Source organism: Haliaeetus leucocephalus, unplaced genomic scaffold, assembly GCF_000737465.1.
Source record: "Haliaeetus leucocephalus isolate CR32 unplaced genomic scaffold, Haliaeetus_leucocephalus-4.0 Scaffold840, whole genome shotgun sequence".
Classification (NCBI taxonomy): domain Eukaryota; kingdom Metazoa; phylum Chordata; class Aves; order Accipitriformes; family Accipitridae; genus Haliaeetus; species Haliaeetus leucocephalus.
The window spans coordinates 1,525,600-1,584,914 of NW_010973276.1; the positions used below are offsets into that span (position 1 = coordinate 1,525,600).

Sequence of the window (59,315 nt, forward strand, 5' to 3'; positions counted from 1 at the left end):
CGGGAAGCGCCTCTGTTGCCATGGCGACCGCGCGGCTCCGCCGGGGTGGGCGGGGCCTCGCGCGCGCAGCCCGGCGGCCCTTCACGGGTGGCTCCGCCCCCTCCACCTGCTCCCCCGTGGCCCCGGGCGCGGCGCTGGAGGGGTGGAGGACGCGGGTTCGCGTCCTGGCCCTGGCCCTGGCCCGCGGCGCCAATCCTTCCCCCCCTGCCCCAGCCCCCGAGGGAGAGGGCCCGGATGAGGGCAGCCGCCCCTCGGCACGTCGCAGCGCCGTGCTGTTGCCCTTCCTCCTCCCCTAAGAACAGCGCAGCGCCCTGTCCCTTCGCCCAGCCTCCCGCAGCTCGCCCCCAGGGCCCTTCACCCTCCGCGGGCAGGCGCTCGGCGAGAGGCTCCCCGGGCAGGGGTGGCCCTTTCGGGTGAGCTTTCTGCCACCGTGGTTCAGGCGTGAACCGTGGTTCACGGCGACCCTGTGAGGGACCTCACAGACCCTGTGAGAGCCTCCCCGCTACCCCTGCCAGAGCAGCGGCCGCAGCCTTTGCAGCATGCTCAAATGGCGGCCTGGAAGGCATAGGAGCCCAGTCCAGGGGGAGCATTTCTCCTCAGACTGTGGAGCGGTTCTCCTCAGACTGTGGAGCGGTTCTCCTCAGGTAGGGAGCATTTCTCCTCAGCCTGACACACCCCCCCCCACCTGAGGAACGACGCCTGAGTCACTGAACGTGCGTATGGGCACCTCGGCAGCCCCTCCGCCATCTCCAAGGCCGTGCCACGGTTGTAGTAATTCACGTGCTCCAAATGCTGCTTTTCATCTTTACGAAAGGTGTGGTTTTGTGTGACGGAGGAGTCCAAAGTCAGCTTCTGAGGCAGGGCCGGTGCGGAGGCTCGTGACTCATGGCCGGCGGGCAGTGCCCACGTTGCGGCCAGCAGAGAAAGGAGGGCCCGGCTTGCAGCGGCGGGTCAGGAGCACTAATGCTGTGGCACAAGGGAGAAGGCAGCTCCACATCCTCAGCCCAGCTCTTAGCAGGACCTTGAGAGGTCAGGCAGCAAGCAGGTCCCACGTCCCCACCATCAGTGGGGAACTTGCTAATCCGCCATTAACCAGCCCTCGAGGGAGCCAGTTCAAATCTCGCCTCTTTTGCAGACATTGGGGGTCCTGAGCAAATCAAGCTGATTGATCTCTTTGTGACCCGTTCCCGAACTGCAGAAGGGAGGTGACTGACGCTTCTTGGCGTGCCTTAGCTATACAGGTGCACAGTCGCTGCCTCTTAGCAGGTGCGTGGATGGGGTTTCAGCAGCAAAAGCATCCAGCTCTGCAACAGCTGCAGGAATAAACGAGCGTGCCTCACCTCCTCTGTCTCCACCCTTGTTGTATACGCCCACATCCCATTTAAATTAAGATCCCTTTCCCACAGACCCCCCTTGCTCCCAAATCAGGATAATATATGTGTTTTCCCCACCTTAGCAATCCTTTTATCTTCACCACACACACAAACACAAAGGGATCCCAAATCCATGACTCATTTGCCTTTCTCTTTTCCAGAAACCAAGACATAACTCATCCACCTATCCCCCCCAGCACCCCTCCCTGGCAGGAGTCACCTCTGTGCCATCACCCACCCTGCAGCTCAGGCTGTTGTTGGTGAATGGTATGTGCCCATACGGAAGAGAGTGTGATCCGTGGCTTGGATCAGTGTCTCTGCAAAGAGGGTGTTACTGCTTCTTACACCTCTTTGAAGTGGTTCTTGTTCCATCCATGGCTAGGGAACCCCTGCTCTCTTGCACATGGGGCTTTCAGCAAGTAATGTGAAACAATGAAATTGTCTGATCAGTTATTCAGGAGCCACTCTAATGGCAGCACCCTCCACAAAAACACCTATATGCAGCGACACAGCCAGAGACAAGAGAACTGGCCAAGCCAGGCTCTGCAGGCTACATGGCCTCTGGGAGGCTGCATTCAAATGGACAACTTCAGGAAGAGCAGACGCGTTCCCAAGAAGCTGCTGCCTCGTTTCCCACTGTCTGAGGAGGAACCTCAGCGTGTGCCTTTGCAAATGCCTGGGGAGATGAGACCTGGGAGCTTCAAAGTAGCCACAAAAACTCTCTATGCTTCAAGCCCTGGCAGGCCAGAAGCAGCAGCTGCACCTGCGGGATTGCAGAGCTGCAGGGTAGATTCAGTGGCACAGAGCAGGCCTGGTCTCGACAAGCCTCCAGTGCAAAGCTGGAGGGGCTGTATCCTCACCCTCACTCAGCCCCTGTTGCCCTAGGGACATCCCAACCGTGTGGGAAAGAGCATGTCTGTAGCACGGGTCCAGCACAGAGCGGGGAACCGTGGGACCTGCAGTACTGCTGCGGTGAGCCGGGTACCCCACTGGCCGTCATGCTCAGCCCTTGCACCCCAGCTCCGGCACCAGGCAGGAGAACTGCCACCCCACCGTCACACACCACCACCCCACCGCTGTGGCTCCCTTGGGCAATCGCAGGACAACGCGCGGCACAGCCCTGGCTCCAAGAAGGATTTCTTCCCCTGTGCTCTCTCCCCACCTGAGACCATGTGAACCTTTCTCCCACTGCATTTATCAGCAACTGTTGGACTAGAGTTAACTGCAATCTAGGGGCAGAGTTAAATGCACAGTCCTGTTCTATCACCCCATGTATATAAATTAGAGCTGTAATTCCACCCTGCAGTGTGGATGGCAATAGCAAACAGACACTGCCAGACCCATCTCACACAGACATTTGAGCTTTGACCCTTTGGTTTATGATTTCGCCAGAACCGTCAGTGCGATCATATGCAAGCAATATACAGTGAAGGAGTGCTTATACTCAGAAAAAATTTACAGGCCCCTTATCTATGAGAAGTTTCCATTTTTTAAACACAAACATTCCATGCTATCAAACCAACAGAAGGCTCTGTCAGGCTGATGCACCAGTTTACCAGCAGCTCCGCTTTTCAGATGGGTAATGCCACTGTTTCTGCTCTCTACCATACAATTAACTTCCAGGGTGGGACCTCTTCAGAATTAAACTAAGAATTGCATAAAACAGTGAATAACAGCAAATGTTGTGTGCACCAGCGGGGCTGCTCCAGTGATCTGGTTCCTCTCGTATAGTCTGTCAGTGCCCTATAGTGGAGAAATGGGTTAATTGCATATGTCACATGGAGCTACTGCCAAACCTATGTGTTACACTCCTGCAAACCTGAGGTCAGGCCGCAGAAGCCAGTGGGGAGATCCCAGGCTAACACCATTGCTGCTTCATAACAGCAGCTGGCCTGCTGCCTCTGCGGGGACAAAAGTCTGCTCCTGCGTCACCTCTGCCGTAACGGCAGCCAGGCTCTGCCTGACTTCACCGGGTGCAATGGCAAGATTCCCTCCTTTGTTCCAGCCATTAACAATATCCATCTCTTCCCGCTGAGCAAGTTGCTCTTGTTATGAAGAGGTGGAGATGTATGCAAAAACACTTCATCTGAATCTGGGGAACAAGCATCTGCTCTTCTCAGGCCCACATGGGTTTGAAATGCCCTGGCCCTAAGCAGTGAAGCACTTCAGTGTCCTGTCTTGCAACTCTCCATGAAGTAAGTGCTCCCATGAAAGCCAAAAATATCGGTGAAGGATAAGGCACCAGGAGGAACCAGCCAGGAGCTCCTTGCCCATCTCAAGCATTAAGTAGTGCAGGAAGGTGCTCCACTGCTGACTACAGATAATCTGCAAAAAGGGAAGCAGAAAATCCTCCTACTCCCCATCACCACCACGGCAGGGGTCCTTAAAAGCTCCTTTCCCACCTCTTCATGTTCATTCACCATGAAAATCAGTGCAGAGCTACACAGAGAGCACCAAGTGCCCAGCTCAGAGCACAGCAGAGGGCACAGCCCTGGCACAGCCTTCCTGATAAAAATCCCACAGGCCACGGGACCCCCCATTGCTTCCTCTGCTGCCCCCAAGTTTGACCCCTGATTTAAACGGGAGCAGGGCTGGGAGAAGGAACGCAGGAGAGAGTCCCAATTTAAAGAAAAGAGTCTGTAAAACACACAGTCCAATGTCAGTCGGATCACTTTGACTGTCATCCGTGCCCTTGCGAAGGTTGAGCTCTGCAAGGGTGCTGAGCAGCCGTGGCTGCAGGCCTGGAAAGGACATCACCCCTCCGGCGGGTGCACAGTGCCTCAGCATTATACTTTCGGTATCCACAAAATACTTCTTCCTCCAGAAAGGAGAAATTCATCAAGGCAGAGGTCGTCAAACCTAGGCTGCTGAAAGCAGCTGTAGCCAGAAATCCTTGTCAAAAAAACAAGGATAATTGAGCATCAAATTTGTATGTATAATGCTCTTCAGTAGGAAGGAGTTGTTAGATTGCACTGTAGTGGAGGTTTGATTGCATCAGAGTGAAAAATCAGTGGGTGTGGAATTTTTGCTGATTATATAATCTCTGGTGGTTTTGCCTCCACCGATTTGGGCGAGGACACAGCACCCATCCCGGTCAGAGGCCCGCCCTGTGCTATCAGCAAACGGCACATGGTCAGACGTGGGGGGACTTGTGGGGAGAACAAAGGAAAGCAGATTTCCTGGGAGTCTGTTTTTGTTTTCCCAAGCAGAAGAGTGACTCAGATTTCAGCTCTCACTCCTGTAACTCAGCCAACAACAACACATTGTTAGTCAAAGTGATAAAGGCGAGTATCTTTGTTCCATTTGCTGAACTAATAAAAGCTCCAATAAGCTTGTCCACCCAAAGGCCAGCTCAGTCACTAAAGCAGAGACCATGTGCCGAACCCTGAGCCCCCTCACAGTGACGACAGCATCTTGCTCCCAAACAGCCTCCCTGAACTCCTGGAAGCTACTCAGAAAATACACTTACTTCTGTCTAAACCAGCACGGATGATCTCAATTTGTGCATTATCATAGTTGAGAGCTTTCTGATAAATATCGTGAACACTTACATGTCATTCTAATGCAGCTGCTAAAAGTGTTGTAGAAATGCTTTCACTTTCTGAGAAATGCTCCAGGAAAAAGCACTCTACCTCCCTGTGCTGAACAAACAGCTTAACACATCCCTGCTCTTTTGTTTCCTGTATCTGAGCTTGTTTTTCATGGCTGTGAGGTAGATCATAGAATGGTTCGGGTTGGCAGGGACCTTAAAGATCATCTAGTTCCGACCTCCCTGCCATGGGCAGGGACACCTTCCACTAGACCAGGTTGCTCAAAGCCCCATCCAACCTGGCCTTGAACACTTCCAGGGATGGAGCATCCACAACCTCTCTGGGTAACCTGTTCCAGTGAAGAACTTCCTTACAGCTACGCTAAATCTACCCTCTTTCAGTTTAAAGCCATTACCCCTTGTCGTCCACATCCACAGCTCATTGAAATACCATAGTACGAGTTGCTCCACCACAGCCACCACACACAAATCTAGCAAAAGGAGACTCCAAATCCCCGGCTGGCAAAGCCCATCCCCATTGCACTGGCTCTCGGCACTGCTGGGCAGGGTGGGGACCCAAGCACAGTTTGTGCTAGTGCACCTTACCCTGGCATCAGGGTAAGTTAGTGGTGCCTGGGCAAACCGTGCTGTACTGGTACAAAATGGGGCTCTCCAGAGGATTTGCCCAGGTATTGTTACACCCAGTTCTGGGTAAGCCTTTGTATACTGGCTTTATTTTCCTTAGAAAACAGGCATCTCTGAAATACGTGTTAGAACACCTTAACAAGTCAGACGTATCTAGAGGTGTTAATAGGACAGAGCAGACCTTAGCAGAAGTAGGTGTCTAGACTAGAAGTACTTTGTGCTGAGATTTAACATGTTCATTCATGCATGTTAACAACGTGCTATAAATACACCCGATCCCTCCCAGCCGCTGCAGCCACGGCTGAGGTGCTGCACAGCTGCCATGTGCCGCAACGTTGCAGGGAGGGTGTGTTAGGACAAGCGCTGGCAGCCGTGCTGCCAGACTTACCAACGCAGCCCCTCGGCTGCCCCTCACCCCCCATCAGACACAGCCACCACCTTGGGCTGCTCTGGGCATGTGCCACGTAAAACTGGTTTGTCAGCTGCAGTTGCTGCATTTGCACAGGCAGCCTAAGGGCTCAGACTCATGCAGCAGAGGATCAAAATGGACCACAGAAAATACCGGGGCTGCCACCATTCCTCCTGCCCTCAGAGCAGCTACCACCCTCTGACACCAGCTGATGATGAAGCATCTCCTGAAGTGCTCTTGTTTGCAGCCTGGTGCACAACATCGGGAACAGTTCCTCTTCCTGCACTGGACAGAAAGTGGCTACCCGTTCAGGAGCTGCTTTGCAGGCTGTTGTCTCCTCCGCTGCATGGAGGTGGCAATTCTGATGGAAATTTCAGTGGCTGTACCAACGTAAGTGCTCTTCAAAGCACAACCTCAGGATATCTGCTTTTGTGAGAAAGTATCCCGAGTTAAAAATTAATGAAATTCACTTCTAGGATCATTTACTTTTCTCCATCTAAAGAGCAGGATTTTTGCCATTCTTTCCACACCATGAATGCAGAGCATTTCTGCTTTTGCACGTTGGGGACCAGGCCTGTAGTGATTAGATTGCCAATTAATATCAGGTAATTAACACATTTGCAAGGGCTGGTTGAATCCCACCCTGACATTTTGCAAACTATGCGCATTTGGGGAGTGCCTTCATCCCCCTTTTGAAGTTTTTAACTGTGAGCTCCCTGGCAATCAATTAGCCTGCACGAAAAACTGGTGCTGTGCCATTAGAGCAAACATGCCCCAAGAAGAAAACATATTAAGGATTAATTAAATACCAGGTTTTATTTAATTAAGCCTCTTCTCATAAGTATGTAGAGGCAGGAATCTGGAGCTAGCATCCGATCTTGCTTTCACTCCTATCCCATTTTTAGAAATGCATTTAAACTTGGTTGCTGCTGTTTAAAACATGACATTCAGGCTGATGCAAATCTGTTCTGCCTTCCCAGCGTGAGCGCAGGAACTGACAAGCACAACATCATTAAAGGGTGGCTGATGGCACCAAGCACTCCCGAGGTCAGGGTTCACTTCTTCCCCGCTCCCATGTACAACACCCTCCCCAGGGAGCACTAGAAGCCTCTGCGAGCACCAAAAGACCTTCTGGAGTCTGCAGGGATGACAAATGCAGGCCCTGAGCACAGGCAGGGACCCATGAGGGGCTTGTCCTCCAGCTCTCCTCTCATCCTCCTTGCATTTTTTAAGGAAAAACTTGTCACTCCTGTTACCCGCTTATCTGCAGCGAGAAAGGCACCGCAGCCTGTCATGTTGCTACCAGTTTAAAGGTCTAGAGATAGATCCAAGAAATATCAAGGCAAACTAATGAGATCAAGTCCAAGGTCATTTTACGCACTATTACAGAGAGCACTCCCTTGCTTTCTGCACACCTGGTCTGTGTTAGCAGAGGATCACAAGCAGATATAAAAAATCACCACCACGTTCCAGCTCTGGGCTGCCCCATGGCCAGGAGCTGCCCTCGCGCCGGGGCCCTCTGCCATCTTTCCATCAGCTGTACGTTGGTGCCATTCGCTCCCTTCACCCAGCAGCCGAGGATCCAGCCCGGCCATTCCCTGGTGATTGACAGCCTTTTTCCTCGTCTTTCAGTGCTCTATTTCACCTTAACAGTCATCAGTTTAAGTTCTCCACACTACCGGGGCGGCGGTGACAGTATCAGCAGGCTGAGAGCAACGGGCAGCGGAGGCAAGGACGTTGCGGTCGGTGCCTGGCTGCACACAGCATCTGCCCGGGGAGGGACAGGGTCAGGCAGCAAAGCCACGCACTGGCTGGACCGAGGAGGCCGAGAGATGCAATCGGGGAGAGCGAGGGCCACAACGCAGATCAAAACAAGCGCTGCGACAGGGCAAGAGGGGAGAAGTGCAAAAGGGAGGAGAGGTGACAGCAGTGTCCCTGGGAGAGGAGGGACTTGGCAAGAGCAAAGGAGGGCTCTAGAAGCTGGGAGTGATGGGAAAATACAAATCTCCTCAAAAACGCAGTTCTAACATCATCGCTCTGGCTGCTGGGAATCCTGGGGTGCGTGCTGCTCACCTGGCTGCCTCCATCCCTCCGGGACCCCCGGACCCAGCCCTCGGCTCTGCAGAGCTAAGCTGTTCACCTCCTGCGGAGCGAAGGACCGGCTCTGGGAACGGGACTTGACACTTGCGGAGCTGCTGTGGGGTCTGAGTTTGAGAAAGGGCAATCGTGGGGAAGAGCCACCCCTGGCGAGCTCAGGGCAGTAGGATGCAGAGGGCTGCAGGTTCCCAGCGCTGGGTTGCATCTCCCCAGCCCGGTTACAACCCCCAGTTCCCCCTGCCCACTGCAACCCCTGCCCACCCTCCGGCCGGCCACACTGCCGCTCGCTCCACGCCCCGGGTCCCCAGCCGCGGAGCAGGGCTGGGCTGTGGCAGAACATGTGCTGGCCCATGGTGGGGGCCTGCCCCAGCACTTCTCCAACTCCTCCAATTCATTAGCACAGCACTTCTGCCTCCCCCTCGGGCCCAGCTCATTTCAGCTCCCTCATCCCACGCGCTGTGATTCTCAGCATCTTGGTAAAACTTCGCCCCGGCCCCAGACAAGTCACTCGGCTGGCGAGCAAGTGGAGCAGACCGCAGCCCTGTGTGCTGGGATGGGAGCATGGATGACCACGGTGCAGCTGGTCACACCAGCATGACTGGGGGGCTGAAGGCAGAACCAGGAGCCTCCGGCCATTCCCCTGGGGCTGAAGGAGCAGCAGCTCTGCCCCAGACCATCTGCCCTGCCAGAGGCTGGGACTAACGGGATACTGAGGAGCATCTGGCCCTGCTGACATGCAGCTCCCGGCAGCCATGGCATTCTTTTTGGAGTTATTTTGGAAAGGAGACGCTTGGGCAAGACACACACAACCCCCAGCACCATGGGGAGCCTGATATCACCCACACGGACAGAGAGACCCAGAGCTCTGCCAAACCGTAGCAGGCAGCCGGGCTTCTCAAACACTCTCCTCAGCCATTCCCCATCCCGCTCCCTACAACCATGCCTGGACTCCCCAGCCTGCAGCCCAGGACCCTTGTCGCCTCTCTCCCCCCCGGACTCCGGGTGCTGAGGGACCTCTGCCGAAATGCAGGCAGGTCTCCAGCCGAGCTGCCCGTACCCCAGCTGCAGCTGCTGCCTGCAGGGCTGCGCGCACCGCAGTTCCACAGCACCCAGCGGGGATGAAACCAGCACGCCTCTGCCGCCCCGGGACGATCTCCTCCCCAATTCACTTGTACCCAAGAGGCACCATTAGATCTCAGGCCTCCCCCTTGCCAGCGCTGCGAGGAAATAAGAGAAGCTGCCACAGAGCACAAAATAAACTGACCAGGAGTCGCAGTGCTGCACAGAGCTATCCGCAACTTTCAGAAAATAGAAGTGCGTTCCCCACTATAGAAGTGCTGGAAGTGGGAGAAGGGCAACCGAAAGATTCTGCTCTAGAAGATCTCAGGCCACACACTGACTCTTACTTGGAAAAATTCCTTGTCAGCAGCTTAGAGAGCACAAAAATAGCTTGGTGCAGATTAACTTCATTGGAATTACTGTTTCATTAATGGCACCAGTGAGTATTTACTGACATGCATTCAGCAACGAGAGCAGCTTTTTCCAGACCAAAGTTGATACCAGCCCAGTTGTTTTGCCGTGGCTTTGAGTGCTCATTAAAAATCAGTAGCAGTTTTTCTAGCAACAAGGAGTGGGTATTCTGAGGAGAGAAGCAGAAGTCTGTCCTCAAAACAAGGGTAAAAGCACCTGAGCATCCCACTGCTCCCCCAGAGACAAAAGCATTTTTGGGCGCAGCACAGATAACCCCCAGTGCTCTCGGAAGCAGCATTTCTGAAGCTGGGTCAATGCTGCCTTTTTGGGGTAGTCCATGTTTGCTGTCTTACCAGGGACTCTGCAGCCATAAAGAACAACCAGGATTTTATTGATTTGAAAATACATTAACCATAGAGAATAGAGCTTTAATTTTTCTTTCTGAACAACAATAAGGAACAGTTTACATAAAAAACAAAAGCATGGATAAAATAATATAAAACAGATATTATACCACAGTGTGGAATTCAAATAATCTAAGAACATTAGCAGCACTTCTACAAATATATTAAAAGCTATAGTGCTCATTAAGCTCGGATAGAGCAACTCCCAGAGACCAAAATGGCATCCAACATAGAAAAGCAGCAATTCAGTGTAGGGCAACATAAAAGTCTAATGCCAGTACATCAGATACATTCATATCCCTGCTGTTGAGAGGTAATCCCATGTCCCACAGAGTTTGGGATGGTACCTGTCATCTCCACGACGGCTGCAGCAGGGTGACAGCCCAGCGTCACCCGCTCACCCTGCCAAGCTCTCCAGAACACACCTTAGCACTAGGGATAGGGAAGTGACAATCGTGGGTCTAAGGTTACATGTGAGTTGGATTTCTCAACAAAGGTTTTCATTAATTCTGTTTGTGAAAAACAGCTTTCTCCTTCCCTGGCTCCTGGGAATTACTCTCCAAGAAGAGACAGAATTTCTGAGAATTTAAGTAGATCTTCTTATGTAGTCATGAAAATGAAATTTTTAGTATCTCAGTATCCAGTATTGGGATTTTCAATACTTTACCTCCCTATCAGTGAAGCAACACCGATTCTTAAAACTTCCATGTACTTTTTGAGATCTTGTGCATAGTTTAAATTTTAGCATCGATTTAAAAAAAAAAAACAAACAAAAAACCCAAAAAGGTGCTTTTAACCACTTACAAAAAAGTTTATGAAAAGTGGCCATCCTCCTAACCATCTCCCACTTTAAGCAGCAATTAATGCCCATCCCCTGCCGCATGCCGAGCTCCTCAGAAGCTCTCACCCCCACCAAGGGCACAGGAGACGGCTGTGGAGGAAAGTGGTGACATCTCCGGAAGACCTGAGAGTCTCTGCTGAGGACAGCAGCGGACCTGTCTGGTGGGGCAGAGGCTGGGACACAACCTGCCTGCTCCAGACATAGCTCTGTGTGCTGGACTGGCCCCGGAGCCGATAGGGCCACGGACCCTCCATGTGCCAGCAGCTCAAGGAGCCATCGTGCCCAGCCATGCACCAGAGGCTGTCACCTGCAGCTCCATCTCTGGGCTCTGTGCTCAGTCTCCATGTGCAAAATCAATTTAAAAAAGGAAGTTTTTATGAAATGGGAATTTAAGGTTGAATATGCTTGTCACTAATCTAAAATTAGACACATATTAAAAGACTGCTATGGCTATTCCAACAACATACATTCTCCAGGAAATTCAGGATTCCGACAAAGTTTAGAAGAAATCCAAACACTCTAAGCTGTAGAAACACACAGCTATGGCACCAAAACAGCCTTAACTTTGGCCCACGCTGCCACCATAAAACATAAACGTGGTGTGACTGGGGACCACAAAGACTTCAGGTGCCTTAATCAGCAATACGTGTTTACTTCAGGGCAGGCAACGAGGATAATGACCTTGACTGAAGACCATCGGAGTGCCTGAAATAGTAGGCAATAGTAAGTGGCATTTTATCTACTTCAGGGTATCTGAAGACTTTTGTAATAATTTCTGAAAACTGGTTCTGGTGAAAGTTACAACCCTTCCATATTGCTAGAAAATTGTCACTTCATCTGTAAGTTGTGCTCTTTCACTATCAATTTGTGCTCATGAGAGAGTAAAATGCTGAAAATGTGCCCAGAACTGTTTGGTACTTGTGAAAATTCCCAAACTGAGTGAAAAATACTTGACAGATGTTTTGATGAAATGACAATCATTTTGGCCCCACTGACGAACGGGCTCAGAGGCTACCACTAGCTGAACAGCAATGACACAGTAGAGAGCAGCAATTCAAGATAGTACAAGGTGTTTTTAAAAGCAAACTTATGCGATGAGAATCCTGAAACTGGTCCTATACCTATTTTGAGGACTGTTTGCCACAGTGGCTCCCAGTGCAGAGAATTAGCCAGCTACTCAAAATGAATGGGGAAAGGAAGAAAACTAGCCAGCCAGATTAAAATAAATAAACAAATAAATAAAGAAGAAAGAATAAGAAGAATCTCATCCCATAAATTGTTCTTTGCCACCAGCCTGCCAGAAGGCCTGTGTCTCCAAGGTAGGATTTAGGGATGGGCTCAGCTTGCCCATGGATGGGTTCCCAGCAGAAGTGCGATTCCAAGCTACCACATCACGAATTAGTCACTTCTCTTGATCTGTTTTTTACTTATCAGTGATAATGTAATAATGTAATAATGCGGATACCTGCATTTCTACTGCAGGTTCTAGTTACAATAAAAGGTATATTTGGATAGTTTAAGGGATGTTCAAAATGTAAGAGGCTGGATTAGCGCAGAACAGGGTGGCAACAAGAAGCTCCCATGCAAAAAACCCTCTCAGTCTTCATGAAAAATGTTAATAGCAAAGCAATTCAGGGACTCAACACAGTATGAAAAAAACTCCTATAAAAATCATACATTTACGAACAAAGACAACTTCTAAAGTGTTTACATGAGTAACACTAAAAGGGATAGGTACCAAGAGTTATTTGGTAGGTTGCATCAGCAAAGAAAAAAATCAGAAAGCTCAAATGCAGAAAGAGAATCCATTAGTAACTCCCTTGGGGGAACACAGGGCCAGGACACAAACATTCACTGTATTTAAACATACCGAGATTATCTGCAAGCTGAGCAGCTTTAACAAAAGATAAAGCGAAAACCCCACACCTCTGCGGATGCTCAGTGCGGGTGCAACACGAGTTGAAGAGTTGAACAGCTCAGCCCGTGGAGTCTGTCCTTCACTCAGGCTCAGCTCTGGAGCAACTTGGGAGCAGGGAATGCCGGCTGGGGGCAAGTGGGATGCAAACCTCACTGCACCCAGAGGAAGGATGCAGCAGTCTCAAGTCAAAAGGCACAGCAGCTCGAGTCCCTGATCCCACAGAGTGAACAGCAGCAGGCTAAAGATAGTCCCTGGCTTGTAATGCCATTGCACAGGGTGGATTTCAGCTGCACAGAGCTGCTGGGATGAGACATTCCTCTCCCTCAAGGAGCCAGACAAGATTACTGTATATGGGCAAGCGTTCCCCTGCGACAGGCTTCTCCCTCCACGGTAAACAGGCGATCCTCTGGCTGCACAGCTGGGAGAGATCTGTGCCATCTCGCAGGGCCACAAGGATTCACGCTGTTGGAAACTCAGAATAATGTTTTTATCTCGGGGCAATCTAGCAAAGGGGGCAGAACCAGGCAGGAGAAGGCCTATGAACAGCAGCACAACAAAAACTTTTGTTTAAATTTTAGTAGCTTTTAACCATCGAATAGATCTTGAGCCCCAGACTCCTGGTGGTGGTTCGCTCTGGGTCTCCACAAGCACATAAACCTGCCAGTCATACAGCAGCTGCCCCGGAGGCTGCTACTCACTGCAGCTTCTGATGAGATGCTCAAATTGAGCTGGGATCACATGTGGACAGGGGCTGTGGAAGGGCAGAGCACAGGGACTATCGCACACAGCCTATCCCTGACCTCCCACAGCTGCTGTCGTGCCCGCTCCCGTGCTGGGAGCACGGCGAGGGTCTGGCAGGATGGGCAGCCGGGGAACAGCACCATCCACCAGCGCAGGGCCTGGAAACTGTTCACGTGTCCTGTCTCAGACCTGCATGGGAACACAAAGCTGGACCTCCAAGTTCAGACTCGAGGTCTCACAGGAGTATTCGGGAGCAGACGGCCTTCGCTGGCTTTTGTACGAATTAGAGTAGAGCAGCGCGTGGGGGGCGCTGCCTGCGGCAGAGCTAGTCTGGATGAGCACTAGTTAGGAGAGCAGATCAGCTCCGCAAGTACTCTGTACAGGTCATGTGCTACTCCCTTCCTAACAAAACGGTACGACCAGCTGCAAAGGAGAATGACTTTAGTCCTAATTTAAATGACATACCATATTCTTTGGACTATCCCATTTCTTTGCAACCCACACCGAGCCTCAACTCTGCAACTGTTCTTACCCAAGCCAATCCCAGGGCAGGCACAAAACCCCGCACAGCTCGAGCAGGGGTCTGCTCCTGTGGACTATACTCAGCGCCATAGCTGGAACAAAGCTTTTTTTATTATTATGTTTTTTTCATCCTTTTTTTCTTCTTTTCCAGTTTTAAAGGCTGAACTAAAATCAAGCCAAGCTGAGGTCACGATGGTGGTTCTGCTCTGAGCTTCCTGTTGCCATACCAGAACAATTCTCACAGTACAGGGACAGCGACAGATTGGCACATCATGGAATAGGTGCTATAGAAACCACGCAGTTCTTAGAAGCAAAAGATTTCTTCTCCCCACCTCTCAAAAAATAACTCACTTAATTCACATATATTCTCTCTATACTGTATATATATATATTATATATAGACACAATTTTCTGGTAAACATTTACAAGATATTGTAAAGAACATTGAAAAGATATATCTCCATTTGCATAACAATGCACACTCACATACTTCAGTATACAAGGACACACAGTAATGTACAATCAATAAATAAATACCTTTTTCCCCCAGAAGTTATTCAAAAAACACTGCTATTGAGCGGCCCAAAGACACTCTCAGTTAATACAGACAGCAAATATTGTGCAGAATTTCTTGGCTGTTTTTGCTTAAAAACCAAGGAAAGAAAAACAGAAGCTTGAAAGATAAAGTGTCAGCGACATTGCTTGATAAGACTGTATTTAAGCTGACCTGTTGGTTCTTGTCCTTCAGAAAGGGGAGGAGAGAGCACTTCCCCTTTGGAGAATGTGATGCAGGCAGACTATTACCTGTCCTAGGACCTAGAGGGAACAGGAACAGCCTGGTAGGGAGTGCACAAGCTTTTCGTTCTGCTTTGGGGAAAGATGAAAGATTCACACAGTACTGGCAGATTTGAAGCTCAAATGCCTTTGTTTCCTGTGCTACTATAGACCAAGCACTCTTTGGAGATTTAATGCAGAAAATTGCTTCAAAGAATTTCCTAGATTGGTGGTACACATTTGCTTGTTGGGATTATGAGAAATGAAAGGCTCCCCATTGCTCTCACCCCCTGCTGCAGTCCTCTTCCCCAAAGGGTTCGGGATGCACTACTGTTCCCTTGTTTTTCTAGCTGCAACCTTCATGTCCCAGTACTGCAGAAAGACTAGCTGATTTGCTCAGAAACTGCAAACCGCTTCACCACGCTCTGCAGAACTTTTCTGAAGCAGCAGTCTTCTCTTCTGCTGATTTACATCTGTCTTTTTTCTGCAAGCAACATCTGACACATGCCACAAGTAAATACAAAACACAGTCAGCACAGACAGATGTTCCACAGAAGAAGGGAAGGGCCCCTTTTCCCTTCTGGTGAGCAGCACTCCAACAGCAAGAGAAGAGCAGGGCCTTATCTTGCAGAGGGGAGGAGGAGAGCACACACACATCACACATTGCATGGAGGGGGAACACAAATTTTTGCAGCAAAACTTGAGAGAAAGTACCCTTATAGAGAGCTACAAGCCAGCGTCTTCCTGGCTGCTGAAAGCACACATTCAAGGCAGCCTTCTGTGGCCATGACAAAGCCCTCCCTGGCTGAACTAGACCTACCAATAACCTATACCTCTCCTTTTCCTTTATTGTTTTTACCTGAGTTGAAAAATGAATCCAAACCCTCCGTAGCGCAGCCTTAGCATGACACAGCAGCTCAGCTCTCACGCTGGTAGTGCTGGAGAGGCACTTCATGCAGTGTGCTCCAGGGGCTGCAACACTGGAGAGCCACTGCAGGAAAAGTGGCCACAGAAGTGCATCTTCCAAAAGCAAAGACCACTCAGGGACCTTGGGTTATTTTCCTCTTCACAGACATGTGAAAGAAGCCCACCAAGACCTAACTGGAGACTTTCAGTGGACTTAGGGGGCTTTACAGCCAGCCCCAGAAGCACACAGAAAACCTGCAGGCACCAAGGGGATTGTTTGCACTGTCTAGCTTTGAGCAGCTGGTCTTTTAATTAATAGAGGAAGGCACCTTCAGAGGGAAAGTCAGGACAGTCACCGAAGTCGGGAGCTCTGACTTGCCTTCTGAGGAGCTCTCCCCTAACAGGGTTACAGAGGAACGACAGGGAGACCAGACTCCTAACACAAGCAGCTAGAGTAAGGCAGGTAAGAAAACCTCAAGTCTAGAGTTCCCAGAGGAGGTTAGGACCAGATTTTCCAGTGTTCAGAGAGCATTACAGAAGCTGGATTTTGAAAGAAAAACCCAATGCTGAATTTGGAGCTCTTCTGAAAATCCATCCAGAGCTGAAACTCTCGTGTGCTCAGATATTGTAGTAACAATGTCAAAATCCCAGGGAGAGAACAGAGCCCTAAAAAATAACTAAAGGGGATGCTATGCATCAAGGGACAAGATCAAAAGAAGAGGAATTTCTGTGATCAAAGTCCCTCTCTGTTACTGGCAGAACCTCATAATGTTAGTAAGAAACTGAGTACTAGCAGCATCCCTGTATTGCCCAGGCTTGCAGGGCTGGCTGGCTTCCCCGTGCCACAGGGTAACAGCTGTCCAAGGAAGCAGCTTTATTTCCTTGCAACAAAGGCTGTCGAGCCTGAGTCAGCCCCGAGGAGGGTTGGCAGCTCTGCCCTCCCAGACCCCGAGTTCTGACCTGGGATGCTGGCAACTGCCTCGGCAGTTGTGGTGGTAACCACACTCGCTGACCTTCTGCTGCAGCAAGGCGAGGAAGCGACTGCCTGAGTCCTGCTTCCAAAGCAAGTCCTTAGCAATAAAATGCAATTGTACAGATCTTTGGTTAAGTCACTGAAGAAGGCTGCGAAGATCTGAGCCAGGGCCCCTGGACCTAACACTGAACACAGCACTTGGAGAGCTAAGGGTACTTCCAGTTTAGACAGCAGCATGTGTCCAACTACCTTATTTTCACAGGTGTGGCACTTCGAGAAAAAGGAGAAGGGGAGGAAGCATTGAAGGGGAGTCCCGACTCTTTGTCTGGATGCCTCGTCTTCCCCATGTCCGTCATTTGTTCTCGATCAGAGTCTGGACTTTATAGACAAGGTCCCGAGCCAGCTTCAGGATCTGCTTGGTGTTGTGCCGCTCAGCCATTTCTGGAACATAGACAGAAGGAACCCAACAAAGAGGCTAGACCCGAGCAGCTTGGCATCTCGAGGAGAAACCCCAGCCTCACAGCTCTGTGCTTCTCAGCCAAGCTCCAGGCGGGAGCTGAAGCTGCAAACTCCTACCCAAGTTCCCAAGTACTATCCATCACAGAGACACCTTACTCTGAAGAGCCATCATTAACCAACTCATCTTGGGATGATTACAGCCAGCAGGAAGTACAACCTACGCTCACAGCTCCCTTCAAGCACAGCAAGGCGGGCTGTTGCCAGGGTGGCAGGGTGGCTTCCCCCAGGCACCACACCAGACCCCCTCAGAGCCTGACTGTTGAGGGGCAAGGGGTCTCTACCATCACGTTCCAAGTATCAGCATTGCACAACCATATACTGCTCTGTTTATTTTAAACATTTACCAGTATAGCCCAGATATGACTCTCTCTAGTAAGACAGACATGGGCTGCCTACATCTGAGCAGCTGCCACAAATTCAGCCCAAGAGAACACAAGCTGTACCGTTGAAAAACTTGATGATGTCTGTAAAATCCATGTTGTTCTCCAAGATTATGTCCCGGTACATTTCCACCAAAGCCAGGGCTATGAAGAGCACATAGTGTGCAGAGGAAACATGCGCAGCTGCCCAGATGGTCTCCCAGACGGCAAACACGTCATCATACACCAGCTCTGTTAACAGAGGAAAAAGCCCAGCAGTTACTACACCAGCCACGAGTTTACAATCATCCTGACTCACAGAGTTCACGGCAGCACTGGGAAGACACGCTGGGTGGTTTCTTCTCACAAGAACCTGTTCCAGTTGGAAGCAATAAGTAAGTAGAGACAAATATTCTGGCCTGCAGCAGGTGGCAGAGGCTTCAGGACACAAACCCGGTGGAGGCTCACCAGCAGCTCTGGAACAACAGGTTCTGTATCGAGACAGAAAAGTCAGCCACAAATCTACCAGGGAAAAGCAAAACAGGAACACATGGTAAAAAGTGAAGTTCAAACAACTGAAGTTGCAGAGTGTGTTGAGAAGCATGGAAGCTTGGCAGACCTTGCCTTCTCTCCCCACTTTCTGGTCTCAGCTGCCTCCCTCCCAGCACACACCTCTCTTGAAGTCCAGGAGAAACCACCGGTAGCAGAAGTAGAAATGAGTGTAATCACCATTCTGGTGCATCAGCTCGAAGAGCTCAGAGTCCAGAATCTGCCAAGAAAAGCAAAAGGAAACTCAGCAGCGCACGCCAGAGGCACCAGCCATTCCTCTGTCTGCCTTCCTCCATTCCCACTGCTCTCCTACCACACCATCTTCCTCCCAGCTTCTCCCTCCTTTGCAATCCTGGCACACGTTACTCCCAGGCTGTCTTTACAGCCCCCTGCTCTCCCTCCTGCTTCCCACCACTGAAAGCTCCTCTCAGCCCCTCTGAGACACCCATCCCAAGAACGGCTTTACCCTTCTGGTTTGAGAGGCTGCCGAGCCTGTGCCAGGACTCCCCCACCTGGATCAGAGATCTCATGTTGGCAAAGTGGGTGTCCATGGCTCCTCCGTGGGGGAAGTTCTGATTCATCCTCTTCATAAGCTCGGTGAAACAGCTGAAAGCCAGAGCCTCTGTGCAGAGAATAGAGACAGCCACTGCTTGGTTGCACAGACACTGCTGCATCTGGACCCGCATCACCACACCCCGCCATCCACCCACAGCAGGAATATCCCTCCTTGCTCCACACACAGTGTCAGGGGCACACAGCAGGGACTGGCTTCGGAAAGATAGCTCATGCTGCAAAAAGTACACGCTGTCCCCAGGTTGAGCTCCCAGGAGTCAGAGACCATCAAGTACAAATGTGATCCTGCCACCAGCTGCTCCACATCTCTGAGCATGGGACCCTCCCACTGCAAAGGGCTACCACCAGCCCAGCAGATCCCCCCATACACTCCCACAAAAGTGTGGGGACAGCGCAGCAGAGCACCCACTCACCATCATCCAGGATGACCAGGAGAGGGGCTAGCAGGTCACACATCCCCTGCACATAGCCAATCTCAATGTGCTGCCAGATGTAGCTGCGTGAGAGAGCAAGAAAGGTGGCCCGTGAGCCTTCCCCGTGCCACACATGAGTGCCACAGCCTGCCACCTCGCTTGGCCTGCCTGCCTCTCTTCCTGGGATGCTGGCATTTCCTACATGCTGCCACCAATGCTCAGCAGCAGGCAGGGCAAATCAGACCTGTTTATTCTGTTACACCTGTGCTCCATTCCTCTGCAGCCTGCCTGTAAACGATTAAGTTCCCGTGTTGACTTGCAGGTAAGCCATGCATGGCACAGCCCTGGATCAACACCCTGCAATGTTGATCCAGGGCTATGCTATGGCCATTGCATGGAAATCAGTGCAAGGAAAAGTGAAATAATTTTTGCTTTTGCACAGCAAGGGGAAGGTGGTTGGTCAAAGGGCAGAGACTGATAGAGTTTGTCAATTTATCTCTCATTCTCACCCTTCCCCCTCAATTCATCCTCTTGGCGCTCTCTGCATGATATTGCCTGCTTCACCTCACTGGACCCAGTCTCCCAGGAAGCAACCAGCCCTGCAGAGATATCTTCCCATATTTGGTAGCGAGTCAAAATGTGTTCAGAGAGGACTCAGATCCACTGCTGGCACAAGGGAATAATCTTTTCCATCCTGCCCACTAGTTTTCCAAAATCTGCTGTATTGTAGGTCTCATCTCAGCAGAGATCTCCAACTCTGGCTGTTAGATAAAGTGACAGCTCTAATGAAATAGCACCTTCTCCTCATATTTGCAAGATGAGTAATAATATTTCAGCCTTCGCTGCCCTGAAGCAGCCGCAGCTGCTGAGCTGGAGCTCATTTGAGTCCGTGAATGTCACACAGCAACCTCTTAGTCACAGGGACTAAGCAAAGAGAATCAGAAACGCACCCAGGTATTGCTGTCTCCTGGGTTCTTGGGTAGGCATTAACCACTCGGTCGCTTCAGGCACTTCCTCATTAGCACTACAGCTCTGCAGGCTGATCCTCATTAAAACATTTTCCAGACATATTCCAGAGAGCAGGTGGGCTGCGCTGAGTTCAGACCACGGGGCAGCATGCCTGGGCAGCCCCAGGGAGCCCTCTGCGTTGGCCAACAACCCAGACACACGGCAGTCACGGGGCAGAGCAGCACAAGGCAGGACGGCTGGACTCCTCGGTCTGGTAACCGTGAGGTCCTTGGACCTGTGGCCCCAGTTCTGGGACGATGAGGGGATTTGGGGGAGGAAATCAAGGAGGCAAAACTCAGTAACCAGAACAAAGTTTGAGGCTGCAGCCTCAAGGTGAATTCAGGAAAACCAGCCACCAGCGTCAGGAGCCTGCTCCCATCACACGGAGGGCTGGCAGGCGCCCACCCTTACCCCCACAGCTCCCACCTGCACATGATGTTGCGGAGTTTCTCCAGGTTGGCAGGGGTGAAGTACCAGTAGTTGCGATCACACCGCTGCACGTCCTTCTCAATGCGGTGCAGGTTCACCGTGTACATGTCCAGTAGCTCTGGCTGCCCAAAACAAAAGCAAAGCCGATTTGTTTTTAAATAGAAACCAAAAAGGAAGTTGCAAGGGCAACAGAGCGACAGGGCAGAGTTTGGGTGAAAGGTGGAGAGCCCCTGTACACCCAACTGCAGGATTAGCACAGGGCAAATGCAGGTTAATAGTGAGGCACCCAGGAAGAAACCCATTCGGTGAACAAGTCCATACTTACAGAGTAGGTGACACCGGTCGAGGAGACAGCAGACGCTTCACTGTTGGCCAGATCAGCTACAGCCAGAGAATCCAGCTGTGGGTACAAACTCTCCATCTCTGGCTCCTCGGAGAGATTATCTTCACTCTCCACCAAGCTTTGCTTTTCAGCCTCGCTGTCTGCCCAGCTCTCTACCACAGTCAGGGCCACAACGTCACGATCATGCAGGACCCTTGCCGAGCTCTCACCCATGGGAACAAAGTCCACGCTTCCACCAGTGGGAAATACACCTTCCAGGCTGTCTTGGCCCTGCAGCTTCTCCTCCTGCTGGGCACCATCCTGGTCCTGTGGACCTGGCATGTCAGACCCACCAACCTTTCCCTGAGAGCTGGCTGAGGATTTGTTGGTTTCCAGGGCACTGTCCTCATTGCTGAAGCTGCGCTCTGAGAATCCCGAGGCGATGGAGAAGTTCTGGGAAGAAGGGTGGCCAGAATCAGGGGAACACATGCCGTTGGGAACCGTCCCGTTGGGGATCTTGCTTTGTTTGCCATCTTCCAGCTGAGCATCTGCTTCAGTCTGTTCCACTTCATCAACAGATTCAAACACCTGCAAAGCACGAGCAGAGCACCATGTGAGAGCGAGCAAACCCCCTGCATTCAGCAAACTGTTGGGAACACAGGCATTATGTCCCCAAGAGCTGCATTCAGCGGTTTAACTGCAGCTCTTAGGGACATAATGCCCATGTTCCCAACAGTGGGGAGGGAGGAAGATCTGGTCTATATGTGCAGGGCTTATACAAGCAACCAGTGGAAGAAAGCTCAGAGGACTTGAGGGCATTTTAACTTACTAGTGCTCTGCCTGGCTGTGGCTCCATATCTTCATTATAGCCAGAGACTACTTCAGCCTGAGCATCTAGCTCTCTGTCCCATTTTAACTAGACTCTTGGAGGAATTTCTGGGCACAGTCCTCAGCCTTTAGGTTCCCCTGCCTGGATTTGGCAGGTCAGTGCTCAGTTATTTGCGCAACTCGGAGCCCACAGTCCCTGCTCCAAAGGACTACGCTTTACTTAGCATAATATATTGGGCAGAATGTCATTTAAACAGGTTGGTTAAACACATGGTTACTAACATACGGAGCAGCCAAGGGCCCTCAAGTGTGAAGGCCACACAGGGGTTGGTCCTTTGAGCCTGGGCAGAGCAGGCTGGTGAATATTAAACATCGCCAAGCAGTGCACAGTTCTGACCTTAGTGGCTCCAGAGGCAGGTTTGCGAGTCATTTACCTCCTCCAGCTACCGCTTCTGTTTGCCAGAAATCATTACAGTTATTGACTAGTGATCAGCCCAAGCCAGGGCAGGGAGCCATATGTTGTTGGGTGGCTGGTGTCTGAACAAGCAAGAGGGGACAAAGCGCTGCTGCTCACCTGCGTGCTGGAGCTGGAGTCGCTCTGCAGCCGGGCATGATTCTGTTGGCCAGAGCTGCAGCTCTGCGAAGACTGCAAGAGAGAAGGAAACGGCCAGTGAAAAGGCAAAGAGCATGGTGTCTGGAGTGGGGGGAGGCTCATGCCACACTATCAGAGGTGGGCACATCTGCATGTAAAGAACAAGCAGAAAAGGCATCCAATAAATTCTCATATTTGACCCATGAAAGATGTTCACATCACATCAACTCTGTTGTGCAGATTTGTCACAAGCATGGCACCCTGCCTCAGCCTGCCACTGACATTTACTGCAGGAGAAGATGACGAAAAACAAAGTCCCAGGCCAATCCAGTTGTTCAAACACGGTATGTTTGGGTCTGAAAGAAACTGCTCTCTTCTGGCCTTCAGAGAGGTCACGCTGTCTCCCTGGAGTGCAAATTTCTACAAATCTCTGTCCTAATTTGGCAGCAATGCAGCTCACCCCATCTTAGTTTACATAAACGATGAAGTCACAGGCTATAAAACAATCCCTCCAAGCATATTAATGTTTTTTTTCCTTTTCTTAAAGGACAAATATTGATGTTACAAGCCAGACTCAGCCAAGGCAGCCCCTCTAAAAGTCAACAGCACCTTTTTCTGGCTTCCAGTTCAAGCACAGAAGGAAGCATCGGGCTTTGCAGCAACCAGTTCAGAGCTCTGCCTCGTGGATTCCCTCTGAACAACGAGTCTTCACTAAAGAGCAAGTTCTCCGTGTTATCTGAGTCGCCCCTGCGCCAGGCTTGTTGTAGCACAGGAGCCTGCAGCTGCTCACACTGCACCCAAGTTGGGATGTACAGAGCATTGCAATGACATCACACACAAACAATAGGGTTTTAAGAAAACACAGCACTTTCAGAACAGCAGCAGGAGTTGTCCCCACCCTAGTATTGTGGGTGTTTGTTGGGCAGGGCTCTGATGGACAGAGGAAGGGCGACAGTTTTCCTCCATTACCATGGAAGCATTTTACAACAGGAAATTTCAGGATGAGATGGGAAAAGGGTAAACCTTTGCATGTATTGACTCTGCCAGCTCCCCTCCCAGGGCATGTTCCCAGAACAGGCAGGCATGGATACAAAAGAACCACAGCAAAGATGTGGAATGATTCCTGGGGCTTCAGCAACACCGACCATGCAGCCGACCTCCGCTCATCCCCTGCAAGACCTCTGTCATCCAGCTCTTTCACACAGACCCCGGTTCAGACTTGCTTTCCCTGCATCTCTCCATCTCTGTACACACACATAGCCTGCATAGTTGGGGCTGAGCTGATCTCTTTCCAAAAGCACCCACACAAACTCCCCAGAGGAAACCAGATGAAGTCTCCAGTGCTGCACCTACCAGCTCTTTTCAGTTTGGCCTCCGTTCACCGCTGGTGCAGCAGTGCGAGGTCAGATAACCCAGCACCGCTCGCTCTGCTGTGCTGTTCTCCAAGGACAAAACCCACACAGAAACACTCCCTGGACTCTGTTCCCAGGACTGCCTTTCCTTTAACAGGCTTTTCCCTCCACACCCTTTGGTTTGGGCTGTAGATCTAACTCCTCACTGCACTGCTAAAAGCCAGTCCCATGGAGCTGTGTGCCAGGGCCCAGCTCTGTCCCAGATCTGTCCCACAGTGGCACGGTGTACCGAGGCTGGCCTGAGCCCTGGAGGCTCCTTCACAGCCAGTCCTAGAGCCACCCCGCTCCTGCCCACAGGCAGCGGCCCAGGCTGCTTCTGTGATGGAAGAGGGAGCCAAGCCACCAACTGACCTGTTTCACAGCCCCTCAGTGCCAGAAACATGGTCCTCCTCCCTCCCCCTACTTCAACACTGACTTCCATGGAGCTAATCCTGATGTGCACCAGTTTGTACCTGAGTGCAAACCAGGAAGCGAATACTTCTTTTCCTCCAGAAATACCCACAAGGAAAATTTCACAGGACTGGTGAGAGCATCTTGGTTTGGACACGCAGCTCCACAAATGAATTCTGGCATCCTGGCTGACCCACTGCCCTCTGCCAGGACCCCCTGCCCTCTCCCAGCTGCCCCTGGCTTTCAGGCCCTCTGTGCCCAGCACCCCTACCCAGGGTCACAGATGCAGAGCTGTTCAGTGCCACTGCGGATACTGTGGCTGCAAGAACCAAAGCCAGTTTATTAGACCTCCAATACATCACTCAGGCTGCAGACCAAAACCTCTCAGTCAGTGCAGTACCACACAGTATGGAAACTGGGGTTGTACTGCAGGAGATGCCCGCTCCCAATTTCTAAACATTCTGGAAGACCAGACGAAAGAAAACAGGTAAGAAAGCTCCAGTCCTAACTTGCGCGGATTACAGTGAGCGACGAGGCACACAGGCAGGTAGACATCAGGGAAGGAGGGTGAGCAAGAGCTGTCTCCATCCCTCCCTGTAGCACAGGCCAACACGGAGTCGAGCTGGGCACAGCCCTCCCCGAAACCCCCCGCCCTCACCTCACTGCTGATCGTCGAGTCCCTGTGCATCATTCTCTGAATGTGGGAATCCAGACTGGCCCCGGAGGAGCATTTGGCCAGAGCTGCTGCGTGTGACTCCTTCTCCCGCTGCCGGACGATGGCTTCGCAACCCAGCCACTCCGCCATGGTGTGCTCATAGCAGGTGCGGATCTGGTCGTCAGCCTGCAGCATTTAAGAGACAGAGGGTCTTTGAACGGCTGTCCCCTGAAGAGCCCAGAAACCAGCACCTCCTGCATCCCCCAAACAGCCCTGCACAGAGAAATGCATGCTCATATTAACCCTGGCTAGATGGGACATAAAGTCACCTATCTCCTACACAGTGCCAGCCAGAGCCTGCCTCACAAAACCTTGCAAAAATTAGGACAGAAAAATGACCATCCATCTCCTGCCTGCCTTGCAGAAGTGTGCAGGGCACTGAACATAAGCAGCCAGCAGCTGCACAGGGGAGCATTGAGCTTGGTCCTATCAATTCCTGCTTATCTGAGTCTTTCTCCCACCTCCTATCTACAGCCGCAGTACAAAGGGGACACGACACCCAGTGGGGTTCACAGGGTGGACTCCGGCTGGCATAGACACTTTAAGCTGTGAAATATCCAGGGCACATCAATGCAATACAGCAGGCTGCTGAGCTGGCAGCACGCCCATACCAACCTCCTTCCTTTCTGCCTCCGTCATCCCAAACTGATAATGGCCCAAAAGGAAGGGCCAGACAGTCTTCCTGATCTCGTGCTGGATCCCACCATAGTAGATCAGCCGCAGCAGCTCCTGGTCCTCGTAACTCTGTGGGAATAGCTCTGAGTCAGCACACAGACGCAGCCAGGACCACAGCCCATCAGCTGGCAGATGCAAGGGCAACCCCAGCCCAGCCATGCTGCCTTTCAGCACCCAGAGTGCTGCCCAGATGCTGACCACCCGCAAACTTGCTGCCCATTCATTGCAGATGCTCTCTCAGATCTCCACTTGGGCTTAAGCGCAGCCAGAGGCCCCTGCGGATGGACATTTTGGGAAACACTGGCTCACCACAGCCAGAAAGTGGCCCAAAGTCACTCAAGGTCACTGCTGTGCCTCTGAGCCCTGGCAGCACGTCAGGACTGCAGCACTCAGTGGTCACAGCTCTCCAGCTATTCTGCTGTAACAGCATGCTGGGACCCCCCTCAAGACGACAGTAGTCAGGGTGACAGACACTGCTGCAGTCAGGCTCTGAACAGAAGCGTGCTAAAAGGAGCAGCCTTCATTCCCGAGCTTCCACATGTCAAGGATTAGGAGCCCCAGGCTATGTGCAGCCTGGGGCAGGCTGTGTGACTTCTCAGTGAACTTCTCAATTTGCTTTACCTTACCATGCTATGACCACTTAAGTGACGCTGCCCTGGACATCTCAAGCCCACCACAACTGGCATATCCCAAGGGTCTTGGCCCTACCGTGCTGTCCTGCAGGTATCTCTGCCATATGTCCACAGTGAGTCCTGAGCTGGCATTGCAGGGCACATCAGGAGACACGATGTTGTGGTGAACCAATGCAGACAGGTGGGTTCGCACCGTGGAGAGGTGTCTGCAATAGGCCAGCCCTGCATCAGGCAGAAGCAAACATTCAGCCAAGGAACTCAGGGAGCCATGAGGATGAAGTGCGGGAGAAAGCTCTGGTGAATCTGGTCCCTGAAGGAGACCCTCTGAAGCCACATCCAGCCTAAGCAGTAAAGCAGGGAGTCTACTGGGACGACAGGTCAGTATCTCATCCTGTTGTACCACCACCACTGCTGCTCGCTGGGCTTGAAGTCCGAGGATCAGAGTTCAGATGTTTGCTCCCAATCCTGAGCACGTGTAAATAGGGCCCTGCATGCAACAGACTGGTCCCAGTACCCTTGGCCACTGCCCTACTGCCTCAGCACCACTCCTAGCCCAGAGCCCAGAACCTTATCCCTTGCCCATCACACATCTCAAGGCATCATGGATGTGACAAGTACTCACAGCCATAGAAGGCCCGGGAGAGGATTTGGTACTTCATATTGTCACACAGAAGCTTCAGCGGAGCTCTGCCAATAAAAACATATCAGATGTGAGGAGAGGAAATGCTCCAACGCATTCCCTCAGCCCCTGCTTTGATCTGACTGTGCCAGCTTTGCCTTCAGAGGTGCACCACGGGACCTCTGCTCAGCTTGAGAGCAGCAATTCTTGCTGCCAGGACGTGACCACAGAGCAGCTGAGATGTCCCAGGTGAGGGGACAAGCCTCACTTCATGCTGAACACATCCCACTGGCACCTGCAAATGGTCCTTAGACAACCGAGCTGAGTGTCAGGCTGGAGACATCACTTGCACCATAATTGCTCTAGTTGAGCCATTCAGCTGGACTTTCACTTGTAACCTTTGTTTTATTTTACCTGTGTTTCTCAAAGCAAACAGCAATAGAGCCATCATACCTTTCGTGGCTGCAGCCGTTGGATGGCCCACCGTCAGAGGAGCCACTCTGAGAGCAGGAGGAGCAGGAGGACTTGCGAGTGCTGGGTTGCCACATGGGAGGCAGACCAGCACCCGGTGTGTCCATCAGGTCCTGGGGCACTGTAAGAAGGCAGAGAGAGGAGCATCAGCTACTGTCTGGCACTGCCCCTGGAGTCAGGTGAGCCCAGGGGGGGTCAACAGAGATGAGAGCTTTGATTAGCAAATGCAGCATCCCACATTCTTCCCAAGGAGACTCCAGCAACCAGGGAGGACCCACACCAGGTAATCACAGCACCAGCACTGGTGAGCTCAGGAGAAAGGAAAGGAAACAAAGAGCACTGATGAGAGAGAGTGAAAGAAAACCATCTGCTAATTAACTACGGTGCCTTCAGCAAGCTAATCTTAAACTGCTGCGTGCCAACCAATGCAGAAAACAAAAGCCGAATCCAGAGAGACTCGAGAAAAGGGGCTGCAGCAGACTGTCAGAGAGATGAGAAAAAACATGACTGAAATCAACCGCTGCTCCAGGAAGAGTGGATCACCGGAAGGAAAAAGCCCCCATCTCTCCAACGTAAGGATCCCAGCCAAGATTCAGGGAAAGAAGGGAGCATCCAAATCACAAGACAGGAGATAAAGACTTTGATGAAGAGGCTGAGAGGGACAGCAGGAGCAAGTAGCTCTTCATGTTGTCACTTGCTAAATCCCTGCTTAAACTCGGAAGTGTTACTGCAACGGCCTCGGATCCTGCTCAGGTACCGCCCCGCAAACTGGCCAGGCGCAGGGCCAGTGCAAGGGGAATGTGCAGCCCCGAGAGCCGAGCAGCCCCCACGCTGAGCAGCTTGGCTGCTGCCTGGCCTGGAATGGCCCCTGCCCTTTGGTCTTGGGCATCCCTAGGAAAAGGCCATGATGATGAAGGTGAACTGCAGGATACAGAAAAAGATTAATGGAGAATAATTCTATCTGCTCCTCCCTGGAAATTAAATCGTAGTAGAAATTCAAGCTTCCAGCTGGGAGCAGGCTTCCTCACTTGCCCTTGGTCTCACTGACTCTCCCTGCTAGTGATATTGATACTAGCAAGAAAAATGTTGAAATATTCCTATTTCCCTCATATTGAGCAGGTGCTGATGGGTCAGTGACAGTCAGCAGTGACAGGGGACACCTCTGCAGGAATTGTCAAGTGACAACACAGGCAAGCAGCAGAACCAGACACGAACGACAGCTGCATTACACCGATGCTGAGTGGCCCCCAGAGCGGCAAGGGGAGGTCGGGACGTGATGGGGAGACTCGGAAACCATTTAGGAATCACAACCATCTTGCTTGCAGCTGGAGTCCTCACGATCTTCCCTCTCATAGCAGTGATGGAGATCACAGACACAAGGAATGGATGAAAATTACCATTAATGGTAACTAGAGACACAGAGAGAGGACAAGGGCACAAATGAAAAGGGAGAAAGAAAGAATCTGTAGAGAAGAAAGAACTGACACAGTTCAGCCCCCCTCTGGGCAGGTCCACAGGAACTGCACAGACTTTGATGATGCCAGCTGAGGAGATTGCAGCAATTCATTTCACAGAAAAGTTGGCCCCCAGCATGGAATTTTAAGGGGTAGATCAAAAGGAAGCTACAGAAAGGAGCATCTCTACCTGCTGTTTTAGCCTCAATCAGATTTTTATCTGACTCACTGAATTGTGTTAGTCAGCTAAAGGCAGGAAGAACTAAGTATAATCTTAACGGATGTTATGAAGGAGTCACAGGAGATGTGATTGCCCCCTTCTAGCCTCAAGAATATAGGAACAAGTTTTGATCAACTTTCATAGCTTTTTAAAAGCACTCCATGAGTCTTCTATTACACCCTTGGGTTTCCCCCTTATCATAGAATCATACAATGGTGTGGGTTGGAAGGGGCCTTAGAGGTCATCTAGTTCCAACCCCCCTGTCATGGGCAGGGACACCTTCCACTAGACCAGGTTGCTCAAAGCCCCATCCAACCTGGCCTTGAACACTTCCAGGGATGGGGCATCCACATCCTCTCTGGGCAACCTGTTCCAGTGCCTCACCACCCTCACAGTAAGGAATTTTTTCCTAATATCTTACCTAAATCTACCCTCTTTCAGTTTAAAACCATTACCCTTGTCCTATCACTACATGCCCTTGTAAAAAGTCCCTCTCTGGCTTTCCTGTAGGCTCCCTTTAAGTACTGGAAGGCTGCTCTAAGGTCTGCCGGGAGCCTTCTCTTCTCCAGGCTGAACAACCCCAACTCTCTCAGTCTGTCTTCACGGGAGAGGTGCTCCAGCCCTCTGATCATCTTCGTGGCCCTCCCCTGGACCTGCTCGAGCAGGCCCATGTCTTTCTTATGTTGGGGGCCCCAGAGCCAAACACAGTACTCCAGGTCATCTACAATGTTCCCAGATGTCAAAAAAATTGTTCTTAGTATCCCACAGAAGAGTGAGGACAAACATACAGTGACTTCAGCCAAGCACATTGTTCAGAGCATTCACAACCAGGCATTAAGAGAGATTTCTGGTTTGGTGAAACCATCAGCATCCTCTCCTTTGCCCTGTGAGCTAGGGAGCGAAGACACATGGGTCAAGCCTGGCCGTACACAGAGAGGGGTGCAGTAACCTCTTCTTTGTGCTGCAGAAGCAATGCTGAAGGAACATAGCTGGGTTTAATGCAGCACTTGCCGAGTTGGCCTGGTGACAGCAAGAGAAGAATCAGTCCTGGAGGCTTGTGATGGTGAGAAGTGACCCCTAAGGAATGCGACCAAAGTGAACCTTACTACTGAAATTATGCACAAGAATTTTTTTTCCAACCATTAAGGCAGTCGTGGCCTGTTGTGCAGCTGCAGAAATGAAGGACTCAGTAGCTAGTGAAAGGTTAAACAAAACAAAAAACCCCAACCCACACATGACATTGAATAAAAGGCAGTACTGTTACAAGCAAAGCCCATTTCTCTGGAACCATTTCCTGGTGCGAATTGCCATGTCCCTGTCAAGGCTACATCCCTGGCTGCTCATAGACCCCATGATAACCCACCTGAAACACTCTCTGCCAACGCACTCACCAAATTCAGATTGCGTTCCTGGGTAGATTATTCTGAAAACGTAATCTGTGGCTTCATCATCTTCCTTGTCGGATGCAGACTCGGAGGAGCCCTGGGGACTTCGCTTCCTCAGCTTGGGAAACACCTTCCCCTAGGTGAACAAAACCTGCTCTTCACAAGCCACCCCACGCCTGACCATGCAGGCCAGCGTGGTCGCTGCCTCGCTTGCCAAACTCCTGCCTAACAAGAACAGGCGCTTCCTCAGCCCAGATGACGTTTGCACATTCCCTGTGCTGGAGCAGCCGTTGGATTAAGCTTTCAATTACGTGGTGAATATATAACCCTGTTTGTGCACAGGGTATGTATAACCCACGCAGCACAGCCAGGTCCGTGAGAACCAAACCTGCCTCATGGCCAGCACTCCCATACCACCTCCCTCCTGATTTGCCTAGAAGGGTCTGTTTAGCTGGTCAAGGCCACAAGCTAAACCAAGCTGCCATGTTTCAAGCCCATCTTGGTTCTTAGTTTAGGGAGGAGGATTGTTTAAAATGCAGCAGCCACTAACGTCAGGCAGAAGAGTCCTCCCCATTGGCTCTGCTCTGAAATACTCCACAAGGGAACACCTGCAAGAACCCGCAGTGCTGTGGGCTCAGGAACAAGCCCAATTTTGGGGTGCTTACCTTTCCCCGCTGAGACCAGAGGGGTGGATCCAGCTGCCCATGGGGCAGGAGGCCATTCTCCAGGCAGGACAGGAACTGGAGTAAGTGCCCTCCTCTGGGGAACCGCAGCGGGGGTCTCTGAATCCCATCCTGGCTCACCAAGACAACAGTTCCACCACTGTCTACTATTAGCAATAGTGACAACAGAGAGAAGACACAGACATGAACATGGGAAACGTTACCAGTCAAAAATGCAGAGGGCAGGAAAGAAAACTCAGGGAATTGTCTTTCTGGTATAGAAAAAAAAAAAAAAAAAAAGACTTTTTCCCTTGTTTGGGTTCTTCTCTAAGTCCATTACAAGTCTGGGGCTCTGGAGAAGGCTTGCCTGGGAGATCACACCCTTGAAAACCACAGAGCATTGCTCTGCAGGGAGCAATCCCCAGCCAAGCACTACAGCCAGGAGCTGGCTTAAAGGTTTTTCTACAAGGACTTACATAGTAGTGACCACCCAGAGCTCTGGACATCTGCCCTGGAGCTGAATCAGAACATCCCCATAAGGGCACTCCCCAAAGATGTAATGAAGCAAATGTCAGGGTGATAACACCCTCCAGCAGCCCCCCACTCTGGCCTTACCTTGCTGGTGACAGTGCAAATAGACGATCTCCTCCAGGCGAATAGTCATGGCATAGTCCCAGTACACACTGGAACAGAGAAAGAGAGGAAGTCATGAGCTTCAGGGATGCAAAAGGCTCTGTTTCTATTCACATCAGCTCCAGATCCTGCCTCCAGCTATCCTGGCACCAGGGGAAGCTACAGAAAGGATGAGGTCCCAGCAGCAGTGCAACTGCCATGAAGCCAGCCTAAGCAAGTGACAACATCCCTCCAGAACCAGTAACTGTCCCAGCCACTACAGCTCAATCAGGGCAAGTCCAGTCCCACCTGCCCCGGGCTGTTTCTCTGTCTTCACATTGTTCCCAGATACGGACAATGTGCCCGTGGATCCTGGCAATTGCCAGGGACGTGGAGCCCTGCAGAGCTGAGCACTCACCTCTGGGCACCACGGAAAGGACTCCCTGCCCTGCTGCAGTGCTAGGAGAACACCATGAACCTGGTAGGAGCAGCCCCGGAGCCCCAAGGGAACGCACAGTGCAGTCCAAGCCTGGGCTGCTGCTCTGCTGAGCTCCTGTCCCCAAGGGAGGGGGAAATAAACCCTCGTAACTTGTGGGTTTTTCAAAGCTGAAAATAGATTTAGTCTCAGTTGCTTCTGTTTGAGAACTGTGCTCCTTTAGCAACGGCACCTCAAGGTGACTGAGCAAATCCAGAAAATGCTGGAGAGCTTCTGGTCACCAGGCAGGGCAGAAGGCCAGACAGATGCCAGGAGGAAGTCAGGGAAGGGGGTGTCTCCAGGAGACATGTTGTCTCACTCAGGGTTTCCTTTCTGTGGAGAGCATTAGCAAAAGCACTGCTCTCTGAGGTTGTCAGCATTTAATAACATCCTACTTCTTTTCAACAAAGCAAATTTCCAGATTTTGAGCAGCATTATCTGCCACTTCACAAAAACAGCACTTAAAATAAAGGCCTGATAAAATGGCTCATGAAGACAGTTAAGGACGGGAAGGGGTGCATGAGAGTCATTCCTTGAAGATTCATACTTACTTTGCCATCTGACTCCTCTCTTCCTTGGTCACATCTTGACACTGGAAAGTTTTAGAGCTTAGGCTGATGCCCAAGTCAAGAACTCGGAAAAGTAGTGTAGAGATGAAAATAGCATTTTAGGGGGAGGGTACCAGGCATAATGGAATGGCCCAAGGGCCAAGAAGAAAGGAGATGAAAAGAACACAGGTAAACAAACCCCAAAAAACTACAACTGCAAATAAACAAAACTGAGAACAAGTTTTGCTGAAGAAGATCTTTACCCTAGGTCAAAGAATCAGTGTCCTAAACACTCCAGCTTTCCTGAAGCGTTAGCTGGTGGAAAGGGATTTTGTTTGCTTTGTTTAATTTCTCAGGCAAATTGGGACCTGGCATGATTCTGTAGTTTGTTAAAAGGATTGCAGCTATCAAGAGAAATGCCAGTAGTCCATCAGGCAATCCCAGGCAAAAGGGCATGGCAATACACCTTGTCAAGCAAACTAAGCAGACTTCAGGCTGCCTGGAGGAACAAGCTCCAGGGACTCTGTTAAATCCAAGGGACTTTGAATACCTGCACGCAGGGTCAGCTGCAGACTGCACCAAAACAGCACTACAAAATGGCACACACTCTGTTACCCAGGTATGATTATCTGGGAACTGCTCATGTTCCCCCTCTCTGCCAATACTCTTCCCGTGTTTATGAGCTTCTCAGTTCCCCAGATTAAAATAATCACAATAAACCTGAAAGCACTGTGTAGGGTGTAGAGAGGGCATTCTCCTGAGAAAATCCCTGAGGGCAATAAATGAAACCACTTTGCATCTTTCAGAACAAGCACCCCCCAGTTCCTTTGCTGAACACTTCCCAGCAGAGATGGGCAATAGCACAGCATCTCACACTATCTCCTGCAGCCCACCTCTCCCACCACCTCAGGCCTCCTTTCCCAACCCTTCCCCTGTTACTGACTCCAGGATGATTGTTTTTGCTCTGCAGTCACTCACTGATGGCCTTGGACACCAGATCCAAACTCTGGACCAGGGGAACATTTGCCTCCCCTCTGCCCCATGCTAGGGCACACTCAGAGCCAGTCACCTCCTCTCGTAGTCCAGATCGCCCACAGAGCCGTTCATCAGCTGGTTGGGAGTCCACTTCAGTGCCATGATGTCAGCAGTCTGGTGAAGGGACAGATATCCCGGGATCGCCTCCATGTCATCTCGCTTGAGAAGAGAAACAGAGAGAGAGAGAGAGAGACAGAGAGATGGTGAGAGCAGGCTGGAAGACACCAGAAGCATGAAGCACCACCTCAGGCTACCCGAGGCTGAGCCATGCCCTGGAGCACAATCCCGGACCGTAACACAGCCCTGCCTGCTGCCCCTGAGCCCATCCACTCAACAACGGTGAGAAACCCACAGTAGCCCTGCAAAACCTCCCAGCAGAGACAACAGGACAGCTCACCAGCTTGGAGAAGGGCCGAGAGCAGCTGCCCAGCTGAGGCAAACTTAACAGCTCCACCTAAGCAGTTTGCACTTCATTTATTTGACTACAGTAAGCAGGAAGGGACAGAAGGAGGTATTTTGTGGCCTCTGGTCAAGAGAGGGCAGGGAGACGAGCCTGTTTCTACTCAGGCAGAAGCAGAGCTCTTCCATTCCACTGGGAGGATCCATACCACCAGTCACTGCCTTGCCAGATTAAAAATGAGCCTGTGCTTTTCTCCATCAAAGAGCAACCTGGGACAGAATTACCCAGCAGGGAGCAGAGCTGCATTTTAAAGCCCAGATGCCCCAGCAGGTACTTACTGGCTGCACCAGGACATTGTTCTTGCCATAGAGGAGCGTGGCTCGGGAATTCTGGTGCAGCGACTCCACATAGTCCCTGGCAGACAGCGATGGCCGGTCATCCATACTGCCACTCGAATGCCTTTTCTGAATCTGGAAGAGATCCACCTACAAACGTGAGGTGAGCACAGATGCCTCTTGCTTTCAAAAAGCTTCTCTTGAAAGCTCATTCCCTCCTCACTTATACACTTAGAAGAAAGTCACTACTAGAAATCTTTCCCCCTGTGCTCTCTAAGAGGATTCCTGGCTCTGGCCAAGCTCGATTCTGTACTTAGAGAAGTCCCAGGAGCGTGCTTTGTTTGCAATAAACAGGGCAGACTTCAGCTGCCTTTGCTTTTCGTTCACACATAAAGTTCTCAAAAGGCAGAGACCCCACGACGCAGTGCTGCATTGGTCCAGCAGCCTCCCCAGTCCTTGTTCCCAGCATTTCTGGCTTGAAGACTTCAAGTAACTGCACTTTTCAAGCAGATGGAGCCTCAAGCCCTGGTGAGCGCTGCCTGTGCACCCCAGGAGGAGCACTGTGAGGGGCTGTCACACTCCCAGCCTGGTCGTCCCCCTACTCACGCAGAGTGCCGGGCGCTTGGTGGGCGAGTCCTGGCGACAGTGCGAGCTGTGGATCCGGTGCCTCTGAACCAGCTCGTCAGCTGAGGGGTCTGTCCAGAAGTGGTCAGCAGTCTTCATCTTTGTGTACTCTAGTGCACAGGGCCCCACTGCGCAGAGAAGAAAATCGTAAACACAAGGAAGTCATCGGAGTTGTTCCAATGACTGTGGTCACCTCTCAGATCCCCAGAGCCCAGCACCTCAGAGCAGGGGTGGTAGGACAGCAGGCAGCAAGCACCAGGCTCACCACATATTGCTGCATTGTGTAACAGCAGCAAATAATTCAGAGGGGTCAGCTGGCCCTGGCAGTGAGCAATAACACACTGCCTGCCTGGTCACGTCCATACCAAGCCCTGCGTTGCAGCACTGCACTGCTTCCCAGATCCTGGCTTCAGCCCTGGTTTATGCCCACCAGCATTACTGAAGCCTGTGCAAGGCAAGGAAACCCTCAAGCTCAGCCTTGCAACTGTCCACCTGTATGCACTGCTCAGCAGCCACAGGGCTACCTGTCCAGGGTTATTAAGTTTTCTGAAGTTCTTACTAGGAAACAACTGCACTTCACATCCCTGATCACAGAACTGGGAACACAGGTTTGGAAAGCAAGCTGTCAAAGTAGGGTAAGAGGAAAGTGTTACCCAATAAGGATGCAAGAATTGGCCCATCCACGGGATCCATCAGGAGAGCTTCTTTCTCATAGTACTTACTAGAAAAAAATTAAAGAAAGCAGAATGCTGTAGCATTTCAACCCCTTGGGACTACAAAATGATAGAGACAGTAGTTTAAATCACTGTAATGCCCTTCTCCTTCTCTATCGCTCCTTGATGGTGAAAGGGCAAGAAGCCCTTAACAGGCTGTTTCTGCTAGTCGTGAAATTCCTGGGGAATTGATGCCCTCCTGCAGCACATTGCAAGCATCACCATCTCCTAACAAAGCATCCCCAGGACAGTAGATGACACCTGACCAGGACAGGACACCTCAGCATACAGTTTCCAGAAGTCAAGGGCAAGGACAATGCAGTCCCTGACAACCCAGCCGTCAGCAGAGCAAGTGTGGCCTGTCTTTATTTTAGGGAGTGTATGGTGGCCACCAGCAGCAGGGAATCAGTCAGAGTCCCTGTGATAGGCACAGAGTGACATAGCTGGCCTGTCCCATGCAGGGACTTCTCTGGCCCACTTGGACACAACTCAGCTAGGAACACCTCCAGCACCATCGAAAGGGGCAGATGCTGGCAGTGAGTTGGGACAGGCAAATGGTTGGCCTGTGCCAGCACTCACCTGCTGTTTTCTACCAAGTAATGCACGATTTTATCCAAGACCTTTTCAAAGAGGGCTGTGCGGATCCAGAGGTGCTTGATGGCTTGAGGAGACAGGTTGGGCAGCTTCGGCATCTTACGCACATTCTCCGGGATGCCCTGGACTTGATTTCGTCTTTAGAGGTACAAGGCAAAAGACAACAACATCACTGGCTCAGCACTGAGCACTGCAGGAGCCTAGGGCACTCATGGCACCTTGTGGGGCCATGAGGCCAGGGTTTCAGTGGTGCTGACTGGTGGCTGGGGAATGCCCAGGGAACCGCATGGGGACAGGGCTCTGGAGACTGCTGCCTTCATGTGTTCCACCCCCTACTCCAGAAGACACACGTTTACATTTGAAAAATGAATTCACTAAATCAGTTTCCCACTGTAAAGGCACCCTAAAACAAGCCTCTGCCTCAGCAGTCCTCCAACCCACACACCTTTTCCACTGGTGCCTGAGGACAGCAGTTCACAAGCAAAGCAGCTTATCTTAGGACAACATAAAGATTCCTGCCCCCAGGTAGCTGCTCCATCCATCTCCCTGGTTCCTGTCCAAGGATGAGTAAGCCACTCTCAAACGGGAGTTGAATTAATGCAGGTTCAAGCCCTGCACATTGAGGCAGACCAAGTTTGGTTCCAGTTGGCTTAGTGCACTGGCCCATAAACTGTGACAGTTCAGGAGCAAACATGCTTAGCTGTCCCTGAAGCATGAGACAAGGGGCAGAGGAAGTAAGAACTTGTCCATCCTAGCTTAAACCACAATTGCGACTCACAGTCTCCTAGAATAGCAACCAGTTCAGTCAAGATATCAAAAGCCCAGGACAGGACTCTGCTCCACTGAAAAAGCAATTCCTTCTGTAGAGGCTCAAGTTGGGCATTGCGATCCACAGCCATACCCAAACTACAGACCCACACCAAAACATGAGTGACCTGTGGGATAATAGCAATGCTGGTGCCTTACGCATTCTCAATGAGCTGCTCCAGGTCTTGCACTTTCTTGCAAAGCTCCTCTGCCAGAGGAAAGCTCTTTCCCACCTTCATAAACAGAGCTGCTATCTTGTTGCTGCGCAGGAATCCTGCTGCCCTCCGCTTCAAGCCGTACAACACACAGGCTTCCACAGCAGCTGCAACAAAGCAAAGCTGTTACTGAAGCAGCAGGCGAACTCAGAGCTCACATCACAACAGACGGTCTTCTGCTGCATCCATGACCTGACTCCACATCAGAAATGCTTCCCAAGAGGAAACCAGCACCATGGTCTACTTCTGCCTAGGCAGAGATTAGGGAACAGAGATGTCTTTTGACCCAAAGCAGCAGACAGTGGTACGGCTTTTCTGACTGCAGAGTCATCATTTCTGCTGACTATATAGAGGTACAATATTAGTTTTGCAAAACAGAAGAAAAATTGAGGCTGGTGAAGTCTATTAGAAGTTCGGCTAGCCTGAACAAAACGACTAGCTTGATGGAAGTAAACATGAACTGTGGGTGTGCCAAGATGTAAGAACTTCAAAGGAAAGTTAACCTGAGCCTGCTAAAGTAGATCCAGGGTCTCCCTGAAATCACCTGAGCGGGACCGGTCAGGGAGACTAACTTGTCTTGGACTGACTTATCTGACCAACCGACAGCCTAAAGAGACCTTACTAGACTGGTGATAAAATGGGAATGTGCAGCTTTTGGACCACAGAGATGGTACCTCTGTGCCACCAACAGTGAGCAGTCTGCGCTGATGTGCCAAGCTAGCAGCCTGGATTAGGATTTATCAGGGCGCTTTGCTCATTCATAAAAACAGAGCGGGAGAAAGGACTTGGACCGCTTTGCTCACAGCCCTTTGTTCTGAAAGTGCCAGGATCCAGCTCCACTACATGATACCCTGAATGCAAACAAATCGATGCTAACGCGGGGAAATCTCAGCATGCACGGAGGTTGCATCCTGCTTCTAGGTCTGTGCCAGCACGATCGCTGTCAGCAGAGCGGTGATTTTCCCAGCAGAGTAGTGACCAGCTCATGGCGTGGCAGTAATCGTATGGATCAGGAGCTGCCAACAGCCTGCTCATACAGAGTCACTCAGGTTAAGCCTGTGGGAGTAAACAGTTTATCTGTAGTTTAACAGCTTGGAGCTAAGTGTGGCTCTACACCGCACAGTGATGCATCTGGCTCTGCTCCCTTGGTTAAAGGGGCCTGAAACCATTTCGGGTGACCAGACTGTCTATGGGGCCAGCAGCCCCAGCCAAGCCTGGGACAGAGAGCAGGCTTCTGCAGTGTCATTGGGGAGGGCACTGCCAACAGCACACCAGACTTGGGATCCCTCTGCAAGGTCAGCACATGAGTCCCTCTCCTTTCTCTCCAGTGTGCTGATCAGTCCAGCCACCATCATTAACCAATGGGCTAGATGGAAGGATGGGATGTAAAACTTCTCAGACAATATATTTTAAGACAGAGAACATCCCCACCTGGCCTTCAGGAAAATGTCCTCATCAGACATGCAACAACTAACAAGCAAGCGTGCTGCATCTTCTCCAGGTAGGATAATTGCTTGGCTATGCAGATAAACAGGCTGACATTCTCCTCGCAGGTTTCTTGCAGATCATAGAGAAACCAAACAACTCCCTGAAGTTTTCCCTTCGGCCCAGTCTGAGGGATGGAACAGGAGATTTTGCCCCCTGGCCCCCTGTGCTGGGATGGTCCAAGCGAGAAGGAGAAAGCTCAGGAGTGAGAGGCAGGTACACTGAGGACTTCTAAAGCAGCAGAGGAAACGGTGCAATTTTTTCACAAAAAATCTCACTGTCCACGCAAACGTTTTCCTGAAAAACCTAAATGCAACAGAGAACCTGGGGATAAACCACAGGCAATGCCAGCAGCTCAGTCTGGCTTCGGAGACCCTCCCAGCTCGGTGGTGACTCAGCTGGCTCCTGGCAGCTGGTACTCAGCAGTTAAGTCCCCGTGCAAGGCTTCACCTAACTCCCTGCACTGGGCTCTGCCAAAAGGCAGCATCAGGCACTCGCCAAACCACAGCGAGTGCCCAGAAAGCACCAGCCGCCTGCCCTCTCCTGCCAGGCTCCCTGCCCAGGCACGCAGCAAGCGGGGAGCCAGCTCTGCTGACGATGGGAGACAGAAAGATGTGCACACGTACAGGCTCCACTGGCAATCTGTTTGCCAGAGTCCCCTGGGAGGGAGGGCTTAGGATGGATGTCTAGTGTCAAACACAGACTTATTAAACAGGCTGATCAAAGCACTGGAAAATTACACGGACTCACAGTTCTCCAGGCTATTGATCTGGGTCTGACAACAAGCTTTCTGGCACACTGGCACCCCTCCTTCCCCAGGAACCCGATGCTGCAGAGCCAGCCATGCTGAGCCTTCCCTGCAGCGGCCCAGCAGATGCTGATTCGCCTCTCGCTTGGAAAGGCATTTTTTTCCTACAGCTGAACAACTCTATGGAGACATTTTAAAAGATATTTCGTGCAGACCCATCAACATCAGCTCCCAGGGCTGAGAGAGACTCTCATTAGCTCTGCCCTTCTTAGTGCTATGCCCAAATTCACCATCAAGCAGGCAGGGCGGGTGTGCAGCATCTGAGGTGCTGCAAGACACGTCCTGTGCTAACGGCAGAAAAGCAACACATTTGGGCCAGCCGAGTCCTGCTCACCCAATACCAGCCATTCAGAGCCACTGGATGGATACCTAGTTTTTAAACAAAGCCGTACACAAACCCTCCTGAAGCCCAGAAATGCTGCAAATAGCATGGCCCATGCACGATGGGTCTTCCTACCTGTCCCAGAGGATTACTTGCAGCTGCAAAGTAAGACCAGACTGCTTCATGGCTTTGGGACCAAATGCAAGAAGACCCACCCCTCCCTCACACACTCAACTCATCCCACCCAACATCCCTTCATTCATTTGTTCTGTGCTCCAAGGCTGAAATACAAGTGACAGACACAAACAACCCTACCTGCCTGAGACTGCATCCAGTCATGCCCATTTTAGAGTGTCCAGCCATGGAGCAGGCATATCCCAAAAGCTCAGGCAGATCTCCGCTGCTAACCTCCCACAGTGGAGTCAACCCCAGTCAAGTGAGGCCAGGAGCTAGCTGGAGTGGAATTGCAAGCAGAAAAGCCACAGCTTTGTTTTGGGAATGCAAGGTTATGCCAACATACAGCTGAACAAGAAATCACAGCAGCACCTTCAAAACCTGGGGACAAGTATTCCCTCTCCACGGAGACTGAAGCGAGGGCGAGATCTCTGTGGGACCACACTGCCCATGCCAGCACTCTACCGATGGAGCTGGACTTCAGCCCCAGTGTCTGCTGCCAGCACTAGGCAGGGCACCATCACCCTCTCCTCTAAATTGTGTTTTTGGGGATTTCACTGTTCTCAAGCAGCCATCTCCAGCTCTTTGCAGCAAGAGCTAGCCTGGCTGGGCTCCAACGCTCAGCTGGTATAGCTGGGCACCGGAGCTGCTGGACATGGTGCAAGAGCAGCGCTGGATTTGTGGCACTCCCAGCTCTGCCAGGCCATCAGCTGTCAAATCAATGTACGCTGCCCAACAGCAACTTATCAGGGCCCAGTTTTCTGCCAGCTGCACATGGTAGCAGGAGGCCAGCAAGACAATGAGCCCAAAAAGCCCCTCTGTGACTCACACCCACCCTCGTACGCCAGAGAGACAAGTCTCGCAAGCAAGCCTGGGGCAGGCAGATGAGGTCTGCCTCTGCTGCCCACCAACATACCTTAGCAAACAAGGCACCCTCTTCCTCTGCTGGGCCCTGGACTGCCAGACGGTACTGAGCCAGGAGATGACACCCCACCCGGGCAAGCACAGGGCTGTGCGAAGCAGCCCAGCCGAGGGGCCACCGCGGCTCACAGCACCCCGACAGACAACTTCTGTTGGACACCAGATGCTCGATGTGCCATCAGTTCCACTCTGAATTTCCAGCAGGTGAGTGAGAGCACTCATGCTCGCGCAGAAGAGCAGCAGATCGCTTTGCTCATGTCACGGCCAGTGCATCACACCTCCCTGCCAGCTAGGGAGCAGCACACGGGAGAAAACCCAGACTGCTGAAAAGCCTCCCAGCACACTCCAGGAAGATGGAGCAGTCATCAGCATCTGTCCTCAAAACTGTAGCTTGAACCTCTCCAAAACACTACTCCTGCTGGCAAAACCACACCCAAATGTGCAGTCTCCATAGGAAAAACTCTCCCTGTGCTCTCCCAAGGGCTCAAAGGCTTGAGCACACAAACTAAGAGCACCTTGTCTACACTAAATGCAGGGGTAATGGTAGTTTCTTTTTTAACCTTATGATTTTTTAAGCCCAGATCATAACTTGCCTACTGTCACCACTGCAAACAGATGCTGCAAAGAGGCTCTCCCCATGCCTAAGGATGTAATCTATAGCAGAGACACACAGTGCAGGGTCTCCGTGCAGCTACACCCAGGTGAGGTGGGAGTTTTGATTCCTGGCAAAAGACTAAAGATATTTCTGAGATCCTGAGAGTGCTCTGGCCTGGCACGATTCAAACCACTCAGGGGTTGAGAACGAAGGCAGTCTCGGCACTGAAGTGGACAACAAGCCTCTTGGCTCATGCAGGCCCCCAGCCCTGCCGCCAGCTCTCCATCAGCCTCCCAGGGCAGCATGAACGTGACAGATGCCAACTCGCGTTTGTCTGCTTCATACCTTTCCCTTGCAGGCAAAACAGGGCAGCTGGGAGCAGCTGCCCTTTCCTGCCAGACCACTGGTTTCATCAGAAGGGGTTTGCGGTACGCTGGCTACGCAGAGGATGAGGAGGGCTCAATGAGGAAGGCTCTGTGAGGAAGGCAGCTCTCCCCAGAGAAAAGGGCAGCTCTGCCTAGCCAGAGCCAGGCTTGCAGCAGCATGCTCTGCTTGTCAGGAAAAGAGGTTATTTATGAGCTCACCCGGCTCATGGATAGTCACAACACTGAGCAAGGTGCGCATATCATTCAAATGAGAGCGCAACAGCAGACAGACCAGAAGGTGTAGACACCAGAAGCCAGTGAAAGTGCAGCAGCATCATTAAGAAGACAGAAGGAACCAACAAGCCCTTCGTGCCTGGATGCCTCAGCTCTGTGTCGCAGGAGGCTATAAATAATTCCAGGCTGCGAAGCCTCGTGCTGCACAGAAAAGCAGAGAATGAGTCACACCTTGAAGTCTGTTCTGCTCTTTCGATGCCATTCGGTCGACAGCGTATAAAGGCACACAGGCCTGAAACAAGCATCTGCATGTCTTTTATACGAGGGCCCAGGAGAAAAGGAAGAAGGCAGCCTCTTTGCTCTCCAAAGCAGAAAAGGAGACCTCCTCACAGCTCCCTTCTCTTTCTTTTTTGTGCCTGTATCTGTGGATGCTACGGCCTTATTCAGTGGCGACAGCACTGCACGAGCCTTCTTGGAGCAACTTCTTCAAAAGCTAGTTTTTACCTACTTCTGTCATTTTCTTCCCAGCCTCCAAATTAGCAAGTTGCCCTTCAGCTATCTGTAAATTGAGGAATGCCGCTCCCCCTCCACACGCTGTCTGCTGCATTTGCTCAGCAGCAGCCACATGGCCCCAGCCTGGGCGTGCTGGAAGCACAGCTGACTGTAACTCAGCAAACATCTCTGCTGAGAGCGACAGGCACAGCAAGCAGATCAGGCTGCAAACGGGAACAGGCTGCCACCCCCCTTACCTGGAAGCCAGGGCTCGTGGTGTCAGAGCAGAGCAGCAGAGAGGTTCCCTGGCACCTTCAGTCCCACGGCTGAGCCACAGGATGACAGGGAAGTTTCTCGGTTTGCCCTTTAAAGAAACTGCTTGCAGGGGACAGCCAGCCTCCTTCCCTTAACACAGCTTCTCTGCAGAAAGCAGGGAAGGTTTGTCAGCAGCTCTGTGCCCTGCAGAAAGGAGTACAGGTTGCTTCTGCCATCTAAGTGCTCTGCAGAGGCAACTGCTGGCCTGGGAAGGCCCCTGGTCTCAGGGGTTCACCACTGCATGGCAGCAAGGGACAAAGAGGTGCCCGAGACCTGCTCCAGGACCAGCCTGGCATGTTGCAGAGGCCAAGCTCTGCACAGCGGTGTCCCCAGGGATTCCACACAGACCTCCAAGGACCACGACGAGCAGGAAGGCCGTGACTATTAGGAAGGCTCAGGCCAAGGGAGCCCACAACACCACCTCCACAACATGGCATCGCTGGGCCCAGTCTCCAGCTCTGCAGCCACCAGCGCTGTAGCCTGCCTGCTCAGCCATTGCTCTGCATGTTAGCATAGACGCTACCACGGCAGCCAGGAGCAGGGAGAGCCGGCAAGTGGGGGATAGCACAGGCGCCAGGGCTGCAAAATTGGTGAGTGGGCAGAGAGGGAGCACAGCTTCTTCCAGCAGAGCTACGATGATGCCTCCTGTCTGTCTTCTCAGTAGAAATGTGTGAAACGGAGAGGGCAGCGGGCAAGCACCGCAGCCTGCTAAACCACAGGGGAGGCACAGCGTCCTCCGCAGTGGTACATGGCCAGTGAGTGTGTGAGATCAGACTGAGCCAGGAGAAAGGGCAGCACTCACCTTGCAGATGGAACCTCTACCCATGCCAGGGGCACAGGCACGCATGCCACACTCCCCAAAAGCCCCTTCCAAGCAGGGACAGATGCTGTGCTGTAGGACAAGACATCCTGCCCTGGGTGTCAGCGGGCAGAGGGAACTCCAACCACTTCCATCAGGAGTCCAGTGTAGGAAGCTTTTCTTGCAAAATTCAAGGAGCATCCCAAGGAGGGAAATTCCACTGATTTTGGTGGATGGAGCTTCATCTCACATGTGCAAGAGGAGAGGCACAACAGGGTAAGACACGGCAGAATCACTAGCCCGCAGCAAGCCACCTTCAGCAAACTACCTCCATCATTTGCCCAGTGCTGTCAGTGACCAGCAGCAACAGCTTTTACATCCACATCCCCCTGAGAGCAGTACCTGGCAGGAGAATCACTGCGTCTGGCAGGAGCCTGGCAGAACGGTCCATTGCAAAGCTGACTGCTGCTCTATATAACACTGCCAAGGGAAGGAGCTATAAACAGGTTCAAAAACTAAGGCACCTGGGAAAACCACCATTGGGCAAGCCTACTACCAAGCTGCAGGACAGCAAGGGACTTGCTCTTCTTCCGTAGCGGTCACTGGTGTCTCCCCAAACCAGTATCCTACTCTCAGACAGCTGCTAGTGAGGAGATAGAGGCAGATGGAGGGCACCAGGCGCCTTGCCAAAGCATGCTCTCGAGCTCTGGGTGAGTGGGTAAACACTTGAGACTGACAGGACTGCCAGGGCACAGAAATCACAGCTCACATCTCTGATTAATGCTGTCCCTTTGTTTCCTTGAAGTCCCCATCTGGCTCCAGCTCCATCCCACCTGCACCCCCAAGGGGCCAAGGAATTTTCTTATCCATGCAGCACCTAGCACAAAGGGCCTGTTCCACAGCCAGGGCTACAACCACCTCACCGATCCAACAGCCTGAAGTGCTTGCCCTGTTATCAACAGAGTAAGACTAATTGGTTTCTGCCTAGGTTTGAAATTCACCAAACACCCCCCAGTCCACCAGCCAGGTCTCCATACTTTTGCAAACACTGACCCTGGTAGCACTTGGCGGACTGGACAGCTGAAACTGCTGAAAAAGCTGTTTTACCTGGGCATTGTCCAGGCAGACACTTATTCTCCAGCTTGAACAGGTGACCAAAGCTGCACAGAAGGGCCAAAAGAATAGAAATAATCTCATTTTACCACCTTGATTGCAAAGTCTCCCCTCATGATCAGCAGTGATCCTATTAAAGGGCAAAATTCTGTTTTCATCTGTCAGAGAAGAGGTGGCGAGCCAACATGTTGGGCCGTTAGCACCGCTCCATGGGCTGGTCCAGCCCCCAGAAACCTTCTCTCGTGCAGTGCAGCTTCTGAGAGGAGCCTGGGCACTGCTGCCAAACAAGCTTGCCAGCCACACCGCACGTTACTGCATCACAGTCGCAGTTTGGGCTGCCACAAACCGTGCTGCTCCACGGGAGCTGGCGGGCTGCCCTGAATGCTCCTCCTGGGATGCGCTGGCCTGCCGAGCTCTGCACCAGGCAGGGTGCTGAGACCTGACCTCAAACTCGTTCCTGGTGGCACGTGTCACAAGGCTGCTCTCTCCTGCTCCACACTACCTCTGAGATACAAACACTCGTCCTTTCCTGCTCCACAGTTCTCGCCCAGAGTCGCCCCAGCATGTATGGCACACACAGTCCAACAGCTCTTCAGGGAGGTTTTTAAAAAAAGCTTTGCCGTGATTTTGATGGATCCATCCTGAAACACTTCCACGTTTACAAAATTGTCACACCAGTAGAAAAAAAAATAGGTGAAAAAAAGCAGGTTAAGTGAAAAGCACAGCTGCCAGAAAACAAGCCGGAAACCAGCACAATATCACAGCAAATCTTCCACAAGCTCCATTTAAAATTCTTTAGCAGCCTTCAGCCTCTCTGCTCCTGCACTCAGGCAGACTGAAGACTCCCTTCCATAAATTCCTATTCCATAATAGCAAAGAAATATTTGGACTTGACAGACTTTCTGTTGCATCAATTCTCAAGGGAATTAAGAGATTATTTCTAGTATTTCTTAAGTGACTGTATACACTGCCAACATCCCTCCCTCTTTTGACACACCTCAATATATTTCAAGCCCAGAGCAAAGGCCTCAGGGACTCAGACCGCTGCCAGAACAACTCATCCTCAGGCACTAACCACCTCCCCAGCCCCAGAGCTGGAGCGTGCCTACCACAGTCCCTGCACCAGGCAGGGAAGGGTGAACATGAAGAGGGTGCTCCAGCCCCCCAATTCATGTCAACATGTTGCCACCAGAGACTCACCACAGAAGGAGATGATGTGGCTGCTGTCCTCATGCACAAACTTCCTCGTCACCGCCTCCTCCATGATCTGCTTCACCTGTTGAACAGAGGTCTAGTTAGAGAAAATGTTGAATTTCAACCATAGACCAGAGTGAGAAGACCCGCGGTGGAGTCGGCATGAGGTGCTCTGCTTGCTTCGTGTCTATAAGGAAACCTCTTCTGCTCTCCGAGTTCTCTAACTGCCTCAAACAGCTCAACAGGTCTCACAGAGTATCACTGCATCTTTGCTTGTTGAGCATCACCAGCTATTTCAAAAAGTCAGATATAAAAAAAAAAAAAAAGGGTTGTTCTGTTTTTGAGAAACTTCAAAGAAAAACTATGAGCAGAGAATTAACTGCAGGAATCAAGCATCATTTAGATAAAAGACATCTTAATAAAGGTAACCAAATCTCATATTCAGTGCTTTTACAGTATTGTTATGTTCTTTCATTTTCTGGGGATTTGACAAATTTCATGTGACATAGCTGTCCCAAATGACTGTAGCTATCTGTCGATGCCAAAGTCAATGAACACCTGGCACCAAATGTGCCCAGGAATGCTATTTGCATAGCAATGCAATCAGTCCTGCCCTCCAAGTGACTGAGTCTGTACTGCTCATGACACATTTCTGGCACTCATTTCAGTGCAATTAATCAAAAGGAAGCTGTCGTATAGGTTGCGCATCAGGGGCACGATTAGGGGGAGAAAATAAACAGGAACCCACATAAATTAGGAGCGTAATTTTTGCATACACAAGATGGGAGGTCAGACCTGCCAGGTAAGCAGGCTGCAGAGAACAGATTCCAGCTTTGGAGAAGCTCCCAGGACTGCCTAGCTACTCCACAGCAGTAGCTCAGAGGAGCCTGAGGAGTCAACGACTACCAGAGCAAGAAATCCAAGTACCCCAAGCACTGCTGCTCTTCCACTAGTACCTGTCGCTGCCAGCACTGACACGGCCCAGCTTTCCCTCTCCCACTGAGAGCATCCCTTTTGTAGCATACAGACCCCTCAGACCTGTTTCGGAGATATGGCAGGGTCACCCTGTAAAGAAGTGCTAATGAACTCATTGTGCATTAAAGCTGTCTGTTACACATGCCCTCAGAGCCAGCAGGTACAACACGCTGCTATGAGACTGGTTCTCCATGGCTCAGCTTTAGCAGCTCAGACAGAACAGGATTATTCTGCAGGGCTCGCCCTCACCCTTTGGACACAGAGCATTGCCCACCGTGCCTGCAGCCTCAACAGATGTACCTGAGCCAGCTCTCAGCTCTCCAGCCCACCTTCCCATGCAGACTGCGTTGTTTGCTTGATATTTTGGAGCTAGAAAACTGGGCTAGGCCGAACTTTGTTCCAACCCTACACAGCAACTGCAGGTTGCAAACTTGAGTCGCTTATCAAAGGAGAGGATTTTTTTTTAAGTGCTTTGACTGCCTGTTTCCAATGATCAGCTTCCAACACAGGTTGCCAGCAGACTGTCCCACACCTTGCTGAATGTCTCCTGTTGGAAGGATGCTGTCCTCCCGCCGTGTCTCCCAGCGCTCCTGGGAGCTACCTTGCTGATGTGCTGAACTCAGTTATTGTCTACAAGGAGGATGGTGAAAGGAGCATCTGAACACATGCTGCTGCTAAACAGTAACGGTTCAGTTACTGTACTCCACAGAGGTGACTTCTCCCAGTGCCCACGAGTTGGGGGAATACTGCTCAGGGTGCTCTGACTTTCAGGGTGGGATTCTGCATGAAATGCCCTTAAAGCTGGATTATGTGGGGGAATATGGTCCTGCGATCAGGGCAGAGCAGAGCAGGGAATGCAGAGCAGCTGAGAGCTGCCTCAGCTCTGAAGCAACATCATCTCTGTTTGCCCCCACACCTCTGTAGGATGCAGGAGCTGCACACAAGAGATGTGGAGTTTAGTGCTCAGGGAGGTTTGAACCTTGCTCAGAAAGTGCTGGAGAAGTAGGTGTTATTAATGAAGTAGGCAGCCCTAGACTGACGGCCCCATGAACCACCATAGCTCTGCCAGCTGCCGTCCTCCAGCCACACTGCTTCCTCGACACCATGCCCACCACAGCCTCACTGGCAAAGCTCTGCCACCTCATACCAGCAGACCATAGGATCTGCCATCCCTCTGCCTGTCCCCCCCATCACCCCACAGCCCTGGTGTCAACACTGCAGCCTTTTCAGGCAGACCCCAGCTGTCCTGCTCCCAAGGTGCCGTGCCTGTTACAGCCAGGCTGCCCTACCCTGCTTGGAGCACCGTGACTTCCATCCCCAGCTGTCACCCTCCCTAATCCTGCCGAAATCAGAAAAACTCCAGCTGAATGTTTGGCCCTTAAATGTTCAGTTCCTAACTGTTTTTTTTAAATGCAGAGCTGCCAGCATGCCTGGATCTCATCTTCTAGTGCCTCTATAACATCTTGCTTTTCACTCTTTAGTTTCAGAAAACGCAGGGGAAAGGGTTCAGAGTGCAGAGATGTGGGTGTAAGAGAGGCTCTGCTTATCAAGATGTTCTCTCTAAAGGCACCGGGAGGAGGAAAAAACAGCAGGTCAAGACTTGACCAAGCAAACCTTATATGTATAAGAGACCTTTAATGGCATCATTTGGGGAATTAAACTCCTTTGAAAGATTTAATCAAGGTCATTCAGGCACAGCTGACAGCAGCTCAATAAAGGAAATCCTTTTACAAATATGGATTAACAAAAAAAAGTCATATCTAAAGCCAAAAGCATCTCTGCATGTCAAAACAATCAGGTCAGCTTCCAGCGCCGCTCTGCTCCAATGTGCTGGGTGATTAACAGAGCCTGCTTGTGAACTCAGCGGGAGCAGGACTTGCACAGTGATTTCACCTGTATCCCAGCACTCAGATGAGCTGACAATGAGTCAGGAACTCGCAGCAGGGAACATCACCGAGATGGATCTTGGGACTGGAGGTGGCTCAGAGTGCTGGAAATTCACCTTGGCACAGCACGATACAGCTCCTGCAGCTCCTACATCCCAACTCTTCGCTCAGAGCAGCAACTCCAGCTGCCGGAACACCCTAGGCACAGAGGTCTCCACTTCCAGAGACCCACAAAAAAAATCTCCCTCCTCTACCTCAGTGTTTTATTGTGGCAAGTGGCCCAAAACTGCAGCTGTCCCCTATCAGGGCACCTTCCTGCAAGGCAAGGCCAGGTGAGGTTAGCAAGCCCTTCATTTCCTTACACCCCACGCATAGTTTTACCCCTTGTACTGTTGCCACATGCTGAGCACCACGGAAGGGGGCAGCTGCAATCCTCAGGCTTCACGGCTCCAGCAGTGTTTTATTTTAAACTTTAACAACAGAAGGACCACTGTGAAACAGAAACAGGGACAGAGCAAGTCCCAGCAACAGGAAAGGAGTCCCCCTCTTCCATTTGCTGCATTATAGCGAGACATATCCCTTGACTCGGGCTGCAGTGGTGAATTGGAGACGGGAAACAGCACACACTTATTGTCCAGCAGCAACCAGCGCCCAGGTGCACGCCAAAACAGAGTTCCTCCTTTTCGTCCACCTGACATTACAAACGTCCAACAAAAACACGCCAATCCCTGCTTTTGAAACCCTGATCAGCCCAAGAACCATCACCAATCAGGCCCTTGTCGCAGCCCTGGCAGAAAGGTCCAGCAATGCATGATTTGGGGCCCTCAGGGATTCCCCAAAATTAGGCTCTCCCAGCAGGTTGAGTTGTCTTCGTCCAGATGGCTTATGGCCCTCACCTGGCCGGGCTGAGCTTCCTCCGTCAGCAGGTCATGGGCACTTCCCTCTCACATATCAACTAATCTACTAGAAAACGATGAACACACAGATATAAAATGTACTCTCACGGCAACACTGGTATTGCCCCTATTTTAATCCCCTCAAAATACATTTGAGCATCAATGCACATAGCTACATAGTTACCAGCTTCTGATTAAATTAGGAACGTATTCAAATTTAAGCAGTATATTCAAATATTTGTCAGCCACCTTTCATGCAAGCCGTCATCTCACTGCTCTGATGCAACGCCCGCAGTCACACCTACCGCAGGACTGCCTTCTGTGGGGCACGGACCATCTGCTTATCCAGTGCCTGTGGAGCAACCAGCACAGTGGGACTCCGGCTCTGACTGGGCATCTTGGTGCCAACACAGCACAAACAACCTGCACTCTCAAGGCACACAAAAAAAAACCTTCCAAGAGATGCAGTTTAGTGGAAAATTACTCATTACAAGAAAAAAAAAAAACCAACACTGTATTGACTAAGGTTATCACACTAAACAAAATAAATCAAAGATATCTAAAGAAACAGAAGTGGAAAGGGCATTACAACAAGGGCACTCACCTGACGTGAAGTGCTAGAGCAGAACCGGAGCAGCTATACAACAACTACAAAGCCCCAATAGGTAGGAGCCAGACAGATAGATACAGTCTCGTAACAGAAAACAAGTGTTATACCGAGAAAGTTTTCAAACAAAACAATCTTACATTTGCCCATAAATGGACATGGCTGGCATCTATCTGTAGGACAGCTCCAATCCAGAGAACCCCAAAACTCTTGACAGGTCTCCTATGCTGTTGTCTGCAGATCCCGAAGGACTCTCCCACCCGGACCCCAGCCCCTCCACAGCCAGCTGGAACCACAAACACTGCAGCAGCAGCCATCTGCCACAGTGTTCCCGGACCCTCTCCTGAAAGCGAAGTGGGTTTGTGACACTGCGGGGATGGAGAACACCAGCTAACCCACATTTGGCTCACTCCATAGAGAAGACTTGAACAGCCTCTAAATATGCTGCATTCCAGCATTTTAATGCTAATTGTCATATTGTAGCCAGAACAATCTCAACAAATGAAGCTGCCCACTCTTTATCTAAAGCCAGTCTAAGGAAAATGAGATGTTTGCTCTTCTTTTATTAGAAAGGAAATTAAAACAGCAACTAATAATTTGTGTGTAGGTAAACTCAAGAGGAATATCATAAAATATTCCACAGAAATAAAAACACTTCTCCTGGCTCCAGCTGTGAACACAGGACAAGTCACCCCCTGCTCTGGGACAGCAGGGTCACAGGGAGACCCCACAACAAGGTGTCCATACAAACCCAACAGCATCAATTGCAGTTCCAAAAATACAACAAAAGACAGGCTAGTCTCGACATTACTGTCTGACTCACTGACTTGTGAACAAGTGAGCTAGTCCTTCTTTGTTTCATGTGCATGTCTGAATTACAAGGAAAACAATTTCTTTTCCTCTTTATCCCTTCTCCAAACCTGGATCCAAGAGCCACAGGCAATGAGAAGAGTCCTTGGGTTATTCCATGAATCGGGGGCATCAGGAATCCCAGCACACCCACTTCAGACCAGGGATTTGAGCTTGCACCCCCATACCTCCAGTGAGGCTCTGGATCTCAGAGGTCTCAGCCTCTCCTTTGGCTCCCCTGGGCGTGGCCAGCTCCATCGCAGCGAAAACATTGCTATTAAAATTTTGTTTGACACACTGCTTCCCCCCGCCCCCGCTTCAAAAATAAATGAAAACAAAACCTTACCTATCCAACAGTCCCCAGACCCCAATGAGAGATGCAGGCTTAGATCTCTCTGCTCCAAAACTCCCAGGGTTACGGTTCATCCCAAAGTCCAACTTGCCCATAACAGAGCTTCATAACCGTACCCAGTCCCAGCTGTCATTTACATTGGTGGAGCAAGCCAAATATTACAGCAGTTACAATAACCACCGAGGTGCAGAGATCAGGAGCAAACCAATAACTCTGGGTTTAATTAGTCTAAGGCAATATTGACTCAAAACTCTGTTTTACCTGACTGGATGTTTCCAGGCAAGTCACCATACAACCTGTACTCCAGATGTTTACAGTCACAATTTCCTCTGCCACACTTCTTGCAAAGCGTTTCGCTGGTTATTAAGGCATCTGTATTGAAGTGCAGCATCTCCCATATATTTGGCCATGCTCCTAACTCTGTGGAATTGTTTATAGCAAGCCAGATGCAAACAGAGCGCCCAGCTTGATCCTTTTCCGAGTCCTGTTTCAAGGTGAAGCTTGGTCACTTTGCCAGAAGGGCTGCAGAACAGCAAGCTCTGTGCAATACGGCTGCGGTGACGCTCCCAGGCATGGGCCTGTTTGCTAGACCCAGCCTCACGGGTCCCCAAGACAGGACCCTGGCAGATGGCCTCTGGTACGGAGACACACAGGTAACCGAGCAGTGAGGCCGACAGCCGGGTGCTCAGACTCCTTTGTCCCCCTCCAAAGGGGCAAAGCAGCCAGACAATGAAGCATGTAGGGCCAGAGCAATGGGAGAGCAGAACCAGGTCTGATTTCAGCCGTTGTAGTGGGACTTTCCACAAAGAGAGTCACGTCATATAAGTAAAAGCTACAATACAATAAACGTCTCCAGTGGTTGAGTCGGTCTTTGCAAAAGTATGGTTTTAGAAACTGCTATCAATCTGGTTTGGTCAGAAACTGTAAGACCTTCTGCTGAATGTTCACGTAACCTGTAATCCTGAAAACAAAAGACTTACAGTAAAAAATATAGTGGAAATTAAAATGTCTTCTGCTACCTCTGAACATCCACCTCTGCATGGAATGTCCAGGATTTGGGTGGGATGAGATGAGGCAACACCAGAGCCAGGAACCTGCACTGTCTGTATCTTCTCAGTCTCCACCTTGCCTAGGAGGGCAACCAAGCACCAACCATCATGGTGCCAGACAAAACTAGTCTGCTCACCAGCAGCACTGCAACAGCTCTGAAAAACCCCAGCAGATACAGGAGCAGCCTTGGAAATCCTTCCCCCTTCCCATCTCTTTCTAACAGACTGCAGGAAGATGACTCCTATCCCAAGAAAGAGCATCCTAATAAGCATTCAGCACAAACAAGCACTGTCTTCTGGATCTACAACTGCCACTTGTCATTCAAGTCTCTTCACTAAATCTCAGTGCATTTCTTTTCCATGAACTTGTTTAATCTGCTCTTCTATGTTAAAAAAACCCCAAATCTAAACAAACAGACAAAAAAACCCCCATAACCCCCCCCCCCAAAAAAACCCCACACTGATGATATAGGCTTTAAACTTGGTTTGCTTTTGTATGTCTGCTTTTCAAATTCTTTTATGAGCTGGTGTTTTCTCATTCTCATTGCAGTCTTTAAGTGCTGCTTTGACTACATGTTGGAAGTTAATTCTAGCACTTAAAAATCCCATTTTACGTGTCAGTTTTGGTGCAACAAGTCCACGTGGGCACTCCTTGATGTAATCTGAGCATTTCTTTAATTGCTTCTCTGAATCAAGGTCTCTTTCCAGGAATAAGCTCTGGTTAAGCTCCACAGGAAACAGTTTCCCATACACTGTGCAAGACTTGTCCACGTAGCACTACAGTATTATCATTTCTCAGGTATTATAAAATGCTAAAGGATCACTTTAGCAGGTGCAATATTAGGACTGTCCTAGGTATGTTTGTATTTGCAAGGACAAACATGATTCCCTTGCACCGCAGTTCCAGCAGTCACACCGCAGGGCTTTGCCACCAGGTCACCCAGTTAATGTTTCCCCGCAGAAACACGAGGCTGGTTTTTTTCTCCAGCTCTTAGGTTGGCTTGTACCAAAGGTGGTTCAGTGTCCCAAGGCAAAGCAAGTGCAGCATCTCTGTTCAGCTCTAGGACACAAAGACATTACGCCAAACCCCAAGTCCTCCACTTCTGGACTGTCCACTCCAGTGCCCACAGAAATCTCTGTGGGGCACAGCATGCTGGGGATGGTAAATAGAAAAATCAGTACATTCAATCACACCACCTGCGCTGCAGCTAAAAGCCACTTTTTCAGCTAAAGTGGAGCTTCTCAGTTCAATACCTTTCACAAACCAGATTTATCTTCTCATTCGAAAATGAAATGTCTGCCTATTGCCTGCCTTGTTGCTACAACATCCTTTTTTAGCAGACTTGTTTATAAAATTCACATGATCAAACTCAGTGTTGCAACATACAGTTTCTTATCTTTCCAGCAACAAACACCCTGATTATTCCAAAAGCAGGTGCCAGACAGACTTTTCCAGCACCATCACAAGTTGCAGCCAAGCTCTGCCACTTACCTAAGTTTACTAGCTGACCACTAAGTAATTCCAATTAATTGTGCTCCAATCAGTTAAAACACTGCCAGCTTCAGAGTACATGCACTATTTACACAAGAGACTTCAAGTACTCTCGCCAGCCATTTTGATGGACCACCGAGAACACGGCCTCCTCGTGGGAGGACAGCACAGGGACAGCTCCAATGGCACCATGCACTTTACATGCACTTGCCTTTAAAGCCGTTTGGCAGCTCCGTATTCTTGCTGCCACAGAAACATTTATCGCAATCCTACCAATTGAGACCTCTGGCTTTTATAAAAGTCTTATTTAATTATTTATCATCACTTACTAAACAAAACATAGCACTTTCTGCAGCTGAGGTATCATCCACGTGACACGTGGGATTTTCAGACTTTCCACAGGAATCATGTGCACTCACAGCTGGGAACTGGGCTGAGCCTCCTTGGGGGGCTAAGGAGGAAGAAGGTGGTTATATGCGTTAACTCTGAATATTTGGACAGTTTGCTGGAAAAGAAGACAATAAATAGAAGGGTCCATAATGCAACATTGTACCTTGGGGGAAACAGGAATGATCCCAGTGATGTATATTTGCTGACAGTATTTTGCACCAGACTTTCTTCATAGGGCATCAACTTTTGGCCAAAAATCCATACGTACAACACTAATTTAAGATGACTTAAATTCATGTTATAACTGGTTCTATTCCTGTTGTGCTTGTCAAACACAAACTTCCATGCCATCTGTTGGCACTGCTGGTACTGCTAGCTGTGAGATGCTCAATAAAGACACTGCAACATTTCAGGAAAAACTTTAGTCATTTCTCTGTTTTCAATGCCTGATCTCAAAGCTTTACCCTGTTTTGTTCTGCACCCATCAAACCACAAAGCTTCTGTTTTCCAAGGTGCTAAATGTTACGCTGACAAGCATTTTGGATTCAATTAACAAACGTGGCAAAGACTGACACTACTCGCACTGAAACCAAGTGCAACTTCCAGCCCCGAATTGCTTTGAAGTCCTGAATCTGTGCAAAAACAGGTATTTCCATGGCGACAGCCAGGACGCCACAAGGAGAAGAGGATGACATTTTGGCAGCAGAGAGGAGAAGCTGGGTGGGGAGGAAGGAGGCTCCTCTGGCATACAGATCTCGTCTCCCTGTATGCTGAGAAGGAAGACGAAGGAAGGAGGAGAGCAGCACGAAACCTTTTCTGGGTATGAGAGATCAAGCCAGGGGGTTCTGGAGTATGAGAGCACTTCTGCACACCACTGCTTTTATCTTCAAAAGGAGAGAAAATGGTCCCCAGTGATTAGTAATACTCTCTTCAGAAGAGGTCGATGCAGGCAATCGAGAAATGCTGCATTAAAGCTGTCTGTTTACTTTTGATATAGGAACATTTGAAAAAGGCTGACCTGGGTGCTTGAGAGGCATCAGAAAGTCCCTCTGCAAATAGCCACTTTCATTACAAACCTGCAGCTTATCATCCTCATCTTCATTTTGCCTCAACAGTTTTGACAGCTACACAAAGGCCTTTTTTTTTTAAATTGGCCTTGAGAACATTTAAAGCTATCAACATTAATTTTTCAAATCCTAATAACATTAAATTAATTTACAATTTTCTACCAATCCAGAATGAAATAGCTGGCATTGACACCCGCAATCTGATATTTTGGAACCACAGGCATACATACACGCTCCAGAAAAACAAACCCAAGCTGCAAAAATATTGCTCTTACCAGTCATTCTGCGTTACTTAGCCACAAACTAGACAATATGGCTGCGTAGCGGGGGCACATCATTTAAAGGGTGGGAGGAAGACAGACTGACTGTTGTCCCTATGACATATGATGATGGAATTAGTCAACAGCTCCATAGTGACAACCATTCAAGCTATTAAAAAATAAAAAATATATCCGATAGAAGACCGTGGGACATCAGCAAGTGAGCAGGCTTTGGTCAGTCAACAACAGTTTCTTAAAAAATTCTAAGAACAGGCAGCAAAATATTCAATACAGGCACAGCAGTTATTGACGAGTAAAAGACTTAAAGCTACTCGCTGAGTGGCAGGTTAAATATAAACTAAATTTGTGCAGAAGAATAAGCAAGACAACTGTTTACTTTCATATTCCATTCAGCTTTTCACACAACTAATTTTCCAGGCACAGTGTAGTACAGCCTGTGTTTCACGGGTAACACCTGCTTCCCCACCTATTCTTGTATGCACTGCAATTACCTAGAGGTAGTCCAAAACATACCACAGGATTCTCCTCTATTAAAAATGAAACCTGCAAAAGAAGGGGAGGAGCATGGGTTGCAAGAAGAATATTTTTAGTTGAAAATCCAACACCCTTTTAAACCTGGATATTTCAGGCTCTGGTTTTTAAAGAAGCCTCATTGCATCTGATAAAAACTCTAAAAAACAAAAAAAAATCAGAGAAGATTTGGTTATGCTTCTTATCCTGCATAACAGGAAACAGGATTCCTCAGAAAGTCATAGTTCCACTCCTTCCCTTGCAGTCCACTGACAAATAGTCAACTTTGCAGCTTTCAGGATTAGTTTGATTTGTTATGACTATATGGGGGGGACAGGGGGGAGAGGAAAAAGACGGTGGTAGCACAACTCATTTCAGCCTGTAAATCTACTGCAGAACAGGACTACTTAAAAATAAAAATGCATTAACCATGGCAACAACCAAATATCAAAGTCCATTTGCTTATTGCGGTGCTTTGGGTAATGTCAATTTACTGTTTCTCTACCTCCTCTAATCAGACCTCATCTTCACAATATTTTATTCATTCAGTTATCACACTAGGATGACAGACGTGGCGTGGCTTCCCAAGTACGATGGCCATCACCAGCCTCAGAGGTGTTCACCTGCACTTGAGGACTCCAGCAGATCACACAGAGCCATGGCTGAAGCAAAACCAGACATGGTCTAATGAAATGAGAATATGCAGTTTTGTGAAAGGTAAAAATTCCGGGGCGGGGAATAGACTTCTGCAGTTGGCCATTTCTACCACTCCTTGGGAGTCTGTACAAGCTCCCAACTTAACCTGAAGTCAGTCTAGGAGAGGAATTAAAAACAAAAGCATGAGCAAAATGGGCCTAGTGAGCAGGGAGCAACAGGCAAAAGAATGCCCCACCAGCTCCCAACTTCAGGGACGTTGCTAAATAATTAGCTACATAACCAATGGGATCGTGTTTCCCCAGGTTTTTTTAAATCCTAACAGAGCAAAGCCCAGGTGGAGAAAGGGCAGAACATGGGTCTCACAGGGAATTCCCCCACCTGCGTGGCTGCACACAGGCAGCCCCACCTTGCTGGACCAAGGCCCCTACCACATCTCACTACTTCCAGCAGGCACTGAGCTGGGAGAAACCTGAAGGAAAGTGCCTGTGCAGGCAAAGAACCCACATCCACACCAACATCCTGAGGCAGAGCCCAGAGTGATGAGACCACCAGAAAAAAATCTCTGCTCTGCGTCAGCACTGCCCTTGCTAAAGGGCTGCTGGAGAGATACCAGACTGTGTCAAAACCTATGTCATGGCACCATGATGCATTGGCCGGTGGCATTTCACCAGGGCAGAAGGGCTTTCCCCATACACCACCTCTCTCCTTCAATCTTTACTTGCGTTCACCAAACCCTTGTACGCTATGTTTATTTTACAAAAAGCCAGCAGAAGGGCATGTCACAACCCTCAGCTCTCCTCCCCTAGACACAAGCTGCATTTTCTACAAGCACACAGGCCCTGGAGGGAGAGCAAAGGGACAGAAGCCTAGTACTGTACGCCAGCACGGAAGATGCTTGTGTGCAGTGACAGCCCTCAGAGGCCACAGCGGTCTCCAGAAGGAAGCTCCCGTCTGCTGGCTGAGTGGTTTAACCAGCACACCGATGGGCAATCCTCACCTCCCAACCTGCAGCGGCAGTCGACACGCAGCCTGCTGTTTTGTCTCTCTCCACTCAGGAGGAGTCGCAGACAGACAGTAATAATGAGATGTCAGCTTTATCCACAATGCTAAATAAATGTCATACCCTTTTTCTGGTTTAATAGCTGTTGCCAAGGCAACAAGTAGTATTCCTTACCACCACACCCAGCACAGGATTAAAGGTGGGAAGTGCTCTGGATGAACAGCCAAACACACTGCGCTGTCACCCTCCCCAGACCTACCACCCACGGGTCTTCTTCACCCTACTCCAAGCAGTGTCTCCAGCAGGGATGTTCCACTTCCTGGAGCTGGATATCAAGATGCCCTTAAGACCAGAAACAAAACACCACGCATCACACCCTCCAAAATCCCAGGGGAGGTGACCTGCAGGGACAGACCACAGGCAGGAGAGGACAACAGCTCCTGGCAATCCAGTGCTCCACCACACGGCAGAGCAAGCCCAGGTTCCCCTGCAGCGGGTCCCACGACATTCAGCCACTTCAGACTCGGCAGCCATAGATGGGTGGCTCAGCCAGCCCCGCTGGCCCACGCAGCCCACCTCCCTGCACAAGCAACACACGAACTACGTGGCAGAAGCAGTGGGACTCTCAGCTCCCTGTCTAGACCTACTGTCAGCTCACTGTGTTAATGCTACAAACGTTATAAACACTAAGCTCTGCACAGACAAGAGGAGCTTGAGGCAGCTCAGCATAACACACAGTATAAACTAATAGAGAGTTAAAGATGTCCGAGAAGGGAGACCAGATGTAAAATGCCATCGATTTGCACTGGACGCACAAACACACATGTGCAGGTTCCCCATTTTCTTGGCTGGCTGGCCCTCTAACGCCCAGCTGCCTCTCGCCCCACCAAAAAACACTCTGCTGCAACGAGGGGTTCGTCCCATCTCAGCTCCCAAGGTGAGCAGCACCGGGAGTCGCCCCTTTTTCCCTGCGGAAAATCACAACTTGTGAGAGTGGCTCTGCCACCAGGGAAAGCTGATTTTCAAGAGATACAGGACACTGGGGTGCCGAAATTCGCCGGTGCTGCTGCGGAGGGATGCTCCTCCACCTGCCTAGGTTCGCCTGGCGGCTGGAGCCCGCACCGCCCGGGGTGGGCTCACGCTCCGACCCGTAGCCCTCCTCAGGGTCGGGGGGCTTTTCTGGGGGAGGGGGAGGCTGTTAAATTCGCTGCAGCAGCAGTGGCAGGAGCCAGGGGGATACTGCGGGCAGACGAGCCCGGGGCCAGGGCTCCCCTCCGCGGAGGGTCCCGCCTCAGACGCC

General features: G+C 50.6%; 1 protein-coding gene across 1 annotated transcript; it reads right to left on the bottom strand.

Annotated features, from left to right (window-relative positions):
* Nucleotides 1-16,954: 16,954 nt before the first annotated feature.
* On the bottom strand, nt 16,955-51,475 carry SGSM1 (small G protein signaling modulator 1). The gene is made up of 25 exons (XM_010582263.1): nt 51,406-51,475; nt 47,460-47,476; nt 46,011-46,086; nt 37,132-37,294; nt 36,151-36,303; nt 35,512-35,579; nt 34,841-34,986; nt 34,238-34,369; nt 33,534-33,658; nt 31,445-31,512; nt 30,833-30,996; nt 30,174-30,303; nt 27,091-27,229; nt 26,641-26,705; nt 26,095-26,240; nt 25,327-25,455; nt 24,655-24,837; nt 22,177-22,248; nt 20,778-21,362; nt 20,450-20,574; nt 19,016-19,098; nt 18,542-18,651; nt 18,153-18,249; nt 17,565-17,732; nt 16,955-17,043 (listed from the first exon to the last, which is right to left on the bottom strand). Exons 1-25 carry the CDS (start codon nt 51,473-51,475, stop codon nt 16,955-16,957), a joined length of 3,303 nt encoding a protein of 1,100 aa, XP_010580565.1.
* Nucleotides 51,476-59,315: the final 7,840 nt, after the last annotated feature.

Excerpts from the sequence above, each read along its gene's own strand:
- SGSM1 (XM_010582263.1), bottom strand. The coding sequence starts at position 51,475 with ATGGAGCTGGCCACGCCCAGGGGAGCCAAAGGAGAGGCTGAGACCTCT. Across the intron at positions 37,295-46,010 it reads CCACATCATCTCCTTCTGTG|CTGCTGTGGAAGCCTGTGTG; the intron begins GTGAGTCTCTGG and ends GCTTTGTTGCAG. Across the intron at positions 24,838-25,326 it reads CGGAGGCAGAAAGGAAGGAG|GCTGACGACCAGATCCGCAC; the intron begins GTTGGTATGGGC and ends TAAATGCTGCAG.